The sequence below is a fragment of the Cryptomeria japonica genome, chromosome 3 (genome assembly GCF_030272615.1).
Source record: "Cryptomeria japonica chromosome 3, Sugi_1.0, whole genome shotgun sequence".
Lineage (NCBI taxonomy): Eukaryota > Viridiplantae > Streptophyta > Pinopsida > Cupressales > Cupressaceae > Cryptomeria > Cryptomeria japonica.
This window is the reverse complement of record NC_081407.1, coordinates 222,410,480-222,482,568: the sequence shown is the minus strand read 5'-3', so window position 1 is coordinate 222,482,568 and position 72,089 is coordinate 222,410,480. Positions and strand designations below refer to the sequence as shown.

General features: G+C 36.0%; 1 protein-coding gene across 1 annotated transcript; it reads right to left on the bottom strand.

Annotated features, from left to right (window-relative positions):
- Nucleotides 1–28,954: 28,954 nt before the first annotated feature.
- On the bottom strand, nucleotides 28,955–56,691 carry LOC131076031 (uncharacterized). The gene is made up of 9 exons (XM_058013057.2): nucleotides 55,993–56,691; nucleotides 35,071–35,259; nucleotides 33,564–33,656; nucleotides 33,286–33,468; nucleotides 33,046–33,148; nucleotides 32,744–32,929; nucleotides 30,236–32,364; nucleotides 29,545–30,152; nucleotides 28,955–29,370 (listed from the first exon to the last, which is right to left on the bottom strand). The coding sequence occupies exons 1-9, from the start codon at nucleotides 56,224–56,226 to the stop codon at nucleotides 29,220–29,222; spliced, it is 3,876 nt and encodes a 1,291-aa protein (XP_057869040.2). The 5' UTR covers nucleotides 56,227–56,691; the 3' UTR covers nucleotides 28,955–29,219.
- Nucleotides 56,692–72,089: the final 15,398 nt, after the last annotated feature.

The following is a 72,089-nucleotide window of genomic DNA, read 5'->3' as shown; positions in this document are numbered from 1 at the left end:
GGATGATGAGGAGATTCTGATGGCATTTGAAGCTCTCCTTGATAGGACATATTGCTATAAACTGTCCTACTGGCGATAACAAGGACAAATCAGAAAGGTTCGAGAAATTCAAAGGAGGAAACCAGAGAAACTATTTTGTGGCAGTTGATGAAGGTGTCACAAATGAGGAATCAGAAGATGAAGAGAATGAAGACATTGTGTTTGTTGCTATAAAGGAAGATGTGGCAGAAAAGAAGGCTCTTGTCTCTTAGTTTGATAATTCCAATGAGTGGATCATTGACAGTGGTTGTTCTCACCATATGACAGGTGACCGGAGCAAGTTTCTATCCTTGGAGGAGTATGATGGTGGTTTGGTTTGCTTTGGCAATGATGCACCATGCATGGTCAAAGACAGAGGGTCCATCTCTCTGAATGGAAAGAGCAGTGTTGACAATGTGTACTGGATTGATGGTCTCAAACACAACCTTCTGAGTGTTGCCCAGCAAAATGACAATGGCCTCACTCTGGAATTCAAGAATGGATTTTGCAGAATCAAAGGAAAAGATGGTGAATTGGTGGCCACCGGCATGCAAACCAAAGGTAACCTATTTCATTTGAATGCAAATATAAGTACATGTCTTATGGCTAAGCTTGATGATAGCTGGATATGGCATAGGAGACTCTGCCATGTAAACTTTGATAACATTGTGAAGGCTAGTAAGATCAAGGCAGTTAGAGGGTTACCGGTGCTAAGCAAACCAGATAATACCTTGTGCAAAGAGTGTCAATTGGGGAAAATGTCTTCCTCAACCTTTAAAGGTAAATACTTCACTACTGACAACTTGCTTGATCTTGTGCATACTGATTTGTGTGGTCTTATGAAAACTAGAAGTGTGTAGGGTGATAGGTACTTCATGATTCTCACTGATGAATACTCAAGAATGATGTGGGTCACATTCTTGAAAGACAAATCTAAAGCCTTTGTGAAATTCAAAGCTTTTAGAGCATTAGTGGAGAAGGAAAGCGGTAAAAAGATCAAGTGTCTCAGAACTGATCAAGGAGGGGAATTCACTTCTGGTGAATTCAACAAGTATTGTGAAGAATCTGGCATCAAGAAGCAACTGTCTGCCCCCTGGACTCCACATCAGAATGGCCTAGCAGAGAGGAATAACCGGACTGTGGTTGAAGTAGTTAGAACCATGTTGATTCAAGGAAAGGTAGCTCACACCTTTTCGAGAGAAGCGGTGAGCACTACAGTCTACACTATGAACTGGGTACTCATCAAGAAAGGTAAGGACAAAACTCCTTATGAGTATTGGACCGGTAAGATACCTGTGGTTAGCTACTTTAGGGTATTTGGCAGCAAATGTTACATCAAGAGGAGTGAACATCAGGGCAAATTTGAAGCTAAATGCAATGAGGGAATATTCCTAGGATATTCCACCAAGAGTAAAGCTCTCAAGTGTTACAACAATAGGACTCAGAGAATTATGGAAAGTGTCAATGTAAGAGTTGATGAATCCTTTGAGAAAACTGAGGAAACCGACAGTGAGCAAGCTATAAATGAACCAGTTGCAACCTTCTGGGAACCGATTGTTAGTCAACCAAGTACCAGTAACAGTGTTCCTGAACCAATGAATATTGATACTAATGAAGATGAGGATGAAGAGGAAAAGCAAGAAGAACCTGTCAAGACCATTCCTTGGTATGTCAAGCTGAATCATGATCCTAAGTAGATCATAGGAGATAAGGATGCAGGAATCCTTACAAGAAGAAAGATCAGAGAAAACTCATGTATGATCTCTGAATTTGAGCCTAAATCATTCAAAGAGACTCATAAAGATGAAGACTGGATCAAGGCAATGGAAGAGGAACTTGACCAGATAGAGAAAAATGGTACATGGTTCTTGGTACCCAAACCAAAGCATAAAAATGTCATTGGCACTAAATTGGTGTTCAGAAACAAGTTGAATGAGGATGGCACAGTGATTAGGAATAAAGCCAGATTGGTGTGGAAAGGATATGCTCAAGAAGAAGGAGAAGACTATGGAGAAACCTTTGCTCCTGTAGCCAGATTGGAAGGAGTTCATATGCAACCTTTAAAGGCTTCAAAGTATATCAAATGGATGTAAAATCTGCATTCCTAAATGGTGTACTTGAAGAGGAGGTGTATATTGAGCAACTAGATGGGTTTGCCCTATCTGAAGAGAGTGACATGGTATGTAGGCTACATAAAGCCTTATATGGCCTAAGCAAGCACCTAGGGCATGGTATGAGCACCTACATTCCCATCTTGTGAAGATTGGATTTGAAAGAACAAGTGAAGATAGCAATATCTACTTGAAGTCTAAAGGAGATCAGATCCTAATCTATGAGGTTTTTGTTGATGACATTATCTTTGGTGGAGATGACAAGATAAGTCATGAGTTTGCTGATGAGATGAAGAAAGAGTTTGAGATGTCACTCATAGGGGAGATTAAGTTCTTCATTGGACTATAGATCCAGTAGATGAAAGATGGAATCTTTATCACTCAGTCCAAATATGTCAAAGAGGTGTTGAAGACCTTTGGCATGGAAGATAGAAAACCAGTTGGTACACCGATGGTGACTGGTTGCAAATTGACAAAAGAGGATGATTCTGCACTAGTTGATGAGAAGGAATACCGATCAATGATTGGTAAGTTGCAATATGTAGTGCATAGCAGACCGGATATTGCACATGCAATTGGCATTACTGCAAGGTTCCAGAAAAGTCCAAGAGAGTCCCACTTGGTTGCAGTCAAGCGGATTCTTAGGTATCTGAAGGGAACAATTGACTATGGATTGTGGTACCCATACAGCAATGATTTCATTCTGAAAGTATTCACAGACGCTGGTTGGGCAGGTAATGTGGATGACCGGAAAATCACAACCTATGGTGCATTCTTTCTCAGTGGTAGACTGGTCTCATGGATGAGTAAAAAGCAGAGTTGTATCTCTCAGTCTACAGTGGAAGCGGAGTATGTTGCAGCTCTCATGAATTGCACTCAGACAATCTGGATGAAGCATGTTTTAAATGGCTTCAAAATTCCTGTATCTAAACTGGTAAGTATATTTTGTGATAACACAAGTGCTATTAATATTTCAAAGAATCCGGTTTTACATTCTAGAACCAAGCATTTTGAGCTTAAGTATCATTTCTTGAGGGAAAAGGTTCAGAATAAAGAGATTGCATTGGAACATGTTTCCAGTAAGGAGCAGTTAGCAGACATATTCACCAAGCTTCTCCCAAAGACTACATTTGTGCATTTAAGAGGTGAATTGGGGGTACTGCCCCTTTAGGAGGTGAACTAAAAGTATTTGTTCCACATCAGTCAGGTATTGCATAGTCAATTTTTTATTGATTGATGTGTTGAAGGATGCTACTCCTCAGGGGGAGCAGCATAATGGAACAGGGATGCTTGTGCCTCCGCTTTGGCATTGTTATCAAAGGGGGAGAAGGAATGAAGCGGAAAAGATATCTGCATAAAATGGGGGAGAAGATGTGAAGCGGAGAGATATCTTTGTATATTGCCATCAATGCCAAAGGGGGAGATTGTTGGCATTATGTGAACTGGTATAAGGACATAATGATATTGTATGTTGTCATTGATGTCAATATGTGATATGAAGTGAACCAGCATATGTGATATGTGAGAAGAGAGAACCGACATATGTGTGAACCGGTATATATGCCAAAGTGAAGCGGTATATTTGCTCAAGGTGAACCGGCATGTAGTTATGGGAACCGGCACATGGAAGCATTGTATGACTACCGGTTGGTAGGTAGTTTCCACTTCAGGATTTCCAGTTGGCGTACCTCAAGCCTGTGTGACTCAATCTGTGATCTTTGTGTGATGAGTTAGCAGTATAATGGAGAACAGATCATGTTGCCACGTAAGCCCTGTGCGCGTGAAGGATCTTGCATGAAGAAGACTATCCCTATCCACCTTGGGAATGTGCGAAGTTTGTCAAATGATGATAACGCGTGATGGGTTATCAGCCGCCATGAAATCGGTGGATAATGGATGATGGAGAATGTCTTCAAATTGATTCAAGATTGTTGCATTTAATGCAGTATGATTCAACGATCAGGATTGAACCAATTGAATTCCTTAACCTAACAGGTTTAGGGTTTAGGGTTTTTGCTACCGACTTGTCTGTTTCCTATAAGGTTGATGTTGTGTTTCTTTCTAAGTTTGTTGACAAAATTTGTATGTGTGTATCCAAGGGAAGTGATACGTGATTCTTGCCAGACCAAAGGAGAGAAGAGATACCTGCAAAGTGAATGTGCAAAAGGTGAAGAGGAGCCAAAATGGATCTGAATTAGCATTGAGTGTTGTTACCAGATCATTGTAATTCATGTTGATCTTTAACTACTTCAACAGTTGTGAAATCCCTTAACAGGGCAGCCTTAACCGGCTTGATACAAATCCCTTAACAGGGTAGCCTTAACCGGCTTGATACAAATCCCTTAACAAGGTAAATCGAAGTTATTGAGTTCTGAGAAGCTATAGAGCTCTGGAGATCCTTTAGCTATTGAGTTCTTTAAATCCTCTAACAAGGTAACCCTAACCAGGGTTAACCCTTAACCATGTATTATAGCCATCCCTTAACCGAGTGATCCCTAACAGGATCGGTTCCTAACAGAACCTATTGTAATGTCTTTAACCAGACAAGGCTCCTAACAGAGCGGACTTCTAAAGGGTTCAAAAAGCATCTTGTGGGTATTCATCCCCATCGTGGTTTCTCCTAGTTGGGTTTCCACGTGAAAAATATGTGTTTCATGTGAGATTCTTTTATCTTATGATGCTTTGTTATTACGTGTTGAGCATATGATGGTTGTGTTTTATGCCTGTCTATAAAACATATTGAACTAACTATTGTGAAGATCTGATGATAGTTTACCTATTCATTCATGAGGGTGTAATGGTGCTATAGTATTGAGCTAAGAGGAAAGCTTAGTGAGTAACCGGTTTATGATTGTTTTAGTTGTTCTAGGTCTTACCGGTTGCACTCTGTTTCAAACAGTATCACTGTTTGCCAGTCATTTGGTGTACTTGTTGTCAAACTGATTTTGGACTATATTTTTGTCTGTACTGATTCACCCCCCCCCTCTCAGTACTAGCTTGGTACTATTCATTCATCATTGAGTTATCAAAGGCTACTTTTACCTATTTGAGAGGTGAATTAGGGGTGCTGCCCCTTCAAGAGGTGAACTAAAGGTGTGTGCTCCACATTAGTCAGGACTTACATTGATATATTTTTCTCAGGATTGGTGTGTTGAAGGATGCTACTCCTTAGGGGGAGCAGCATAGTAGATCATAGATGTTTATGCCTTCACTTTAGCATTGTTGTCAAAGGGGGAGAAGATGTGAAGCGGAGAAGATATCTGCAGTATTGGGGGAGAAGATGTAAAGCTCAAAGATATCTTTGTATATTGCCATCAATGCCAAAGGGGGAGATTGTTGGCATATGTGCAGAGTATGTTGACATGATGATATTGTATGTTGTCATTGATGTCAATATGATGAAGAGTGAATCAGTATATTGAAGTAAGCACTTGCAAGAGAATCGGTATATGTGAAAAAGTGAAGCGGTATATTTGTCCAAGAGAACAGGTATGTTGGAATGTGAACCGGTATATAGAATATTTTGTATCAAGGTTTCATATGGTATGACTACCAGTTGGTAGTCTTAGCTTCAAGGTTTTCGGTTGAAGCATTCTATACCTATGTGATTCAATCGATGACATTGTGTGTTGTGCTAGCATTGTAATGAAGAATAGATTATATTGCCATGTCAGCTCTGTGCGTGTGAAGGATCTTGCATGAAGGAGATTGATCCTATCTATCTCGGGAATGTGTGAAGTCTCTGCAAACGGTGGAGAATGCGTGATGGGTTATTGCCTCCAAGATGCGGTGAAGAACAAACGATGGAGAATGTCTTGAGATTTGTTCAAGACCGTTGTATTCAAAGAAAAGTGTTCAATGGTCAAGATTGAACCAACTAAATTGTTTAACCTAAATGTTTAGGGTTTAGGGTTTATGCTACCGACCTATTTGTTTCATATAAGGTCAATGTTGTTTTTCCTGTTGAGGTTGTTGGAAAATGTTGTGTGTGTATCTAAGTGCAAAGATATGTGATTCTTGTTAGACCAGATACGAGAATAGATACCTGCAAATTGTGAGTGCAAAAGGAAGGAACTGAAATGGATCTACATAGGCATTAAGTGTTGTTACCAAATCATTGTAATACATGTTGACCTCTAATCACTTCAACAGTTGGAAAATCCCTTAACAGGGTAGCTTTAACCGGCTTGCTGTAAATCCTTTAACAGGGTGACTCAAAATCATTGAGTTCTAAAAATCCTCTAACAAGGTAACCTTTAACTGGGTTTAACCCTTAACCGGGTATGTTAGCCATCCCTTAACTAGGTGATCCCTATCAGGATCGGTTCCTAACAGAACCTATTGTAAAGTCTTTAATCAGACTAGGCTCCTAACAAAGCGGACTTCAAAAGGTTCAAAGAACAACTTGTGGGTATTCATCCCCACCGTGGTTTTTCCCAGTTGGGTTTCCACATGAAAAATATGTGTGTTATGTGTGATGTTTTTCATATGATGCTTTGTTATTCTTTGTTAAGTAGTAAAGCATGTTGAACCTATAAGCCTTTACATTCTTGTTAAAGTATTACTAGTGTATGCATATGGGTGAAGTGGAAATAAGATGCTAGATTGTGTGGAAAGATGAGTTACCGGTTTATGTCTTTCTCTATGCTTAACCGGTAGTAATCTGGTTTAGACCGGTGTTATTGCTTGCCAGTCAAATGGTAGGGTTCTCAGTCTAACCAGATCAAGAGAAACTATTTTTCTCAGTATTGATTCACCCCCCCCCTCTCAGTATCGGTTTGGTACTAATTGGTCATCATTGATTTATCACAAAACATATCTTCTAAAGATTAATTCACCAATCTGTAATCACCGGAACCTAACCAATGGCATATCCACACGCTATGCAACCATATAAGCAATTACCGATCGAAACATACTCTTCAAAGAAAATAACCCAAATTTAAATCTCCACACACTATGATTAGACCCATAAAACATCAAACATGCTTTCATAAATCATATTCGAACCTAAGGATAGCTCAAACAAAGAATCTCACAACAAACAATTAACAATACCACAACACCCGAAGAACACAAAGATGTTTTCAAACCTTAGAACCAACATAACCATGATATCGAAACTATATCCAATGAAAATAACAATAATATTCAACACCAACAACAGATTCTGAACCCAAGCACTTTTGGAACAACCAACACAACAATTGCATCAACAACATAGCAAGATAATTCTACATCATAAACATTTTGAACTAAACTGGAATAAGTTTGACATCAATGACAACCACAACAACACATCAACTCATATTTCCAACAAGAAGAGCATATTATCAACAATTAGATTTAGAATAAATAAGAAAATAATAAAAGTATAATATATAAAATTACATGAAAAAATATAACAAAAATAGCATCATTCCATTAAAAACAATTACATAAATATCTATTTTAATAAATAAACAGGACCTAGGGATCCACTTCTCCCCACTTTTACCTGGGCCACAATTTTCTCTTAATGTTCCAAATCATCTCATGACATCTTCATCCAAAACATTTTCTCTTTGTTATACGAAGAGTGGATGACAAGATATCCAAAAGGGTAGTTGTCATACCTTTTCAAAAAGCTACCTATGTTAACAAATAATTTAATTAATATTTTATAGTTGATTAAATTATTAATTATTACAAGGTAGTTAGAAGAATTCTTTATAAAGAAAAATAAATTTGTTATCCTTGTATTTAAAATATTACTAATTTTGTAGGAACTTGGCCCCTAATAGCAATATATTTCAACAATTCTTCTAACTAATAATCATAGTTTGTGCTTTTGCTTACTTTTCTTGGTTTTATGTGTATGTTTCTAAATTCCTATTTAGTATGTGAACGACACAAAGATATTTTCAATAGTGCATATTAATAAGGGACTTGGACATGTGTGGCATCATCCATATCATGTTTACCTTATGTTTTGCATCAGTTATACTTTATCTTTTGCACCATTTATATTTAGCCCTTTGTTTATGCTTATATGTTGTCATTCTCCTTGTTTCATCATCCATTTACCTTAGGTTCCCTTACACTCTAGGCCTTTGTATATACCATGTTTATATTATTTTAACTATTTGTATTTCACCTACTATATCCAAATCTATGCTTTTGTTTTGCCCACTTGAGGTGCATATTCATTATCTTATGTTTAGCACCTATACTTCCTGTAAAGCGGAAAAATCGAACCCTAGTTGTTCTCCCCTCCCCAACTCCAAGTAGAGAGAAGGGAGAGTCACTAGGGTTGATGGTTTTCACTTAGGGGAGACTTTACATTCAAAAGAGGGGTTGAAACCCACAAGATCCAATCCCACGCAATGCAAGATTGGATTCTAAATGAGTTTATAGGGTTAAGACATCAAGGATACCCTCTTTTGTAAAGAATGTAGATAGAAAGATTGAACTAGGAATGCATGTAAAGTAGGAAAGATTCGTTTATAAACAGAGATAGGGATATGGGATGAAGCTGCGGACTTGGAATTAGCAGTAAAATGTTGAGACGGTGTTGTTCTGCAAATTTGAGCGAAAGTTGATAGGACGATGGCGCCCGGTGTGCACACGGTCCTTCGAAAAATCTGTGAAATGAAGGTGGATCTGTTCGTCTCTGCACAAGGATTCCAGATCTTCAATTACAGCCATGTACCTGCAACCTACACACAAAAAAGAGAGGATGATTGGGGGGTTAGGGATGAGGGGTTTTCCTTTAGGTCAAACCCCGGTTTTGGAATTCACCAAGAAATGAGAATGCTGTAAATGTAAATGTTTGTAATGTAAACAAGTACTGATACCTTGTTGTAAGAATGTTTGTATTCTTACATGCGAAGGTGTAATGTATGTTGTATGTAATGTGTTGTAAGTGATCTCCTCTTCAATGTTTGAATCCTTGTCTTGAATGCAACACTTAGCCTTGAATGGAGACTTAGAATGCTCAATTGCTTGAAGGAATGCTTGAATGCTTGAATGTTTGAATATCGCTTTCGCGCCTTGCTCACATATGTCCTCCTTTTTCCTACCTCCTCAAATGGGAGGGGAAATGTAGTTTATATACTTGTCAATTAGGGCTGATAGACTGATTTTTCCGACCTTAGGCCGACCTAGAAACATTATTTTCCAATTTGCAAACTTAAAGAATCGATGCCCACAAGAGACCGGGCCCAAAATAGGGCTAGGGACCAGGGCGCTGGGTGCCATGGTCCTGGGGGACCAGGGCGTTGGGCACCCTCGTCCAGAAAGACCAGGGCGCTGGGCGCCATGGTCCCACCTCCCGGGACAGCAGGGTGCAAGGAGGGATCAGGCCAGGGTGCTGAAAAATGCAGTTTTTGATATCATGAACAAGTTTCGGGGTCTCCATCCAGGTTCCGTGTTGCATCGCCATTGTGAAGACCCAAATGCAGTCGAAATTGCAAGTGTCACAATTTTAGGATGCTACATTTAGCCCCCACTTTAGCAGGAGTATAAGCGTATGCTCATACTTCAGGTAAAGTACAAGGAAACAACATTGAAAAGCTTTCACCACGTCAAGGAGGCAAGATACACCAAGCCCCCAGTGGACTAAGGATCTTACGACTTCGATTGACAAAGTAAAAGGGAAGATCACGAGGGAGAACCATGACTGTCAGTAGTAAGGTTCCCTCACTATGAGTCATGCAAGAAAGATATCAAAAATTTTCAGGGCAAAGCTAAATTTGCCAAGAAATTTTCAAGTATCTTGAAAAGATATGAACGGGATGTATGCCCCCTACGTTAAAGCAATCGCACACGCCTCACCAAGGGTGATTGCTTTAAGGTAGTGATACATATAAGAAATGAGAAGGGAAAGGAGCATGTTACTACAAGGATTTAGCCCCCAAGTGTGAGATAAGCCCAAGGATAATAGACACAAAACACAAAGCACGAGGTGACTTCGCTTTCCTCGGGGTCAGTATGCTGTATGATAATTCATGTATATCATATGTATGTATGCACAATTGTTTTTCATTCCCTAATCAAGGAAGGTCACCTAGAAGAAGGGAACACATGTGTCTTTTGAGTCAACATGAGAGAGACCAAAAGAGATCTCAATGCTTTGCATCGTCCTCAAGTAGACAACACTAAGGACAACAAATAGAAGAATGAGAATAACACATAGAAGAAGTAACAAAAGAGATCAAGAGAGGAGGAGAGAGTCTGCTATGCTAATGAACTAGTCTAGCACATCATCTACCCCCCGATCTTGTTGATCAATATTTCGGGAAGGTAGGAAACACGCTAGAGGAGGAACATCCAACACAGCAGATGGAGCTATCACAAGATCCAAAAAAGGGCTATGTTCATGTTCCGAGCCACGTTGTTCTTGTCTAGGAGCTAGGATAAGTGCTTTAGAAAATTCGTTAGATAAATGGTTATCAACATCAACATATTCATATTCACTATCAGAATGAACAGGAGTAACATTTTCATCATGAATAACATTTTCATCAATATCATCATCAAGATTTATAAAAATAGGATCTTTAACTCGCACAGGATCAAGACCATCATGCATCTTATGTTTAGGAGATTTCGGCTCAATTGTCGGCTGAGGAGAAAATGGAATAATATTAGTTGAAGGTGTTTTTGGGGATTGCAAAGTTTGAGAAGCAACTGCCTGAGCTCTAAGACGACGCTTTCGTCGGCGTTCACGTGCAGAATGATTTCGTCTAGTCTTAGTAGGAAGTTGAGAAGAGTGAGGAGGAGGAATGTTCTCATCCTTATCACTTGGGTGTTTAGGTTGTGGTCTCTTAGGTTGAATAATAGGAGAAGAGGAAGGTCTCTTCTCTCCATAAGAGGAAGGAGGAGGAACTGCTCCATATAAGGGAGGGATATTTGGTTTAGGAAGGAGACCAAGTCCATCATGACGAGGAGGTATAGGTCTACTTTTAGGAAGTTTATTAGATATAGGCATAGTCACATTCATAGGAATGGGTTGGGAATCTTCTTGAGGAAAGACATTAGTTTTATCTTTCAAAGGAAGAACTTCCTTCTCAAGAATGATAGGAATGTCAAGTTTGGGTGTTCTAGGTTCACTTAGAGATAGGATCATATCTTTTTTCCACTTTTGATAATATTTGAAAAGATGATCACTTCGCGGAGGAAGAGATTGGAATTGTTTAGGCCAAAAGTAATCAATAGGAACGCTAGAAGTTCTTTCAGCTAGTTTAAAGAGACTATGATTGACAGTAACAACTTCACCATTATGGGGAAATTTCAAACACTTGTGAATAGGAGAAGCAATAACTTTCATGGAAGATAGCCAAGGATAGCCTAGCTTCACACGAAATTGTTCGGACGATGGAATAATAGCAAAGTCCACATCAAGGGATTTGTTATGGACCTCAATAGGTAATGTAATAGAACCAATTACAGGAGAAGAAAATGCATCAAATAGTTTCACAACCACATTTGTTTCATCATAGATCACTTGATTCAATTGCAAAGTAAAAAGAAATTCTTCAGTAATGATATTAACCATACAAGAAGGATCAATAAGCACTCCACGACAAGGTGTATTCTTGACTTTTGCAACTACATATAAAGGACCATCAGGTGCCCTGATAGTTTCACTGGAATCAAATGTGATAGAAGGTTCTTTAGGGATTTTCTGCTACTCTACAAAGTTAATCACATTCGGATTCATAGACACAAGATCATCAGGTGAGACAGAGGAATCATAAGTATCAATCGCATTAGAGGTATGAGAAGGCAATGGATCAGTAAAAATCTGAAGATTTTGGTTAGGAGGAGCTACAGATGTGTTGCCTTTATCATTCACACTAGAAACAGAGATAGTATTATTATCAATCAAATCTTGAATTTTACCCTTTAAAGCAAAACATTTTTCAGTATCATGCCCAGGATGACGATGAAATTGACAAAAAGATTTGTTATCAAAATAGGGTGAATTAATTTTTGCAGGATCTATTTGCTTTATAGGAGGAAGAGTAAGCACATTTTGTTCCAATAACTTATTCATAATACTATGCAATGATTCATTCAAAGGAGTAAGCTTTCTTTCTTTCTTGAAAAACTTAGAAATAGGAGGCACACCTAATGCTGCATTCACATTGTTGTTGATGATGTTTTCATTGAACTTAATGGACTCTCTGTTCAGTTTAAACTTCCCAAATGGTTGTTGACTACTATCACCCTTATCACTCGGAGCCATAGGATTTGCTTGTTCCATTTGACTCACAGTCAGTTGATAATTGTGAAGAGTTGCGCACAACTGTTGGAAAGAAGTAAACTCAGAAAACAGAAGTTTTTCTCTAATATCTTTTTGTAAATTAGAAATAAAGATTCTTTGAATATCATTGTCAGGCACTAGAAAAGAAATTTGAGCATACAAATGCTTATATCTACCAATGAAATCAGTCACTTTTTCTCTAACACCTTGTTTACAATGCATTAAATCAATCAAAGTAACTTTAGGACTTATATTGTTTTGAAATTGTTGAATGAAAGCATTTGCAAGTTGTTCAAAAGAAGAAATAGAATAGGAAGGCAATGAGCAATACCATTGTAGGGCTTTATCTCTTAATGTTCTAGTAAACAGTTTTGCAAGCAACCTTTGGTCATAAGCAAAATCGGTACATATTGTTTGAAAGGTCTTAACATGTGTTAGAGGATCACCCTTACCATTATAAAGCTCCAAATGCGGAATTTCAACATGTTTAGGGGGGATAGCTCGAACAATGTCAAGAGAAAGTGGGCTCGCAACATCAAATGTAAAATTTGAATTTTGAAAAAGAGAGGGAAACTGAAATTTTGAATTTTATGATTTTAGAGGGAATGTTGAAAGCAATGCAAGTTTTGAAATTTAAAAGTTGACTCAATTTAATGCAAAATTCAAATTTGAAAGCGGAAATCAAAGTTGTTGCAATTAAACACTTAATTTCAAAAGTCACAAATTGTAAAAATTTGAATAAAGCACTGAAATTTCGAATGAATGCTAACACACTTTTCAGATTTAGGACTGTAAGAAACACAATTTTGACACAAATTTCAATTTCAATGATTTTTGAATGATTAGAAGCCTCAATCCAAGCAATCGCTAGACCAACTTTGACTATAATTTTGAAAGTGTTAGAATTGATAAAATCAGCCAAAATTCTGGATTTTAGCAGAAAAATACAGTAAGATCTAGCTCCCGAAATTTCGAAAAAAATGTCGAGGACAATGGCGCTCGGGGTGCACACGGTCCTCGCAACTTTTTTCCAAATTTTCAGGGATGAAAGATATTGTGATTTTATTGCGGAATCCAAAGTTACAGCCGATTTGGAGGTGTTTTGATTAGTGAAATTATCAGTCAAAGGTTGAATCAAGAAGGTTTTAAAAATTAGGGTTCTGACATTTAACCACTTAATTTTCAGAATTAAAGCACAAATATGAATTGACAATTTGCAATAGAAGGGTAGATCTGAAACAAGCATTAACAATTAAACATTTCACAAGCTTAATTACTAAAAAGAAAATTTTAGGGTTTTTATGCAATTAGCCTCTAAAATTTTGCAAAAGATCAAACATGGAAATGTAATTAAGAAAGCAAATTTTCAGATCTAACCATGAATAATCAGAATGAGGATGTTCACGTCGGGTTCACCAAAATGTAAAGCGGAAAAATCGAACCCTAGTTGTTCTCCCCTCCCCAACTCCAAGGAGAGAGAAGGGAGAGTCACTAGGGTTGATGGTTTTCACTTAGGGGAGACTTTACATTCAAAAGAGGGGTTGAAACCCACAAGATCCAATCCCACGCAATGCAAGATTGGATTCTAAATGAGTTTCAAGGGTTAAGACATCAAGGATACCCTCTTTTGTAAGAATGTAGATAGAAAGATTGAACTAGGAATGCATGTAAAGTAGGAAAGATTCGTTTATAAACAGAGATAGGGATATGGGATGAAGCTGCGGACCTAGAATTAGCAATAAAATGTCGAGACGGTGCCGTTCTGCAAATTTGAGCGAAAGTTGACAGGATGATGGTGCCCGACGTGCACACGGTCCTCCGAAAAATCCGCGAAACGAAGGTGGATCTGTTCGTCTCTGCACAAGGATTCCAGATCTTCAATTACAGCCGCGTACCTGCAACCTACACACAGAAAAGAGAGGACGATTGGGGGGTTAGGGATGAGGGGTTTGCCTTTAGGTCAAACCCCGGTTTTGGAATTAATCAAGAAATGAGAATGCTGTAAATGTAAATGTTTGTAATGTAAACAAGTACCGATACCTTGTTGTAAGAATGTTTGTATTCTTACATGCGAAGGTGTAATGTATGTTGTATGTAATGTGTTGTAAGTGATCTCCTCTTCAATGGTTGAATCCTTGTCTTGAATGCAACACTTAGCCTTGAATGGAGACTTAAAATGCTCAATTGCTTGAAGGAATGCTTGAATGCTTGAATGTTTGAATATTGCTTTCGCGCCTTGCTCACATATGTCCTCCTTTTTCCTACCTCCTCAAATGGGAGGGGAAATGTAGTTTATATACTTGTCAATTAGGGCTGATAGACTGATTTTTCCGACCTTAGGCTGACCTAGAAACATTATTTTCCAATTTGCAAACTTAAAGATCCGATGCCCACAAGAGACTAGGCCCAAAATAGGGCCAGGGACCAGGGCGCTGGGCGCCATGGTCCCACCTCCCGGGACAGCAGGGTGTAAGGAGGGATCAGACCAGGGTGCTGAAAAATCCAGTTTTTGATGTCATGAACAAGTTTCGGGGTCTCCATCCAGGTTCCGTGTTGCATCGCCATCGTGAAGACCCAAATGCAGTCGAAATTGCAAGTGTCACAATTTTAGGACGCTACAACTTGTTTGTGTTTCATTGTTCACTTCTACAAACACTTAATTCCATTTTTATCGTTTCCCATGTTCAATGTTCCCACTTTGAGTGCTCACTTATTTCTTCTTTACACATGTTTTCATGATCAAGGTTACACGCTTGTGATATCTTCTATATACCTTGACCACTATCATTGGTATTTCTCTCTTTTTCAGGACCCGTGACTTCTTATGCTTCCATTCTCTTGCCATTATGCCTTGTGACCTCTGATCACCTTTTGATTACACATTTGAGACCCTTTCCATGCTCTTATCCCATTTATATTTTAGTAATCTCAATTTTGTCCTCAAGGCAAATCATCTATGCATGTATAGTATCATTTATATCCTACATATATATATTGGTTGTTTATTTCATCATTTGATTACATTTTTTATACACTTACTGTTGGCAACAATGCAGCAAACTAAAAGGGGGAGTGAATCAGTTTTCTCAAAAACTCACTGCAACTTAAACCACAAATCAGATATGATAATTAACATTTAAAGCATGAAACAACACCACGTCAATAACACACATAACACCAAGATTTTTGATGTGGAAAACCCGGTTAACAAAAAAAACACAGTGGGAACCTACCCACAATGAGATAATACCTTGTTAGGAGTAAATGTGAATTTTACAATGGAGAATGCACATGCATTCAGGCACACTGCCTAGAGCTCACTGCTCAAAATAAGAAACCCAAAAAAGCTACAACCTTTAGGGAAGGCTCATTGCCTTACAATAAATTTCAATGACTTACAAAAACATCTAGACAACAATCCGGTTTACATGAACTGTGAAAGTAACATCTTCATATGCCTGGGTACAATTCCAGTTAAGCTCACTGTCAAATCTTCTATGCAGTATATTCCTTTGCACACTTTGCACAACTTCCCTACTACTGAATCATTGATACAATATTCACACATAGCATGATCACTTTCAATGATTATTATATTTATTTATACAAGTCATCAACCCATGAAATATTGGTTGGTCAAACCCTCAATACAAATAACAAAATAATAACCTCACATGCTATAGCAATACATGTGAACCAAAACAATGTCAACTAAGACATATTCTGGACCCAAATCAATACTGCAAACACGCAACACCTCCAACAATTATGTCTTAATCATCCACAACACACTACAACCACCAAGAATGTTGCATAACACGAAGAACATCACTGGACAAAGAAAATCTTCAATAATGTGCACAATAATCAATGCAGACCACCAATATGCATAGAACATGATCTAAAGATATTCACAAGCAACATGAATTGCATCACAACAACTGCAACAACTCAGATTACCAAAATCATCATCATCTCTCTACTAGAGCTCAAGAACACGATCATAACTGACTATCAACCTGAAATATTCGCTTGTGAATTTCTAAATCATGAACCAATCGAACTAAGGACACACATCAACATCCAGAACACATCCCACACATCTGCAACTAAAGATATAGAAATTCTAGAGCAATACACAGCTCAATCAAAACTGAATAGCATCTGAATAACATGAACAACTGAATAGCATCCATAATACCGGATCTCACAACTCAATCAAAACTTCATGCGGATATCTGTAAATGGGAATGAACCAACTAAAAACAACATACCAGAAACCTTTGATCCACATCATCTCATCTGCAACACATAGGCTAAACCAACTCATCCAGCCAAACTGCAACACTAGAATACATAGAGGAATATGTTGGCATCAATGACAACACATCATTCCAGCAATCTTCTCAGCAACATCCAACAATCTCCCCCTTTGGTATTGATGGCAACATATGAATGTGAAAAACAATCAATGCAAAGAAAGAAATCAACTCACAACAATCTCCCTCAAAATCACAAGGATCAGCTCCCCCATAAACAAACAACTCAAATCTCAAAACTCAAAATGCTCTAATCTCCCAAAGATATTTTCACATACTCTTCTCCCCCTTTCACATCAATGACAAAGGCTTGGGAATCACAATTCTCTCCCCCTTTGAATTAGTTGTATCAACACTAAACACCAACACTGACTACTCCCCCTGAGTAGTAGCCTCACTCATCAATCCAAAGCACAAAATATCTTTGTGAAGTTCACCTGACTAATGCAAATCCATGCATCTTATTTCTCATCAGGATGGGCAATCACCCCTAACTTCTCTCTGAGATACTTAAAAGTATCTTTTGTAAAAGGTTTCATAAAAATATCTACAATTTGTTCCTTTGTAGATGCATACTCCAATCTGACTTCTTTCTCATTCACCTTCTCTCTCAAGAAATGAAACTTGATTGATATATGCTTTGTATTGGAATGCAACACCGGATTCTTTGAAATATTGATAGCACTTGAATTGTCACAATATATAGCAATAGGCTCATCATAAATAACTCAAATATCCTTCAACATCTACTTCATCCAAATTACCTGAGTACAATTTCTAATAGCAGCAATGTATTCAGCCTCTGTAGTAGATAAATAAATAGCATTATGCTTCTTACTTGCCCAAGAGACCAACTTCTTACCCAAAAAGAATGCACCACCTGTAGTACTCTTTTGGTCATCAACATCACCTTCCCAATCAACATCTGTAAAAGCACTCAAATTAAATTCATCATTCTTAGAATACCACAAACCAAAATCAATTGTGCCTTTCAAATATCTGAATATCCTTTTTATAGCAGTAACATGAGATTCCTTAGGATCAGCTTGAAATCTAGCAACATGACATCCAATATTCATTATATTAGGTCTAGTCTGAGTCAAATACAACAAACCACCAATCATAGATCTATATCTTGTCTTATTAGCTTTCGGTGAATCATCATCTTTTGTCAACTTGCATTCGGTCACCATAGGTGTACCAACAGGTTTAGAGTCCTCAAAACCAAATTTCTTCAACAATTCTTTCACATACTTAGATTGAGATATGAAAATACTTTTATCCAAATAAGTAATTTCCAATCCCAAAATGAATTTCATTTCACCAATCATAGACATTTCAAATTCATTATGCATCTCTTCAGCAAATTTATTACATAGGCAATTATTTCCTACAAAGATAATGTCATCAACAAAAACTTCGACAATCAAAATGTTACTCTGATCAATCTTGAAATAAAAATTACTATCAACAGTACCTTTATTGAATCCAAGCTTCATCAAATACTTATCCAATCTAGCATACCAAGCTCTTGGGGCTTGCTTCAATCTATACAATGCTTTCTTCAATTGGCAAACCATGTCCAATGTAGACTTCTTCCAATTCACCAATAAGAAAGGCTCATTTGACATCCATCTAATAAACCTTGAAATATTTGTGAGAAGCATATGCAAGAAATAATCTAACAGCTTCAATTCTAGCTATCCGAGAAAAAGTCTTCTCATAATCAATTCCTTCCATTTGTGAATAGCCTTTACAAACAAGTCTAGCTTTATTTCGGACAACTTCACCATGTTCATTAAACTTATTCTGGAATACCCATTTAGCTCCAATTACATTTTTATCCTTAGGTCTAGGAACAAGAATCCATGTATTATTTTTCTCAATCTGATTCAATTCTTCTTCCATAGCTTTAACCCGATTTTCATATTTGCATGCTTCATCAACTTTCTTAGGTTTAATCTTAGAAATCAAACAAATTTCTTCACCAAGTCTTGTCCTAGTCATCACACCTCTATTCTTATCACCAATAATCTGATTTTTGAATGATTCAATCTTACATACTTGTGAGTTTTAGGATTTTCTTGAATTACAGGTTCTTGAACTCTTTCTTCTACACTAGCATCTTCATTCTCAATCTTTTCCGAAGTAATCTGAACTTGACTTTGGGTTTGCACTTGCTTTCTTTTATTTGAACTGGCATCCTAATCATCAGAATCATATCCGCAAGATTTGATTTGTCTCACATTACCTTCATCTACCTTCACATTAGCACTTTCAACAATCTTCCTCAATCTTTTATTATAACATCAATAGGTTTTACTTTTAGTAGAGTAACTAAGAAAGATTCCTTCATCACATCTAACATCAAACTTTTCAAGATCTTCATCTCTTTTGATATAGCATCTACTTCCAAAAATTATGAAATACCTAATCGTAGGGGCATGACCAAACCGTAACTCATGAGGAGTCTTACCAATATCACCTTTGACATTTACTCAGTTAAGAGTGTATACTGTGTTGGCAATTTGGATGAATTGATTATGTGTTGCATTGATGTTTTGTCGTTGATGGCAACATCGGCTGTTTTGGTTGTTTATGGTTTCCGGTTGGTTCTGGTAGAGTTATTGGATTATGATATTGATTCGGTATGCTCTGGTATGCTTTGGTTTGTGGAATTGATTTGAATCTATCATTCATGCTATTTAGATGCGTATCACGATCAATTGGTTCAGGATTTGATGACTCAAATACTATCATTTGTTCTACTAAGTCTTTTAGTCACCGGTAAGGGTTTTACCGACAGAGCTTTGTTGAAGATCTTTTGATGCATGTGATAAGTGGTATTGGTGTAGCTTCTAGATGGTTCTCAGGATGCTGATGGTTATCATGTTTGTGTTTCAGTTTATTGGTGGTGTTGCATTTGGCTTATGGTGACCTATTTTGGCTTCGGTGTTATCAAGGTTATGGGTCGGTTTATGTAACGTGTTGGAGGATGTTCCTGATGCGTTACCGGTGGGATTTAATGATTGGTTTATATTGTTTTCAGCCTAAGACGACTTGGTTGATCATTGGATTGCGGGTTTATGTTATGAATTTATTGTATTATCTTTTAGGTGGCCGACCTAATTGTTTAGGTCCCAGATTGGTATAAATATGATGTAAGATCTCTTTGTAGATCCTGGGCATATGGGATTATGGTTATAGGATCCGTGTGTGAATAATGTTGTAATCATATGCTAGAGGTTTGGTTGATCATAGGTGATCGAATTGGGTTGGTAAGAGAGGTTTAAGACCTTCGGTACTGAGCTTAAACAAAATTGTACTCAGGCATACGAGATGGTATCTTTGCAGTTCACTCTTCTTTTCGGATTGTAGTCTGGATTTATTTTGTAATCAGTGAGGCTCCTTTTGTGATGAGCAGTGCGCTCTAGGTTGTTGGCCTTCCTACATGTGCAGACCCCTCATTTTGTAATCACATACTTACTGCAGAAGTATTATCTGACTGTGGGTAGGCTTCCCACCATGGTTTTTCTCTTTACCAGATTTTCCACATACAAATCTTGGTGTCATGTGTTCTGGATGGATGGTAACTGTTCAATGATTTATGTTTATGTTTAATTGCTATATCAATTATTTTGGTATTTGGTTTATGCATTTCGGAATTGATTTTATGTGTTCTGGTAATAAGGATTTGAATGCTTAAAGTTAAGTAATATGTTGACAACTGATTCACCCCCCCCCCCCCTCTCAGTTGTCCTCTAGTTATCTGAGTTGTCTAACATACTGCAATACTACCAGATTCTCTCCAAAACACATGCGGAACATTTCCTTCAATCATCATGGTTCTAGCAGCTTCTTGAACTCTTATATTCTTTCTCTCCACAACACCATTCTATTGTGGTGTCCTAGGAGCAAATAACTATCTCTTAACTCCATTATCTTCACAATATGCATTAAACTCACCGGAAGTGAATTCTCCACCTCTATCAGATCTCAGACACTTCATCTTCAATCCAGTCTCAGTTTCAACTCTAGCTTTGAAGATCTTGAACTTTTCAAACACTTCAAAATTCTCCCTTAAGAATGTAACCCACATCATTCTTGAGTAATCATCAATCAATGGCATGAAAAACTTGTCACCTTGCAAGCTTCTCACTCTAAAAGAACCACATTGATCAATTTGCACAAGACCCAACAATCCATTAGAATTATATTGTTTGCTCTTATAAGTAACTCTTGTATACTTCCCTAATTGACACTCCTTACATACCGGATTGGAGGGATTTATCAACTTTGGTAGATCTCTCACTACTTGAGTAGAACTTATTTTCACCATGCAATCAAAATTTACATGACACATCCTTCTATGCCATAACCAACTTTCATCAATCTAACCAATCAAACAACTTTTTCCACCGGCATGCAAGTGATAGATATTACCTTTAGTCTTTGTCCCTAATGCAATCTCGGCTCTGAAGCTACTCAAGATCTCACATTTGTCATTCTTGAATTGCAAGTTATATCCCTTATCAACCATCTGACCAAGACTCAAAAGATTATGCTTTAAGTCTTCAACATACAACACATCATCAGTATTGTTCTTACCATCAAGAGAAATAGAGCCTCTAACATAAATTACACAAGCTTTGTTATCACCAAATCTTACTATACCACCATCATACCTTTCCAAATTTACAAATTTACTCTTATCACCTATCATGTGATGAGAGAAACCACTATCAATTACCCATTCATCTTTCTCCTCAACTTTAGCAACTAAAGCTTTCTCCTTATTAATGTAGCTTGTAAAATCTGTAGTTACAGGATCATCTTCCTTGATAGCAATGAACACAAATTCATCTCCTAAATTTCCCTTATCTAACTCATCATCTGTCATGCCTTCATCAGCAGCAAAATAACACTTCTTCTGATATTTAAGTTTATATGGCTTAAATGGCTTCTTAGGAATTATCTCTCTTTCTAGACACCTTGATGCAAAGTGTCCTATCTTATTACATGAAAAGCATTTAAGAGATAACTTCCTTTCATACTTACAGGCACCTTTAGGTAATCTTCTAGCAATAAGTGCTTCAAGCTCCTCAAGATTTCTTTCTTCATCTTCCATCTCTTTCATCTCTTTCTCATATCTAGATGCTCTTGTAGAACTTTCTCCCAGATCATATATTTTCTTCTCTAAAATAGTAGCTTTGAATGAAAATTCAGTCTTAGAAAGAGAGTCTACAAACTCACTCAGCTCAAAATCAGCAAGTTTACCGATCAACATGTTTGTTGTCACATTTGTCACAATCTAGATCTCATCAATAGCAACAGCTTTATGTTTATAAGCAAGAGGCAAAGATCTCAACACTTTAGCAACAATCTCAGATTCTTCTAATACTTCATCGACACATATGATTCCACTCACAAGCTCCTTCACTTTCTGCATAAAAGAAGTAATGTTCTCATCTTCACTCATCTTCAAGTTCTTATATTTACCCTTCAAGCTCTACAACTTAGCAATCTTCACATGACTATCACCTTCATACAAGGTCTCCAATTTTATCCAGATCTCATGAGCAATCTCTAAGTCCATCACATTAGTGAACTCGGACACTAACAAGGCACTCAGCAAATGCTTCCTTATCTCTAATATTGTATTTTTCTTTCTTTAACTCATCCGGAGTAATAGGACCACTCTAAGAAACATTGTATACATTCTTAGTAATCTTTCAGTACTCTTCTCCAATGTATCTCAATTACATTGCATCCGGTTTTTCCAAAGAGTGTAGTATGTTCCATCAAATCTCAGACTATCCTTCTTGAAAGCAAAGGTTGTCATCACGGATCCCCTCAAGCAGTCAAGCTTCTTCCGGAGGATCTAGCTCTGATACCAATTGTTGGCAACAATGTAGCAAACTTAGAGGGGGGGTGAATCAGTTTGGTCAAAAACATATTGCAACTTAAACCACAAATCAGATCTAAAAATTAACAGTTAAAGCATGAAACAACACCACATCAATAACATACAACACCAATATTTTTTACGTGGAAAACCCGGTTAAGGGAAAAACCATGGTGGGAACCTACCCACAATGAGATAATACCCTGTTAGCAGTAAATGTGAATATTACAATGGGGAATGCACATGCATTCAGGCACACTACCTAGAGCTCACTACTCAAAATAAGAAACCCAGAAAGGCTACAACCTTTAGGGAAGGCTCACTGCCTTACAAGAAGTCTCAATGACTTACAAAAACATTCGGATAGCAATCTAGATTACATGAACTGTGAAAGTAGCATCTTCGTATGCTTGGGTATAGTTTTGGTTAAGCTCACTCTCAAATCTTCTCTGCAACACATTCATTCACACAACTTCCCTATTACTAAATGATTGATACAATATTTGCACATAGCATGATCAAATTCAATGATTATTACATTCATTTATACAAGTCATCAACCCATGAAATATAGGTCAGCCAAACCCTCAATACAAATAACAAAATAATAACCTCACACACTACAACAATACATGTGGACCAAAACAATGTCGACTAAGACATATTCTAGACCCAAATCAATACCGCAAACACGCAACACTAACAATTGCGCCTTGCTCATCTGCAACACGCTTAAGCCACCAAGAATGTCACATAACATGAAAAACATCACCAGACAAAGAAAATCTTCAATAATGCGCACAATAATCAGTGCGGACCACCAATACGCATAGAACATGATCTAGAGATATTCACAAGCAATGTGAATTGCATCACAACAACCGCAACAACTCAGATTACCAGAATCATCATCACCTCTCTATCGGAGCTCAAGAACACCTTCATAACTGACTGTCAACCCGAAAGATTCGCTTGTGGATTTCCAAATCATGAACCAATCGAACTAAGGACACACATCAACGTCTAGAACACATCCCACACATCCACAACTAAAGATATAGCAATTCCAGAGCAATACGAAGCACAAACCAAAACATTGAATAACACGAACAACTGAATAACATCCATAATACCGGATCTCATAACTCGATCAAAACATCATGTGAAACCCTGCAAATGGGAATGAACCATCTACAGACAACATACCATATATCCTTTAATCTACATTAGCTCATCTGCAACACACAAGCTAAACCAACTTATCCAACCAAACTGCAACATTGAAATACATAGAGGAATATGTTGACATCAATGACAACATATCATTCCAACAATCTTCTCAAAAAACATCCAACACTTACATGGTAAGGAGCTAACATTAGGACCAATTTTTTCCTTCATGATTTGTCTATACTAGAGCAACTAAATACCACTTGAACGCTTAACATTAATTTATTATCTTGTGCTACACAAAAAATATCATACACCAAATGGATTTTGGTCATATTACACATCCACATTGAATAGAAATCTATTGCATTTTCCACATTGATTGGAGTCACATTACATGGTCATATCGAATATGTCATCACTTGATCATATTAAAATGTCACCATATATTCCACATTGGATGGAGTCATATTACATGGACGTATCAAGCAAGTCATATTTCATTGCCACATAAAGTAAAGATTATTGTATCACTTCTCATTCAAGTGGAATCTTTAAAATTCTCTCTACTTCTCACTTTTTGTTAGCTGGATTAGTTTGCGATTTGTATCTACTTTAATTGTATGACAAACATGTTGCATGTATTTTTCTATTTTGCAAATTTCTATTGAACACTCACTCCAAGGAACATGCACAATAAATCAAAGAATGGTCAAATACCCTACACTAAAACTATACCCTTTGTAAAAGTAAAGAAATATTTTCTTCTTCATGTTGATTAATAACGTCCATATAGTTTGCAATACATATTCATTATAGAATTGAGTATGCATCAAAGTGGAGGCAAATTTGAATGGTGAAAGTTGTGTACATTTCCCATTTAGTTTTATCCATACTATAGTGGTAGTATGTAATGTAATTACATAATGACAATTTGGTACATTTTTGTTCTAGTTTTAGCTCATACCCAAGTCCATTTCCATTTTCATTTACTCTCATTTTTCACCTATTCCTACACATTCACCACTCACCCCTCATTTATTACACCCCTTTCACATTTACCTCAAACACATTTGTTCCATGTCTCAAGATTATCATTTCATTGACCATTTTTTTTCTACACCAATCAAGATTATCCTCACACCTCACATGCAAGATTGAACCTCAAGTTTCAAATTTCAAATGTGTTGTTAGTTTATCTTGACAGTTAAAGACATTCATTTTGCAATTAATTCATATGCTAGAGTTTTGAAATAAAGGAAAGGAAACATCTTCCATTTTCATTAGTTTTATGTACACCATATTGCCAGTATGTCATGTAATTACATTATTACGAATTGCTATATTTTTGTGCTAGTTTTAGCTCATGCCCAAATCCATTTCCATTTTAATTTACTCTCATTTTTCACCTATTCCTACATATTCACCACTCACCCCTTGTTCATTACACCCCTTTCATACTTACCTCGACACATTTGTTCCATGTCTCAAGATTATTGTTTCATTAACCATTTTTTTTCCACACCAATCAAGATCACCCTCATACAAGTATGAACCTCAATTTTTCAAATAGGTGGCATGTTAGTTTATCTTGGTATTTAAAGACACTCATTGTGCAATTAATTCATATGCTAGAGTTTTGAAATAAAGGGAACGGCTAGAGCATACTTCAATTTTGTAAAAGGGCAAAGAAACTTATCTACGTATAGGCCACTTGCACATTTATGTACATTGCTTCCTATATCTCTCTTCATCCTATCCTCGACCCAATAAAAGAGTTTATTCAAGAAAGCATGTTCCTTAATGAATTTACAAACTCCAAAAGGCATTTCTAAACCCACTTAGACCACATTCATCTAACAATAAGGTGAAGATGAATAGATTACTTAACACACATTTTGTCATTTAAAACCCACATATAGCAAATCAAATCCACATAGACGATCGATCAACAACAATCAAAATCGATGTTAAATTTTGAAAGCAAACAAATTCTACTTTCGGCATGCTACTTCCAATAACATAAGTTAAAAAATTATAATGTAAACAATGAGCAACCATATATCAACCACCAAAATCAACAAAGTATTTTCATTTTTATTTATTTTTTATGTTTTTATTTTGTATACCAAAGTTTTAAAAAAAAATATTGCTATATTTTGTATGCCGAAGTTTTAAAAAATAATATTGTTATCACCCGTAGCAACCATCATCTAATATAACTCTTGGTAATCATAGAGTATCTTATGCTCAAATGGCAACAATTAGGCTTGGTGGTCTTAGCCAAAGAATAATTTGTATTAAATATGCAATATAATAAGAATGTCCTTTCCACCGTAGTGACTATATCTTTGCCAAGGAAACCTCTTATAATCTTAAAACAGTTTTGTTTGTCATATATATTCTCATACCCGACATTCACATTTCTTATACATATATTAAATTTATATATCTGTTCACTTCAGGTATCTTCTCAAGTCGGAGGATTCGCTCCGCCAATATAATTAGTTAAAGCACTGGAATACCACAATGCATGTTCATGATATCTTCTTAGTTCCCAACCATACAAACACGCTCTACTGCTAAAATCAATCATAATCCTCTGAAGATGTTATTCAGAACAATTTTGTAAGGTTTCTCAAATAGCTTGTTTATTCCTAACATCCATCGAATGAATGGTGGCAGTGGTGGCATAACTAACAGTTTAAATTTTGAAGCACACAATATAATAAATGAAAATAATCAGCATATCATAGGTTCACCATGTACCAGTCCTTGTTCCCTTTCTTCCCTTACAAGGTCAGGGGCACCACTCCTCTCAGAGTTGAAGAGCAGCATTACTGATTATATTACAGACAGAATGGCACTTGCAATATTAGGAGTTGCAATGTTTGTGTCAATAGGAGCACAATTAATTTTTGAGGTTTTGGCATTTGAAATTGCAAATATCATTGGCATAAAAATATCATACAGATGAAAAAGTTAACATGTCATTCTCACCGTTTCTTTTCTTCAGCATGCAAGCTCACGGCGGCAAGCCTATTGGCTAATTACATAGACCTACATATGTGAAAATAGTGTCTCAAGGTTACTGACGATATTACATGGGACTTTGCAGTATATACACACAACATATACCTAAACAGTCGTATGTGTGTAGAACACTTTGCATACTCTTTTTGCACTCTAAATTTTGATTATAAATATTATTATAGATTTGCTTCACACAACATTTTTAATAAGTTGTTTTTGGATTATTCCTCGTATCACTCGTTCTTCTACAACCTAACTTGCCAAACGATATTAAGATCTTAATTGTCTTATGCAAAAACTTGGTCAAAGATTTTAGGATATTAATCGTTGTGAAACCTATGTAGACTTTATACCAAACCCTGATGGGCATCATACAAGAAAGCATTGCTACAAGAATTACAACAACAATGAAACAATCAATAGTAAAACACCACCACGTTATACGAAAATCTTTAATTATCAATCATAATTGCTTGTAGAACTTGCTCTCTTCATAATTGGTATAGACCAGGCAAAATTGAGCTTATTGTAGATATCAACATATAAGCCTTTCATAAGGCCCAAACCACTGGTTTGCATAGCCAAAAATCCTGCTATTACTCCAATATTTGTATAGTTAGCTCAAATATGTCGGAAGCATCTTTTTTTGTTCTTTATTTTCAAATGTCTTCAAAATAGAGATGTCAATTTTTGAAGCCCAATAAAAAGCCCATGCAAAAATATATTCCCACATATCCAAGAATAAACAGAGAAAGATTTGGGTGAGGAACTGCCAACTTTAGTGACCAAAAATAACAGGAAACGACCCGTTATGGAACAATTTCCCCAATGAATTAGAAGATTCATCCTCCTGATACCACTTTTTAATCAAAATTTCTAAATGTTATCGCAGGTTTGTCAGTCATAACTTCTGAATATATCTTGTATATTACTTCAATAATACAGATATGATGATTGTCTGCCAAGTCATCTCGGATGTTCTGCACCACACATCAGGTTGCAGATGGAATTGAATCCATATATTAAATACAACCATTGGAATGGCATATGGTTTCATTTCTCTTCTTCATAACTTATATAAGTGCTTTAATAAAATTGAAATCCACGGTTCTGGTAGATGAATATTTAGAATCCCAAATTACTATTAAATAGATGAATATCAATTAAAGGTTTTATGCTTTAGCAGACTGAATTTTTGGATATGTAGAAGTGTTGCTGGAGTTCATAAATAAGGACTGTTAGAAGGCGTCTAATTTTTGCAAGCATGCTGTTGGTGCCAGAACAGATAAAATATTCTCTGAGGTTTTGGATTTATAAAAAAAAGTGTGATGGCAAATGACAAGGCACCCTCTGCTGTTGTAGAAAGCATACTCAAAAATGCTTTGTGCTTGTCCTTTATATACATCAATAGAAAATCACATCCTAACACTGGTGGAAATTATGTCTTTCTAGAAGTAAAAATATTATATTACTTTTAAAAAGTCATCAGACAACATGTAACTAAAATAAATATCTTAAATTCATCTATCAAAAAAAATGCCAAGAGATATCAATTTGGAGCTATTTTGAAAATTTGATCTTTATTTTTAAGTATTATTATTTTGACATGTAAATGAGTGGAGCATTTTCTTATATTTGATTGGCAAGTGTACTGGTTCAAGACACTAATAACATTTATGACAGAAAATAAGAGCAATCAACGTAAATTAAAACTGAGAAAATTATTTTTTTTTGGACATACGGCCCCGAGACAGTTTGGAAAAGCAGTTATCTCCGAAAAAGGATTAATCAGCTAACAAGTTAATCCATTTTTTTAAAGGAGGGGAAAATCAAGTAGGAGAAAGAAGATAAATTAGAAGATGTGCCACTGGGAGCTATCCCCTTCTAGAAAATGGTATGGAGTCGAAGAACAATCAGACTAGTTCAGCTTACATGCCTTTAAGCAAATAATACTGAAACTCCTGGGAGTATTATGAAAAGAGTCTTTGATTCAATCATCGCATAGATATTGAATCATGAGTTTATACTAGTCTTGAGGTGAGTAAGCATTAATGTTAATTTGGAAAGAAGATATCTTAACTACGAGAAATCAAGATGGCATCCTATCTATAAGGGCAATTCCATCAATGATAATTGATGGCACAAAAAATTGAGCAAAAAGGCAGGGCTGAAACTTTGCCCATAAAATGTGGTTAAACTTCTCTACCTTTACCAAGAAAACATCAAAAAACGGATCTGGCTATATCCTCCCATGCCCCATTAAAACAGGCTTGCAATGTTACAATTCCCAACATCTTGGCTGCAAATGAAAATCTCACTGGTAAAATATCAATGCAATATACAGACACTTTCACTGCACCTGGCTAATTTACAAGACGAAAGACCTGTAGCTTTCAACAGTATCACATAATAAATCAGGAAGTTGTCATAGATGTTTGCCAATGTGAACCTTTATTATTTGAATTACCATTGCTTCCTGCATTGCCAGAACTTGTCCCGTGTTGCCTCTGAAAAGGAAGAGGGGGAAAATCATCTTCCTTCAAAAGAGAGCTCGATGATGCTTCCCTGAGAGTTCAAAACAATATATTCTTTGGTACAAAACTTAAGGGTATGAAAATATAATCATAAACAATAGCAACCAGGAATAGAACCCCAATGACTACCAAAGACAATATACAATCTTCAGAACTCCTTAAAAAGAACAAGCAGAAGTAAAACACTATTTTATTGGAATCATACCTTCCATTGTTTGAAAGTGCACCTGGTTTCAGTGTTATTCTCTCAATTGATGTGTTGGCAACTTCTGAACCTGAACCAAGCAACTGCCCATTCAGCTGGTCTGAATCCATATGCCTACTCTCATCTGATTTCACTACAGGAGAAACCGCACCCAACGGTACGGGTCCCAATGAACCAAACTCAACTTGTTCTGAAGAAAAACCTGAACCAGTAGAATGGGACCGCATCAGGTAAACTGAAGGATTGGAATGTCTAGCTTTTGGGGAGATAGAAACCTTTGCATGGCCAGTCATTTTTGATGATGGATACACATCATGAGAAACTGATTCTAACATTGGATTCAAAACTGTGTTACTAGCTGCCTGGTACGAACTCTTGCATAAGTTGGATACATCACCCTCCTTATCACCATATCTCACACCTACTGAATTGACATCAGAGCTCTTATTTCCAATCTGCCTGTGTAAAGGTTGGTCGAAGGTTGTTTTGTTTCGTCCATTACTACGGAATCTGTTCATTTGACTACTTACACGAGGAGGATAATCCTGAGCAGGTGCTCCTTGATACCTTCCTCTGTTTGAAGGCCTCTCTTTGTAAGGACTAATACTCTGTGAATATAAAGCATCAAAGTTAGCTTGCATCACCCAACCTAAAAAATTTAAATTGAACATGAAAAGAAATTTAAGTATACCGTGTTAGGAAAGTATGTTCCTGTCCCACTTCTTGGCTTTGGCAAATCCTCCACAGGGAAATTTCCTGGCAAAATTACTGCATTTGACCCTCTATAACCAGAAGCATTAAAAAAAGGAGAAACAGGGCCAACTCTGTAGCCACCATGGATATAGGGAAACATATTTGCATTTGGAGGGAAGGGCCTCACAAAACTATCTGGAATGTATTTCTCTTTCATATATGGAGGCATCATAGGTTGTTGTAGAACAGGGCTTTGCATTCCTGACTCTAGACACCACTTGCCAAAATTTAAGTTATTTAAGTGACTATCAAAATCAGCAGTGAGGTCAGGCTTTTGACACCTTAAAGCATCAACTGCTATCCTTTGCATTCGAGAGCTGGGTAGATGACCTTTGCCACCTTGCCAATCCTTCAAGCTTTCTTGAGGTTTGTTAAACAAATATCCTGACTCTAAACTAGGCTGAGTTCCATCCAATGAAAATGGAACACTGGGAGATTTGAAAGTGGTGTTATCGGATAATCTGGATATCTCAGAGAGGTTTGAGCTGAGAGAACATTGTGAAAGCTTTCCTGATATGGATGGAGACTCCTCTAAACTAGTCTTTTGGTAATCTGCTTGCATGGGATGACTGTAAACAGTGTAGGCTGGCCCATTGCATCCAAAAGAAGGTAAAGGTGAGGCACTAGCTTGTGTAGTCATATTGCTATTACAACTGTCACTATCCATAGAACGTTGAAGCAAATGCTCTGGACATTGACATACTTCATCTTTCTTCTCTGGGTATAAAACATGACAACCGGTATGACCGTCTCTATCAATCATAGTAAGAGGATTCCCAACATTAACACAATCAAGGTTATCTTGATCAACCTTGCTGTTACCAATAAAACTTTCTTCACTACACATTGCTTGTTTGGAACTCTCAGTAACCGTAGAACTAAGATCGGGTTTAAGCACGAGCAAAGGGATTTCTCCCTCTTGTATATTACCATTTTCCAAAGGCCCGTTGTCAAGAGAATTGCCACCAATCCCGGGTTCAAGAAGTGTATAGTCATGAACAACCTCACCCAGATGCAATGATGATTCCTGCAAAAAAGCATTGGGATTCTGCAACTGAACATTCATAGGTTCTGGATGACCTACAGGCACAGATGGATAAGAAACAGACACCGAAGCAACAGGAGCAGACAGAAATAATTCTGGCTGGGTGGACTGAACAAGAGATTTTGGATTTTGTACATGAGATGAGAAAAAGTCTCTTTGTGAAGTATTTGGCATCATGTATCTAGGGTTTGCCACCGTGCATCCTTGTTGAATAGATGCAGTGTCGATTGATAGTTTTTCTATGCAACTAGCAGATTGGTGATCATAGTGCTCACAAGGGCAGTCCATGCAAGAGTTTAAAGTGCCTCCATGGTTTGCCCCGTTCCTTGCATCTTTAGAGCTCAACTGTCCTTGACAATGAGATGCAAATAATTTTGAATCTTCTGAGAAAGAAACTGTTACAGCTTTGCTTTTCATATTCTCTGAAGCCTTGCAATAACAGCAATGTCTTGAAATTCCATTCTCCGGTAAAATACATGGTGATTTGCTTCTAAAACAATCTGAATGGTTATTGACAAGATCTTTCACATCCCCTGACATCCAGCTTCCACTGACCAGATTTTCTGTACTAGCTAATTCATTATTAATCCTAGGCGAACAATTGGAGAGTGTACTACAAAGACAAGACGATTGCACGCCTTGTCCAGTTTCATTTCCCACAAATTGCCTTGAAGCATAGACCACATCAGGAACAAAACCTGCAATTTCAGATGATTCAGTAGAATGCCCATCTCTTTCACCAGTCTTGATTCGCTGAGTAAGCACATTATTGTCAAGTTCCTTGTGCTCAACGTCTGACTTCAAGGATTGCAGAAAACTTGTGTTCTCACCAACCGGTCTGCTTTGTGGACTATATACAGTTGAATCTGGGACATCCGGACGCTGTCCTTTGCCATGCCTCAGCAAAGTATTTTGGAAAAACTTGTCCAGTTCTTCAGCAATCTTTTCCTCGGAAGCAAGTAGTACTTTACCAAGCATACGAGCACCATATCCAAATGCACTACGTATACGGAAGAAATTTCCTATGGAAACACATACACTTACATCAAATCCTAACTCAAACAATACCCGTGCAGATTAAAGAAACAATTGCAAGAAATAAACTATATTAACAACAGGTAAACAAAACAGTTGAAATGAAGAAAATGTCCACAAACAAACCAGTTCAAGGGACACCCTTTTTATTGTCAACAAAATCTTTCCAAAGATAACAATGTTTCTCAAAACAAGCCAGCTCAGAACATAGCTTGTTTGTATATAGACAAAGTAGTTAACAAGGGCAAATTCATGTAGTGTGCCCTTACTTTTTATTTTGTAAAAAATCATGTTTCCTAGCTAATATGGAAACCAAAAAGCTCATTAGAAATAAACAAAAAAGCTCCCAAAAAATACACTGTATACCTTTGCTCACACTTCGGCCTAGATTATTATTTTCCCGCAGCGGATCAATAATATTAAGGGACTTTGGGGTCAACGATCGATTTTGATTATCATGGCTCTTGGGAAGAACAGAGTACAAATCACTGCATGACTTAAGGAATTCCTCATTCAGCAACAGCTCAGCTCCATCCGTTTCAGGTGGCTCAGCTATAAAAATGATAAACAAAATTGACATTAAGCTGGTTGCTAAAAGAACATAAATAAAGCACTAAAAGAAAAAGGAATCTGAGTAACATAAATTTTTATTCAAGCAAATTTCCTACCAACAATAACAGGAAGAGCCGAGATGGATACAGGCCCCTGTAAGCTGACACAATAATTTTCCCAATCGAATTTGCTAAAATAATCCAAAAACCTGTACAAAACCTGCATGCTGATTGCTACTTCAGTACATAAAGTAGTACTCCTTTACACTAACAAATTTTAGAATGTTTGTCAACTATTAGGACTTTATTTTTCTGTTCCTTGGATTACATATATTTGTCAATTAAGCATGCACCAACCTCCAATGGACCATGTAGTGATGCATGGAAACGATTGAAAATATACAAGACCAAAGTCTCTAAAGCATATGTAGATATAAGAGCATGGTGTGCCCCTAAGAGACGGCTTTCATAATAACACCATGCTTTCACTAGTATAATACTGCGTTTGAATAAATGGTCTTTTCCAATAAGTCGATCAACCTGAAAAAGCAGCTCAGTTTTGTCAACTTCTATTACATTGCAAGTAATTTAAGAGGTAGGTAGATGCATAAAAAATGATTAGATGTATAATTTACCTTCTCAAGGAAGCAAAGGGTAGACAACCCACCAAGCTGATTGAAGGAGATATCTACAACAATGTTCTCAACAAGGCACTTGACAAGTTTAACCTGTTACCATAAAGTAAATCCATAGTTTATACCCATTGCTAGCATTATGATGGAAGCAGTAAAATATGAATGAAACTAGGCAGATGGATATCACTTGATTAAACAATAGAGAATAAAGAGAGCTGCAATTGCAATTTACACCTGAAAATTTTGGTGGAGCTGAATCAATGTCTGAAGCTCCTAATGGAAGAACAAAATTAAGCGAAAGCACTGACTTCCTTAAGCAGGCAACCCATAAGTTAAGGTTAAGGTTATGGTCATCATGGGGCCTTTACTCTCAGATCATGAATGCAAGCATCCTTGCTGGTTCAGTTCCCACTTCTGGCACTTTCTAAAGTGCCATCAATATCAACGTGTTGGGTTAGTCAACAACATAAGGTGCAGACTGGAAATATGGAGGATGCAGACAAGATGATTGCAAGGGACAATGGAAATCCAACAACCAAGAGTTACCTCTGCCTTTCTACGGGCATGGAATGAACTCAAGTCCTATGGGGAGCATCTGTCATCTATCTCAGATTTTATACAGCTGGATTTTCTACTGTTTACTTTCATAATTATCAGAAAATTTCTTTGAAATGACATTCATTGTGTGTTATCTTGTATAGCAGCACTACACTAGATGGCAACTACAATCTCCATTTGATTTTCTCACCTATGATCAGCCTATCGCTATTTATGTACTCAACTTTTTATATTTACATATAGAAATAAAGAACAGAATGAGAAGGTTTTTACAAGAGATACACAGTTACCAAGCACCAGTGACAGAATCAGAAGGATGGTCTTCAGTCCAACAGAGAAATAAATAATGTTGCTGTAATTTAAATTCTCTCAAATATTTAGGCATTCATATTAATAAATTTTGTAGCACTTAAAAATTTTAATTTTCAATTCTGAAATTGCTACAAGCAAATTTTATAATGTTATACAAAGGAGTTGGCTTGAATCATTCAGGATATTAGGAATAAGTTCGATGGACATTTTTAAGTATTAAGATGCATGTACTCCATACTTGGTCAAATAATATTTTGCTAACTCTGTTCTCACAGAATTGTTTATACATACAAATTATTGGTGAGTAATTATACAGAACATGGGCCACAGACAGCTCTGGGAAAAGTGTAAAAAGAAATGTCTTTTTGCCATGCATTTCTCTGCAAAAATGAGTAATTTGGAACAATAAAATATGCCGGGCTGTTGATGAAACCTCAACCCACTTAAACTGAAATTTATAAAGGAAGAAAGTTTGACGTAACAGAGGCCAAAGTGTATTCACGTGAATCTGATTTCTCCAATAATTGCCAAAAGAATTACTATTTTATATAAATATATCGTTTGTAAATTTATTGAGAATAAACAACTGTCACAACATAGTGGAAAAGAATAAAGTTTTCAAGCTTTAGAAACTGACCTCAGCCTTGATATAATGAACTTCTCTCACCCTAAATTCAGCAGCCTTACTAGTCTCTTCCCCTTCAAGGACAGCACGCACATCATTTGCCCATTTATCTTCAATATTTAAAATACTGCTGAATGTGGTCAAGTCAACATCTCCATCAGGAAGATAGGTTTTCAGTGGCACCGAACCAAATGGGAAGACCTGCAGTAGCTCCCAAAATAAAATGATATAAAAACTCTACAATGTCTACACCTAGAATGACCTAGAGTTCTATAAACATAGAAAATCCTTAATCTAAAACTTCCCCTCATGCAATACTACAATAAAGAATAAAAAGAAACACGGCAAAATACAAGTCATATAAGCATGAACTTTAGCACATTATCCATTTATAATCTAAAAGACTGCCACAATCAAAATACTTATTAAAATATGCAACCACAATTTTGGAGGGGGATTTCCATTTTTTTTTAAAACACTCCAAGGAATAGATTTTACAGGAAAAATCACCATCTACTGAAAATACCAAAAAGAAAAACAATAACTAAAAAAGAGATGCTACTTCTTCAAATATTAGATTTTTAAATGGTGATCATCATGGTTTACATCACCCATTCCTACCAGGTAACAATTTTAAGTTGTATTATTTCACCAACATAAGAAATTAAAACAAAGAAAAGTGGCACAAATGAAGGCATGTAGTTCCCTTGCTATTTACTGCCTACATTGCTTTGTGATGGTTGTTATCTAAGAAAGAAAACACGGAGCATAAGCTACAAAGCCGATTCAACTGCACACATCCAAAGGGATTTACTGCAGCTATCATGCCCCCGCTAAAACAAATCAATTTACTGGCCGACTCCTTGAGGAAATGCCCCACATAGGAAATCAAAATAAAATAAAATAAATAAATTTGCATTTAATAGGTTGACCCTAGTGTCTCTTGGAAGAAGAGACAACACCCTTGGTGCTGGCCAACCTGCCTAGTGTTAGACACAATGTGCCACTGAGAAGGGGGGGATGAATCAATGGTTTACAAACTTTTCCCTTTAACTATCTGTTGTGACGTTTTCACACATCGCCCCATTGCAAATGGGGACCCTTGCTTTTTTGCTTTTAGGGTTTGTTTTCTAGGTCTTTTAGGGTTTTGTTAGTTAGCCTTTGCATTTTGAGTGTTGTCGGGGAGATCAATAGGATAGCAAGTCCGGCTTGAGTGATGTCCTGATCCTGAAATTTGGCTAAGTCTGGAATGTCCTGATCCTGAATTTTGGCTAAGTCTAGAATGTCCTGATCCTGAAATTTGGCTAAGTCTGGAATGTCCTGATCCTGAATTTTGGCTAAGTCTGGAATGTCCTGATCCTGAAATTTGACTAAGTCTGGAAACTGAAAAACCTCCAAAAACTAGATTTTGCTATATAACTCCTGGAGGTCTGAAACCACTCTCAAACATCCTAAAAGTATATATGGAATATAACTTAAAGTATAAGTATTCCATAAAAATTATCCTGATAGAGAGTTTGAAAAGTCAAATTTCGCTCCTGTCCTTCACTGAGGATCCAGAGCGAATTTTGCTCCTGTCCCTCTCCAAGGGTCCAAGGCGAATCGCTCATGTCCCTCACCAAGGGTCCAGAGCGAAAAAGCTTAGTGGAGTCATTCCTGACCTTGTTTGGACAAATTGAGACATCAAAGGCATGAAGGAGGACGTAATCAAACCATTGAAGATAGTTTTGAAAGTTAACAAGGCATAAATGAGCTCATAAAGGCCAGGGCGCTCCTGTCCCTCTCCAAGGGACCAAAGCGATTTTCCCTCAAGACAAGTTTTTGGCAAAAGGAAGGCAAGTTTCGCGTTTGAGGTGGGTGAAGGAAGACGCAATCGATCCGTTGAAGATAATTTTCGAAGCTAGCAAAACACAAGTGAGCTTATAAATGCAAAATCGCTCCTGTCCCTCTCCCAGGGACCAGGGCGAAAAGCACATTAGCTAACCTTCCTCTCCAAAATCGGGCGAAGCCAAGTCAAGACGCAAGGTCAAAATGATGTTTAAAAGGTTTCACAAAGGAATGAAGTAACAAAGGCCATCAAGTTGATGAAAAATGGCTAGGGTGCTCCTGTCCCTCACCAAGGGACCAAAGCGAAATCTTCAAATATGCCTAATAGTCTAACATTTTGGAATGCTACTTTCATTGCCAAGACTCGAGATGGAACAAGGAATGATGTTTTACGCCTTGAAGGAGATTAGATGTCGATGTGGTTAGAGGATTGTGCAATAAACTAAAAATCGCTCCTGTCCTTCACTGGAGGACCAGGGCGATTTCTATAAAATCAATCATTTCCTTCTGAAACCATGTCTAGGCAAGGGTTGTGCAAAGTGAGAAATGCCTTTCGAAGATGATGAACAAGGAATTGCCCCCAAAGATCAACAATTTTAGGATTAAAACCAAAAATTGATCCTGTCCCTCACCAAGGGACCAGGGCGAAAATGGTTCTAAGGAGCATTCATTCCAAAGATTGAATTGATCAAACTCAAAGTTACAAATGAAAATCCCATTTTGGGCGTCCAGGATGAAGTGTTGAACGTGAAAAACAAGAAATTGTAAGGCTAAGATGAAAAGGCACTCCTGTCCCTCTCCAAGGCACCAGAGCGATCTTGTTGATGTCCATTATCTTGCCATGCCTAGGCGCCAATATCATCTATGACAAATTAAATGCCAATTTCGATGAAACCTTGAGATATTTTAAAAAATTAAATTGACATTTAATAAGTGCGCCTAACATTTAATAATTAAGTTTGAGCCTAAAAATCGAATTTTTTAATTATAAAGGCATTTAAAATTAATTATTATTATTTTAAAATAAAATGGGAGCGCTTGGGGTATTATTTAATGTTATTTTTCAAATCGGCCTCTCCTTTTATTTAATTCTTATTTATCTTTTGGCCTATTTTTCAAGTCGGCCTATGGGAAATGAAAGGATGAGCGCCCATATAAGAGAGGTGTGTTGAGCGATTTTAATCCATCATTCATTCATTCACACAAGTGCGATTTGGAGAAGAACAACAAGGTGCGAAATCTAGCTTGTGTGGAGCGAATTTCTACCAAGTGTGGAGACTAAGGAAGGCGAAATTCATCTTGAAGGCTATTGGAGAGGCGTATTTCTTGTTAGATTGGAGGATAAATTCCAGATGTTTTGAAGGTATTTGAAGGCAAATTTCCAGATTTTTGAAGAGGAAGGTGGAGTTCTTTTCCAAGCTAAAGGAGGTGCATTTTATCCAAGGGAGAGCTTTGATCTACACTTTGCCTAGCCAAAATTCATCTATTTTTACATCATTTCTTAGAGTTAATTCTCAAGAGGAGGTATGGCAAAATCATCTTGACACCCTTATTCAAGGTTTGATTTTTTAGACATTTTTTGGAAAAATCTAAGTATTACATGGTTAATTAGGAAATGATTACTCAAGATTTATCATGAAGTTTCCTAAATTAAAATCTTGAATCTTCCTTTTAAAGTTTAATTTATAGATTTCAAGATATATTATTAATTGTGAAATGTTGTGTAGGTATCAAGATGGCGACTCCCAAGCTCGAAAGATCTACAAGTCGGAAGACTCTCCTAAAGGAAAATCAAGCCAAATCAAGGACGGTCTCCTCCAAGAAGATCAAGCAAGGACAAGGGCGACCTCCTCCAGTATAGCATCGACAAGGACGGCCTTCTTCGGACTAACGTCATCAAGGGCGGCTTCTTCTAATCCAGCATTCCAAGGCGAGGTACATCATCATCCTACAAATCAAGGACAAAAGGAGTTAGAACAAGAGTTAATTAAAGATAGCTTCTCAACGACATCAAATTGAATATCTACCAAGCTACAAGTGTCAGACGAGGTGGCATCCTAGTCATCACTCCTCCAGTCGGATTGGTCCACCTCAACAATGTCCAGGTTCAATGTACCTAATTCATAGAAGGTGGCACAAACTCCGATGTACCTACCCCGGCTATCCATTGATCGATTTTTCCAGAGAGGACATGTGTCCAAGCAATACAATTTTATCATTGGTCAAGCATTAAATGTTATGTAACGGTTGTAACAAACCCTAATTAGGGTTTTCATTGTAAAATCTTGGCCATTGATCTCGAATGGATCTAAGCCATCGAATTGTATTGAGGGCACTATATAAGCCCTGGCATTTCATTTGTAAAGGCTAATTAGAAATAGTTAGAATAGTTGGAAGCAATTAGAAGACAGATAGAGAATAGTTAGAAGGTGATTAGAATAGCAATTAGAGTAGAGTAGAGAGAGAAGGCAAAGATTGTTGCCAAGATGTTGTTGTAAGAGACTTGTAACTTCATTAAAGAAATGGTGAAATTTATGGGTCGATTCGACAATTTGCATGGTCTCTATACTTCTCATATTTGATTTCATGTTATTAGATGAGTGGAAGAAATATGCTTGATTGATGGTGGAATTTGTATATCCATACTACTAGCAGTTTGTTGATTGCAGACTTGCCTTGTGTAGTCAACTGGAATCATTCAGCTTAAGCTTAACTTCAATTGTCGCTTCTTCATTGATATGCATCAACCTGATGGTGTCTATGCCTGCAGTGATGATTTGAACATCATAAAGCTTTCCTTCGAAGATCGCACTAACCTTGTGGAGATGGTCCTGGGATGTCAAAACAAGACTTAGTTAGAATTTCATCAAAGATCAATCATTGCTCCTACATTCCTTAGTATTAGGATTAGATTCTTTCCTCGTCCTCATCTTTTTTCCTTTTTTCAAGTCAAAGCTAGTAAGATCCTGTGTTCCAGCAATATTCAAAGCAGATCAGAAGTTCAGTCATCAAATGTAAGTCCCCTTGTGATTCCAGCAAATCACATCATACCACAGAGAGCTTATCCACGCGTAGAGACCCTACATACAAGAACCTTGAAGTCATCCTGATTGATCCTTTTCCGCGATATCTTCAGCAATCAGAGGCTTTATTCAAGAGAGGATAAGGTACCCTTGGCTATTTTATTCGGTGTTTGATTGTGTACAAAATACACGTCAACACTATCCTATGTGTGTATACGGGTTATCAGATCTAACAGAAAACAGACTTACCGGTTAGATGGGAGACTGTCACAAATGCAATCACACATGAAAGGGACATCACATAACACCAGCATATACGAGGAAAACCCAAGATGGGAAAAACCTCAATGATAAATGTTGTTGGAGTCTACTACTCCAATCTAGCCTCACAATGAAACTTTGATTACAATGTTTAGGGCACCAACCCAAGGAGCACCATCCCCTGCACCGAGCTTCAACTCAATGATCTTCAATGAGTATATTCAATTACAAAAGTAATAGTCTTGTTACAAATGAATTTTGCAAATCCCTTCACCGGATCCTCTATCAAATACACTACTGGTTCTCTGTTCACCTTCTTACTACAACAACCTTATCTCCTGCTGCAACTTACTCTCTGCTGCACCCTTCACCTATTCAATCTCTTCTTCTTCTTTGTCGGTTCAACTCTCTGTCGGTTCTCTCTCCTCTCTGTCACACTGCTGCTATTCACCACCAGTATTGATAACTTAGTCAGATGTCTATCATCTGATCCTTGCTGATTCTCAGCTTGCCCTCTTTGCCATCATCTATGATTCTTCTCTGCCGGTTTGGTCACTACCAATTTACTCCTCTATCAGACTCAATGGCTGACTATCGATTGCCTCACTATTGCCCGTTGAACTCTTCAACCCTGTTCTTTCTCACACTCAGTCTCTTCTTCTTCTTCAGCAGCAACACCCTCTCATTCAGCAGCAACCTTCATCGATTTTGGCTTGCATATTTATAAACTGGTTTTCCCACCAAAAACCAATTCAAACTTCAGTCAGTTAGGGTTTCTTCATCGACCTTGAGGCAAACCAAATCCAATCAGATCTCCTTCCAGAGATCGACCTCCTGCAATGGATCAATCAACTCCACCAATTGTGCAACTTCCAATACACGTTTGCTAAGTTTAGCAAACACGACTTCTTCTTCGATTTGCACTTGTCAAATACCTATGAAGCGATCATGCAAATAGCTTCACCTACCCTGATCAGCACTTGGACACTCGGCCTCGATCATGAAGTCATCCAATCAGATCTTTGTCCTTTGATCAGTCTCAACTCGCACTCTTCTGCTCCTCGACCCGTGAAACACGCTATTGACATAAATGTCGACCTGTCACCATCTACCTTGCCGACAACACATTCACCGACATGTGCATGCATGTCACTTCAACTCCACGTGGCCACTATGTCAGCATCCACCTTTGCTAGGATATATGTGTCGATCTGGGTAGGATCACCGACCAACTCCATTACCAGGTTCATCTACCGGCTTACAAACCCTGCCAGTTATACCCTAACTGGTTTGTCATCATCCTTGCACCTTTCTTCTCTTCCAGTGGAACACCTTCACCGGTTATCATTCTTTTCAAAACACTTCATGCACTTTGACAGCTTTAACAATGGACATACTTATCGGTTACCACCTGATGACACCATGTCATCAACCTTCAACAAACTCCATCTTCAATCCGGCAATGTCCTTTGTTTGTAGTTGTTCCAACTTTGCCTTCTTCATCATCAGCCAGGACATCATCTCAACCGGTTTGTCAAGGTGACAAACCCATCACTTCTTTACTCTTCCTTTTCTGTCTCGATAGCACAACATGCCAACCCTTTCTAATCCGGTGCACATTTTTTATTTCATGCCCCTGAAGCATCCTTTTGTTTCACCAGTAGATGCGGTGTAAGCCTTCAATCACCTGCCTTCTACTCTTCTCTCTTATCTTGAAGGACTATGATGCATTCCATGCATAATAGGAGATAAGCTCCACTTACCAGTGGGAGTGGATCCTTGTCATCTGCATCCGACATTGCATCAATATGGCTTCTCTGTTTGAGCAGCATATCTTCAAACAAGCACATGTGATCCGGTTGGGGCACAATCACTGTCAGTCATCTCTTCAAATGGTGACTGCATCTTTATCCGGTGGGAGTCATGTTGTTTGACATCCACACAGCATACCGGTGACCTGTACATCCTTCTCTTTTGGTGTTGATGTGATTCTTGATAACATTCCCCCTCTTCATCACAATCAACCGACCAGCATCTTGCTCTCTTATAGATGTCATCATTACCGGTTGTTATATCATACCAATCTCCTGTCCATGTCTTCAACACAAGTCAACCACTAATTTGCGTACCAGTGACTCCAATGGCCATTGTACTGAATGACATTCTCTCCCTTGTCGATGACCTGCAATACAAGGTGACATCAAAGACATCACATCCGGTATGCATCAAAGACAGTGCTGCACATACATCTCTTTAACCGGTAGCCATCCTATAACGGTTGACATCAATGACAACACAATGCCAACAGCTAGGTGGAGCGCCACATTTGGAAAGGATAAAATTAAATTAAGTCTGTTGCAAGGCCGACCCTCTTAAGAGAAGTCACCTCCTTTGGGCGAAAGGGTGTTTTAGGCTATATAAACAAGTTGAGTGTAATCAAGTGATATATATCCCCATGGATGGCAGAAGCAGAGCAGATCAGAAAAATAGCAGAAACTCTCATATGCAGCAGACCTGATCTGGGCAGTAACATATTAATTTCTTCTAATATGCAGAGATAGTTACTTAATGTAAATATATTTCTATATCAGTTGTATGCAGATGTGAATGTATATATCTATATCAGTTGTATGCAGATATTAATGTATGAATCATTATGTGCTGATATAACATATATATCTATGCACTTAATAAATATTATGAGCATGATTCTCTATTTGCAATAATCAATCATGATAGGGTGAGAAAGGGAATGCAAGAAGGGGAAACAGCTATGGGTCCCTCACTAGGCACACCACCTCATCTGGATGGCAAAAACGCCACATGAGGACAAGGGGTCCTTGGGGTATCCACTCTTGGCCTAGTGGTAGAGGGTCATTTTGGGCACCCTATTGCAATTTGCCCTACGACCCCTATATTGATCAATTTCCCTTAGTGAGTAATTTGTCATTACCAACATGAGACCTCAGCCTATGCACCCTTACAAAAGTTACAGTGAAGTGACTACTAATTTTTTGTCTGTGCTCTGCCAAAATGCAACACACGATACTAACTCATGCTGAGTTGTACAAGCACTCCAAGAACAATGTGGCAAGTATGTAATGACTACTGATGCCCAACCCCAACCTACACAACAAAACACACAACTCTACCAAAGTCAAGAATTAGTTCAATATAGGCACAAAGGTGGTGGTCAAACTCACAAACTCTCATGCTATAACTACAAGTGTAAAATTTTAATATTCTATGAATATTGCAAGGAAGAACACAAAACTAATGAGTGCATCACACTACAGGTGCAGGTGGAGATTATAGGAAGACTACACAAACAATCTGTAGGGGTCACATTATCACACCTCCAAAGAGACATTTTCAAGTGTTAATAACATGAATTGGCAAGATATGCACAACCTCTAACCCAATACAACCACCACCCCACCAAAAGACAAGGTTCAAGCCGACGAAACCTAATGAGCACCACCAATTCTATCAAGATGCTCAGCAAATGATTCACGCAACCTAACACAAGGTCAGTAAAGAACAAGTAAATGAGCACAAGAAGTTGGATGTGAGCTATACTATTCTAAAGTTGTTTTGTAATAGAGTTTGTTTTAATGTTTAACAATTTGTTTAATAACTAGTATTTTGAACTTGGAGGATCGTGACCTCAATGCACACAAATGTTGTCAAAGTGCAGAAAGTTGTGCACCATTGAACCTAGTTATGACATGAAACTTCTTTTGCCTCTTGAATCAGATGGGTTCATGTTGCACAATGTATTAGTAAACACAAGTATGGAGGTTAATGTCATTGCAAAAAATGCATAGGAAGCCATGGGTCAATTCATGTTGTGCCCATCACCACATGTTTTATACATAGCAAATAACACTAAAGAAAGACCTTTAAGCTTGCTCAAAAATGTTGAGATCGACATTAAGGATGTCCAATTTTAAATAAACTTTGAATTCATTGAGATGGCAAACAAAAAGAGGAATCTTAAACTACAAGGAAAACCTTTCATTTTCAATTGAAGGTCAATATGTGATTCCAACTATGCACACTAAGTTTCCAAAACAAAGATTGTGTGAATTACTCCCTTATCAAGGATAGGGTGCCCCATATATTGAGATAGTGCACATTGAGGAGAAAGACCTCGACAACATTTACTAGATAAAAACAACCATAATTGACTCCATCCAACCAAATTTTGAAGGCATCCCCTAATAGGATAGCTCATCCAAGGACATGGATGTTCAGTTGGAATGATAGCTTTCGATTGATTATGATCTTAAAAGGAAATCATTCGCCGGTGTTCAGCATCCCACACAATGCACACCTACTCCTATGGTAGATCCCAAGCCGCTGGCCCACGCTATCAAGTCTATGTGGATCCCCATGAAGAAACTTGCTATTGTCAACCCCAATAAGCCTCTAACATATGTGCACCAACTCTATTGGATCACCACAATTGTGTTACATTGGTAAGCCCTCTACCAAGTTCCACACTAGGACATGTGAGGCAATTTGGAGCCCTCTTGCCACTATCTCATGCAACTTGGAGTTCACAAACTTGCAAATAATTTGAGTCGCTTTGAGTTTCTTTTGGTATGAACAAATAGAATTGTGCCCAAAGGTACATTCATAGGAGCAAGAAGGCCAATTCTTTGCACACTTGATGTTGAATGGGCACTAGAAAATATCAAAGGTGCTATTTCGCAATCAACCAATATGTGTCTACAATTCACACGTAAATTGATGACCAAGCCCACCTCTTTTAGGCAGCGCACCCTTGGGCACCTCAATGTCTTTTGCAACGACACAAAAAGAGCAAATGACAAAAAAAGATGCACTATGGAATTTCTAAGTAGCTATTATGGAGGGAGACCATGGTGATTAATAAGGGAGATGCTAAAAAAGAAATTTTTACTACCTTTAGCTCTCAAAGCGCTTCAACTAAACATTGAAATTGAATAAGTTTTGAATATTACCACACTTGGCAACTATGGAGGAGAAGAAGCTCTAGCTTAGGTGATCAATATGTTGCACAAATATGTAGACCTCTTCCCGAGGGATATCATGAAGTGGACCTACATTCATCCCTAAGAAAGATGCGAATCAAACACAAACCAAGGGCAAAGCCTACAAATAAGCAACGATATTGGCTAAACCCCAATCTACACACCAAAGTCAAGGAACAAATGGTTAAATCCAATGCAATGTTTGCAGTTGATGAAACCAAGTGGGTATGTCCCATGGTCATTTACTTGAAGGATGGGTGCATCCATAGATGTATCAATTTTTACATCTTGGATGAGGCTTGCATCACTTATCCCTTCTCGACATCCTTCACAAAAGATATATTGGACAGAATTGCTAATAGGGAGATCTATACTATAGGTTTTCTATATACAATCGAGTGCAAATAGAAGAAGAAGAAAACAAGGCAAAGAAACAAAATGGGGCAGATTTGCCTACAATCTATTGTCGTTCAATCTAAAGAATGTGCTTGCCATTTTCTCAAGAATTCTAATACGTGAATTCAAAGATTTCATTCATGAATTTTTCTCAAGAATTCTAATACATGAATTCAAAGATTTCATTCATGAATTTTTCTTAAGAATTCTAATACGTGAATTCAAAGATTTCATTCATGAATTATTGTGCAATGTAACCATCAAGTAAACATAGTGTAAAACCTAAAAGAATGCATATTTTTGCAATCTACTAGGGGCATATATTTTGCAAAGGGGGTATGCTTATTGACCCAACAAAGGTTGCAATTATTCTTTCGCTTGTAGTTCCAAATTATGTGCATGCAATGTGCACCATCCTTAGACACGAGATATTATCACAAATTTATTAAGAACTATTTGACATTTCAATACCCTTAAAAGCTTTGCCCAAGAAGTATGAATCGTTTGCTTCAACAAATGTGCATCAAGTTTTTGAAACCTTGAAGGAAAGCCAGCCACGACACCAATTTTGCAATTCTTGATTATAACTCCCCATTCCACATTCATGCTAATGCATCAAGAACTACAATTGGAATTGCTCATACAAAACCTAATGAGGGGAACCTAGAGCATCCCACATATTTTGCAAGTTGGAAGATAATTTTTGCAAAGCAAAATTATAAGACAACAAAGCACGAGATTTAGGCAATGGTGTACACCATCCAAAAGTTCAAATAGTACATCTTGACTGCACCATTTGTGTTTTTCACAGCCTACCAAGCATTATCAATGGCAAAGTTTGCAAATGGTTGATCCTATTCCAAGAGTTTCACTTCACTATTGTTGTGCACCCTTGCAAGCACAATTTACGCCATGTCATCTATATAGTTGGCAAATCTAGCACTATACCACTTGAAGATGGGATTTTGATACACAATTTTCCAAATCAAGGTCTTTCCTGATGGCATGAAGGCGATTGCCATATTTAACTGCCCCTCTCAACTTATTAGCAAGTAGTTGCATAAAATGGGCTTAGCTACGAAGCTGCGCCAATGTGTTGGCACACAAACACACACCTATTCTAAGAGAATATAATGAAGTACAAAATACAGTTGTTTCCAGAAGCCATCTGACTCATACTTATGAACTGTGAAAATATCATGTTTACCAAGCCTATGATAGTTATGCTTTAATGAAAAGGCAGTCAGAGTTAAGTCATGAAACCCTTGTGACTTAGAACCTATACTCAGAAAAAATGTCAGCATCTGAGCCTGTTTAGTGTTATTATCCACCTTGTCATATTTCCTTGTTTGATCATTAGAGACATTATTTACCATATACCCATTTACTATTTAGCCCTTTGCCCCATCCCTGACAGGCAGGATTGTGTGGAAATTAAGCTCATTGACTAGCTATCTTCAGCATTCAATCGGCATTCAAGGTAGAGATAAATTTTCACAGAAGGGTACTTTACAATGTTTACATTCTTTCAAAATCATTATTTTTGGTAGCAAAGGCTGGACCATAAGATTAAAATTTCCCCTTGAACAAGCCTGATGCCCCATTAAAGATCAACAATGTGAAGTTTCAATCAACCTTTAATGAGAGCTGCATGAGGCATGACTTAAATCCCCCTATTTTTTTGTTTTACTGTTGAATGTATAGACTCTTAGATTTAATATAAAAAAAGAAGAATTTTACTATTGATTTATATGTGTTGTTGCATGTCATCAAATTTATATGTATTGTTGCATGTCATCAAATTTTGTGTAACTTCTTGATCTTCACAAGTATAAAATCCACATGAGACAAAATCTCAGAATACAACTTTCAATTTGAATAATAGTAAAGATGACGTGTGTGTATTTAAAGGAATATTATTACAAAACTCAAAATGCACATCACATGTATCAGATTGGGATGTGTTAAAAATGTTAAAACCTTTGAGAAGTCAAAGATGATCAAACAACCAATTCTGCAATACTATATTATCAAACTAATATTAACCAAAGATGCTAAAAGTCATAAACTTAAATGCAAGCAACATGATTAAGAGGAATCATAACTTAAAAGATAGCAAGTTATCCATTTTCAAAGATTTGTCCCATTGACTGAGGAGTTCTGTTTGACTTTGCTATGATAAGAACCAACCATTGGCCTTCCTTACCCATGCCAAGTCCATATCATTGTCGGTCATTCACCTTGTCCAAAGATGCTAAAAGTCATAAACTTAAATGCAAGTGACATGATTACAGTGCATTAGAGGAAACATAGCTTAAAAGACAGCAAATTATCCATATTTTCAAAGATGTGTCCTGTTGACCATGCAGTTCTGTTTGCCACGATAGGAACCAACCATTTTCCTTACCCATGCCAAATCCATACCATTGTTAATCCTTCCCCTTGTCCACCTTGTAAAGCATTCCAGTGCTCAGTAGGGGTTCAATGACACTTAAATTGAAGTTCTTGCTGCTTGATTAACTTTTTGTAGGTAGCATGTTCCTGGAATTGTTGAGCATCCACTGAGTAGTTTCACCTCATCTTTTCATTGTTCAGAATCCTCTTATTGCTTCAGACCAGTTGAGGACACTTTGACAGTGGTGCCTGAGAATAGGAATTCCTTTCTCTTGTTTGTTGAGGCAGCTGATTGTTGCCTTTTGATTATCCTCTATTCCTTAAATATTGTTGATCAACAAGCTGAAAATTTCCTGATGGTTATTTTTCTCCATGTTTTTAACATCCATGACTTTGATAAGGCCTTGAAAAGAATCACTAATCTTGGCTAGAGCAAAATGGATTACAGTTTCATTGATTTGGGGTTGTTTCTAGAACTATCCTCCTTATTAGGATTTTTAGAGCCACTATTGTGTGTTAAGGTGAGAATTTCTTGTGGAGGTATCTGATCATGCAGCATAAGGTAGTGGTTGCCAGCTCTTAAAGGTGTATGATGGCAAATAGTTGCTTCAACAGATGGAAAGGTGAAAAGAAAAGAGCAGACCCTTAGGGGGCAAGGAGATCAGTGTTGCATAGTTTCCCAGTAATGAAATCCAGAAGCAGAGTTCACTTTCAAAGGATGGACACATACTAATTCAACATTGAAGTCAATGAGTATAATCATATGATTATAAGTGGTCGTATAACTTTTAGGCTTTGAGCTTGCTGTTCATTGAAGCCAGAGATAGTACCTGAGAAATCTCATCTACCTTGAAGATGGGCACCTTGTCATTCTCTTCTTCAAGGATTGCAGTAACATGTCAATGATCCTTGTAATTTTGCTTTCTGCTCTCCTCTACATGCATTTCCTGTGTCTTTAGCAGTAGCACTATTCCTCATTCTGTTATAAGCTTGCAGTGATATGTTGCAAACTTCTAGGCATTTGCAGTAACTATATGGAATGGAGCCATTCATAGTTTTTGCAAGAAGTGTTGAACTTCGTCTGATCTTCATCATGGCAGGAATTTTGGTTCCCCAAGGGAAGCCATCAATTCTAAAATACCTCTTACGGAGGTATGATTACCTAGGACCTATTGACGGATCACATTGATGTCCGTTACAATCCTTTTATAAATGCCAATCAATGATGGTATCACTTGCTGAAAATCTGATGTACTGATTACTGGATGAGGCGTTTTACATCCTATTTGAACTGTATACATAAGCAGAGTGCCCTCTTTTCGCTCTGCTGGGATCCAAGTCACCATTATGGGTTGAGTGAGATGGTCACTGTGGGGTTGAATCGTGGTTGGGGGCAGTGCCATTCCAGAATGAGGAGTTGCCCCTGACAGGAGTTGTGTTGCCATATCCAAGAAATGCAATCTATGCTGATTGCAGCCTACTTAACATCCAAAACCTTCACTTCAAGCTGCGCCTTTTAATCCCTTAAAAATTGACAGAAAATTCATGAGGAATTGTATAAAGTGAATAAAAGCCATGTGTTTGGTGCAGCCCAGACATCAACTTTCTTTTTTAGTGTACGAGGCCAGCTTAGGGTTAATTAACTGTGAGGCCCTTAAGGGCCTTAACCATTGTGGAGGGTGTTTTTGCTGTTAGAAATTCTGTGTCGAGAATTGCTTGGGTTGACTTTGCATATATTCTCACTTCTCCTGTCTTTGTCTTTTGCAATTTACTTTGCCAAATCATTGATGTCACCAGTGGTCAAAATATGAATTCAACATGGAAGGAAGCTGGAATGCTGCTCACTGATTTGGACAAGATGACAATGTTTTTGTGACAAGGAGAAATGCTTGTTGATTTGGATAAAAAAGACAATGGTTTTTGTTGTTATTACTAATAGCAATTTTGAGATGTCTAACATCCCTGAATCAAGATCCAATGCCCCAATATGCATTCCTACTCCTTTAGCAACATCCACAATGAATGCAATTTTTTGGATCGAACATAGCATACATCTTTGGAACATTGTTGCCTGTAAATTGCACTCAGTTCTCGTTGAGGGGAGCTGAGAGGTGTCAGATTTTCCAAATAAAGCTAAACTAAAACATACATGTTGGAGAATGAGGAAATTCCTTCAAGATCTGGAATTTTAAGATAAGCGATAAAATGAAACCAAAACCAACTCAGACATAGAATATATCTCTTACTATTTAGGGCTGTTCTGTTGTTCAAATTCAACACAGTCAGTAATTACATTTAAAGGGCCAATTCTCTTCAGGTATAGCCCATTTCGGTTGACATGAGTTCTTGTGATCCTGTAAGAATCCAAGTATTACTTAAGATTTGATCCCTAGTCATGTATCTTAGGAATGTAATAGTTTGGCAAAACATTATTTCCACTGTCAATCAATAACACAATAGAAATCAAACATACACTAGTGTATTTGACCTTTCTTGACACCATTGCTTACAAGTTCAATGGTCAAAGCAATGGAAAAATGTTCCCAACAAACTGACAACAACTTTCAAATTATCAAAAATGCAGCCAAGGCTATTCATCCATTTATTTTATTGTGTATTTGCTTGCAGAGTTGTTAACTCTGCTTACTATTGGCAGTACAGGCACTATATTTCGAAGCAACTAATATAATTTATTAGGTTTTGGTCAAAGTCCATGTTTCTTTAGTTCATAGATTAACATCTTATGTTCCAATTCATTAGCAGAAGTAAGATAGATGTTTAATATTATAGCCACAAATAGAATGCAAATGGAAGAAAATGCAGAAATGCAAAATTCTGCATTCCCTACATGGATTAATACATCTTGAGCTATCACAAACACCTTACTTACTGGATATTGCATTTTCTATAAACAATGTGTAATCTAATACAAAATTCATTTGGATCCAAAAAATAGTAAAATACTAAAAAGATGAAAGTGAAATTTTCAAAACAGAAGAAAAGAATACTGTATGTATGTCATAAAAGGTGCCAAAAATACAGAAAAGTGAGCATGCAGCCAAAGTCAGTGTGAACAATAATTGCTTATAAATTTATAATTAACTTAGGAGCTCTTCCAGATGTACGAAGCCTGCTTGAATAACCTTATTAATCTGCAGGACTTCTAGATTAGGAAAGAGAAGAATTCCACATTTCCTGGATTGACAGCTGAAATGATACCAACTTTAATTTAGGATCACCTGAAAAAACTATAACTGGGGTTGCAGAGTTCTGACAGAGAACATCTTCAAATATAGCCTAGGAACAGTTGCCAACAAGAAACTAGTTTTATAGGAGCTTATTTTAAGGATTTAATGCACGACTTTTAGGAATGTCTTTAATTGATGTGGATCTAGGAAAGGAATGTATATCTACAGTGGATTTTACTTTTTGGAAGCATTTGGTTAAAAAGCCAGTTTGCATATTTATGAAGCTGAGATGTGTGTAAGAGGGTGGGACAGGAGAAAGGAAGATCCGTATATTAAATGCAATGTGTGCCACCATTGTATCACTAAATCAAGAGAAAATTTGTAATATTCTATTTTATGGTAGTAACTTTCTTTGGTGTCTCTTGAGACTGCCACATATTGGTGTTCTCTGTTTGGCTTGTAGGTTTTTATTATTTGTGCAATTAAGAACCTGTGTCATTTAACTCACAAATACATACACAAATCTGGCATGATTCCATATTCCAGAAATTTTGCATCACCGGATTTTCACAGCTGAAATTTCTTCTCAAATCCAAACATAGAATTTGGTATCTCTAAGATTGAAAAGAATTTAAGAAAGTAGATGTGTGGTGGAAAAGTTACACCAAAATATGTATAGGGAGGGGAATACATAGACTTATTAGGGCAGCGAAGAATAAGTACTGACCCCAGAAATATGACCATGACATGATGAGTTGGTGATGGATTATTTTGAAATGTATGACAGCTTGAGCACTATAATGAAATCCTCAAAGGGAATTCAACAATGGTTAACTCAACTTAACAGATTCCAAAATGAATTAAAATTTCCTTATCTGAAACGGAAAGAAAGCTATAATCCGATGAAACTTGGAAGAAGCAATCCAAAGGGCATTAAATGTAGAAACAGAATTGCAAGACATTTAAGGTGGTGAAAATGGATAAGACAAAAGGAAAAACAAAGCCAACATAGCAGTCTTGAAGAAGAGATAATTCTCAGAACCAAAACATGAACATAGTAGAAGGTAAGTATATAGCTGATTATATGGAGGGAACATAGCAATAAATTGTTGCCAACATAGGGATGATGATCACAAATCATGGAAATCTCCAGTGGAAACTAAGGGCTAATAATAGGCAATACGAAGAGCAAACCAACACTCTGCAAGTTGATTAAAAAGACTACAGAAATGAAAAAATGAATAGGCCTGAAAATGAGGAAGTGAGAAAGAGGTGTAGAAGAAACTTGGGCATGACTTGTTGGAAGAATTTCCTGAAAAGATTATGCCATTTGGTTAAGATTGAAACAAACAATTTGACATTGTTAAAATCAGAGGGTTTAATGTAGGACCATGTTGGAAACTGAAATTAATAGCTGTTTCCAAAAATAAATTAGGCAAACAGTTGATTTGGGAACTCATAGTTAAGACTTGCAAATAGCTTGTTTGACACATGAAGAATTCATGTTGATCTAAGAATAGGATTTCCATTCACAAAGCGTATTTTTCTTTTTAAATATATGTTATGAAGCTAAGATCGTATATGTACAGAAGACAGGAGAATGATCTCAGTCAACATATGTTTCTTAATGAACTATTTTTATTGAAAACTATTGTCTCCGTGCAATTGATTCAGATAATGTGTTTTAAATTCCATGATTGATTGTGCTCCTCGTATTCGTGTTTGTTGTATGATTGATTGTGCACCCTGAATTCATGTTTGTTGTATGTTTGGGAACCCATAGTTAAGACTTGCAAATAGCTTGTTTGAAACATGAAGAATTCATGTTGATCTAAGAATAGGAGTTCCATTCACACAGCGTATTTTTCTTTTTAAATATAGGTTATGAAGCTAAGATTGTATACATACAGAAGACAGGAAAATGATCTCAGACAACATATGTTTCTTAATAAACTATTTTTATTAAGAATTAATGTCTCTGTGCAATTGATTCAGATAATGTGTTTTAAATTCCATGATTGACTGTGCTCCTTGAATTCGTGTTTGTTGTATGATTGATTGTGCTCCCTGAATTCATGTGTGTTGCATGTTTAGGAACCCATAATTAAGACTTGCAAATAGCTTGTTTGAAACATGAAGAAATCATGTTGATCTAAGAATAAGAGTTCCATTCACAAAGGGTATTTTTCTTTTTCAATAAAAATTTTAAATATATGTTATGAAGCTAAGATTGTATACGTACAGAAGACAGGAAAATGATCTCAGACAACATATGTTTCTTAGTGAACTATTTTTATTGAGAATTATTATCTCTCTGCAATTGATTCAGATAATGTGTTTTAAATTCCATGATTGATTGTGCTCCTTGAATTCGTGTTTGTTGTATGATTGATTGTGCTCCCTGAATTCATGTTTGTTGTATGTTTGGGAACCCATAGTTAAGACGTGCAAATAGCTTGTTTGAAACATGAAGAATTAATGATGATCTAAGAATAGGAGTTCCATTCACAAAGCGTATTTTTCTTTTTAAATATTTTTTTTTGATAAATGTCATGAAGCTAAGATTGCATACATACAGAAGATAGGAGAATGATCTCAGACAACATATGTTTCTTAATGAACTACTTTTATTGAGAATTATTGTCTCTGTGCAATTGATTCAGATAATGTGTTTTAAATTCCATGATTGATTGTGCTTCTTGAACTCATGTTTGTTGTATGTTTGTGCAATAAACACTGTTGTCATAGACAAAACCCATGGTCACATAACATCCAATTTTTAGTACTTCATATTCCATAATTTTCAGGTAAGTCATATGAACCCTAAGACACTGTTAAGAAGTTGGTTGAGTTTTAACTTCTTTTGATAAAGCAGGGCTCCTCACTAGACTCTAACTTTCAAACAGACTCGGAAATAACTTGCGTCTATTATTCAACACAACAAACATGTTTAACACTGAAGTTCGGAGCCTCAACAATGGCATTTGCTATTTCTTTAACAGAACAAATATACCACAAACACCAGAGCTCTGAAGTTCAACACTGATCTTGAGTCTTGTCATTATTTTAAACTTTGATTGTGTTTATATTATTTATATCTAAACATAAAATAAAAATGGACTCAAACTCATAGCTTCACTCATATGCCTGAATAGGCTTAAGAAACAACATAAATGCTAAACACCATAGCAACATCTAAGACATATTTTCATGATCCAATGGTCTTTGTTCTAGTGATAGGAGGGACTTTGTTGAAACAAGGTTCAAACCTGAGTGCTCATATAGTTTTGAATCCTAATTAAATTCATTTCTTCCATATCGGCATTTTGTACCCACGTACCCATACCCAATTCAGCAACTTAGGTTAAAGAGTATGTTATCAGTTTTCCCCGTCCAGCTAATGGTGAAGCACTGAGATAAAGCACATATTAAATTCGGATAGGCTTGCAAAAATAACTAGCATCTATAATTCAACACAACAAACATGTATAACACCAAAGTTCTCAACCTCAACGTTGGCATTTGCTATTTAACAGAACAAACATACCACAAACACCAAGCCTCTGAGGTCCAACACTGATCTTAATTCTTGTCATTATCTTGAACTCAGATTCAGTTTGTTTTGTTTATATCTACAATAAACATCAAAAAGCTTGAAAATTTTCTTAAATTTATTTTTAACTCCAACACCATATCTTCACTAATATATATGCTATGGTCAATATTGTGCCCCACATTAGTATATAAGCTTGAATAACAACACAAATGCTAAACATCATAACTAGAATAAGTCTTAAGACATATGCTTTAATGATCCCCTAGGTTTTGTTCTGGTGGTAAGAACAGAAAGATTCTTTACTACGGAAAAGGCCGAGGAAGTTAAGTGCCTTCCATGTCGATATGACTTGTGGATGTGCCTCGGGTTGGTTTTCAATCAATACTTAATACAAAGGTTGTATGTCATTTCCATGTCAATACAAGTTGTGGATGTGCCTCAGGGGTTGGTTTTCAATCAATACTCAATACAAAGGTTGTATTTCATAGTATTGGGCTTCTCAACTTTGAAAAATTAAATGCTTCATTAAAACAAAGAATGTAAATAAATTAATGGATGTCTATTTCTATAAATTTAATCTTCAACTCCAATGCTTTGATGATAATTCAGACAAAAGAAATTAACTGATCAATTTTTAGCTTACACCCACAGTTGAATGGTCTTAACATTAAATGCAATGCTTCGGTGGTAGTAAATGATAACAATTCATCTAAATCTATTTCTACAAACAGGTTAATCTTAAAAGCCAATGCTTTGGTGTCGGTTAAAAGAAAACAAAATAAATGAAAGAATTTACTCTCAGCAGTTAATCTCAATGACAGCTCAGACAAAAATTAATTATTAATAAAATTTGATCCTACACCCAGTCCTACATAAATTTTAAGCCTAAACCCAATGCTCTGATGACATTTCAGACGGAATGAAATAAACAACAAAATTCAATCCTAAACTCATCTCTATAATTCAGGCAGAAGACGATAAATTAAAAAAATTAAACCTAACCCCATGTCCATAGACAGTTCAAGCTTAAAACTTCACAATTTAGAACCCTATGCTTGTTTCCATAAGCCTAAAACCCAAATACATATCAAATTCAATCCTAAACACATTTCTACATACAGGTTAGGCCTAAAACCCAATAAAATGAATAACAAATTTAACCATACACATTTTTACGAAAAGCTATAACTTTACATCAATGACTATAACCAAATTTGGCACCAAAAACTTTAATTTTTATATGTTAAAAACTAAAAACAAAAATCACTAACCTTGCAACCAATACGCCCCTGAATAAGGCGTTGAACATAGTCAATAACTTCGTTCCTCCTTTGCTCAGATTTTAGAGTCGGATGTACGCACAAAATGATCTCAGAAGCCCTTTCTTCCAGTAAGGCCCACAATTTTCCGTCAATTGACGAAGGATTAGGGTTAGCTGAAGATGAACTTTCCTTTTCTTCTGTCAAGTTGCCATTTGGCTGAGGCCAAGCTTGGAGATCGCCCATGCAAACAACTGCTATTTTATCGCCTGATAAAATAGAATCCCTATCTATGCAATCAAACACTCCAATCGCCCCTACATAATAATCTAATGTCCCTCAAATTTAGCGGCATCAAGGGTTCACCGCACAGTGGGGCCGATCTCCGCCAAATTCAGAGAGAAAACCAGAAACAAATAAAATACTGTAGAACAGGTTCCTAAAGCCACCAAAATTTCACAGTAAAAACTGCTACCGATCAAAATGACGGGAAAATTGTACGGGGAATAACGGAGAAAAGCTCGAGTAATATTTACGCCAAAATGCCTTCTTTTTCACGGATTTTAACAGTATTTATTTGACTGATTTACTCTGCGCGGACGTTGTTTCCCCATACAACGGAAAGGTAAGTTACGCTGTGAAAATCTTGAACTGTTTCATCTTTCCGTTTCGACACTATTAATGCTTTCAACTCTTTTAGTTTGAGCTGGCCCCACCTTTTGCCTGTAATTTTAATGCTTTCCTCCTCTCCTCTTACGTTTGGGTATATTCTAGCTGGATATATATATTCCAATTTATGTCATTTAACTTAAAAGAAGGCGCGTTTGAATCAAATACAAATTCTCTAGATTGACTTTTTATAGCGTAATGGGTCTCTTCATCTTAGGAGACTCTAAACTAAGCACTTGGTGGTTGATTGACAATTTTATTTTAATTGACATATTTGAATTTCTAGGTCAATTTTATTTAATTAAATAAATTTATTTGTTGTTTTTTTTTGTTGTTTTCTAATTAGAAATTCAATAAAAAAATTATTAGTTTTCTTTAAATGGTATAAAATGAGTCGTCTATTTTTCATACAAAATAGCATTTGATTAAAAAAATACAAAATCTTAAATCATAATGGATTTTTATTCAATTTCTATTGGTTCAATCTTCTTAATATGCCTTTTCAATGCTTTTTACAGCAAAAAATCTATTGAAAAATAGTTGTGTCAGTCATGTGAATTTGTGTTTTTACAATTGTATTGTTTTGCATGGAGAATAGCCATTGCTGGTATAAAGAATAAGATTGAGTTTAGCGATTTGATAAAGTGAAGTTATTATTTTATGATATAAAAAATAATAATAATTATAAAAGATAAATTCTAATGTTACTAACGTTTACTTAGTCAAACATGTGTAATCTAAAAATATATATATAACATGTGGTACTTTAAATAATAATAATAATATAATTTGATAAGTGATTGAGATGAAAGTAATAAGAAGCATGGGTGTGATAATTTAAAGTCATATATTAGTGGTTCTAAAGATTTCATAGTTTAAGAATACATGATAGCTCATTTTGAGGGTGATGTTCTTTCAAGTCATGTTGAAGAATCCTAGGCTATATTAACAAGGGTTGCAAGGCAACTAAGTTCTTGCCAAAGCCTGGAAGAACGGTATTGATTTGAAAGAACGGTTTTGATTTTGTCTATTAAATTATCTGATTTGTTCTTGGATAGAGGAGTAAATTTTGGTAAAGAGGGCAATTGGATTGAGAAGTTACATCATTCCATTTCAACACTGGCCTTGTCACTATTTGATAATGATTTTCAGTGCAATTTTGTCATCAACTAAGATTGCAAATGCATATATCAGCAAAACGTTCAACACGTAATAAAGTGAAAGGATTCAACTTGTATCTAAATCCTAATTCAATAATTTCCATCTAATGTTTATTGTGGAATTGTGAGACTATATATGCTAGTTTTCTGAAAAAAAATTGAGTGGGAGGTCCATATGGATATGTTGTTGCATTGACATTGGTATTGGATTCACCAAACAAATAAGGATATCATGCAAGCACATGCGAGATTAGAAACATGGAGGGCAAATAAAAGTGTTTGAAATGGTGAAGTGATTATTGGGGTAGAAAATTGCACCATGATAGTTGATTCCCATGTGTTGCATTTAGTTTGCTTCTCCCTCCGTCCGGTGGCCATATGCAGTTCCATTTCATGTCTAGCTTTACATATGGTGGGATTCTCATGTATGGAACTGTTTGCGGATATAGTCAGCACAACTGTTTCAATTTAGGCCTATAGATAATCATGTTCAATCCAATGCTAATTTATTTTGAAATTATCATTTTGTTTGGTGATTTACAGAAATTTGGAAGACCCATCTCCTTCTGGAAACTGTGTAAATCTGGGAATCGATGCATTTTCGAATGACACTCATCTCTTCAATCAAAGGGCTGATAGGCATGCCCCAAAATCTCCAGATAAAGTGGGAAAAAAGTTTTTCCTGGATCTCTACAAATGAATCGTGGACTTGTTGTTGGCATGGCTAGTGAGTATACACCCTCAGAATCAGAGACCTTTGCTCATACAGAGAAGGTGAACCTGGAGATGTTTGAATGGTCTAGGATTTATATCTCGCTCTCAAGGAAAGAGAAAGAAGATGACTTTTTTTTGCTATGAAGGGAAGCAAACTTGCACACATATCTAAAAAGAGGGCAACGAATGCTAACACGATATTACACATCAAGACTTACCAAGCTGCTAATGCAAAACCACTTATGTCCATAAAAAAGAATCCAATATATTTTTAACTTCCTACAAATCGTTTAATTATTAAACCTCATTCTACAGCCTTCAAATTCTTTGCTTAATTTTAAGTTCTTTGAGCTTCTTTTTAGGGTCGTAGGCTATAGGTTCATCATATTTCAATCTGTCTTTAATATTCACATAGGATTCCATACACCTATTAATAATTTAAGCTAAAAGAATAAAAAAAATAGGTATCTACATTACAATTATTCATTATATTCTTAACTCAGTCCTCCAAACCGTTTTTTGGTTCATTTTTATTTTTACAAATTACCATGTATAGAGAACCTATTTGTGATTGTTCCAATTTTGAGTAGATGGCAACAAAAATAGAACATGAATTATTTCATCATAAGAATTGTGTACTATAATTCTTATAAACATGTATATAAATATATTTGTTATATATATAAACAATGAAAATTATGAACCAGAGAAACTAATGTTAGCATAAAGTTCAAATTGAATGACAAAAAAGGGAAAATAATATTTAGACTAAAAAGGGAACAACAACAAAATAAAGAAGGGTGCAACAATGAAACTCAGATTTCACTTAAAATAGTTGTGCCTAAAGTTGTATATAGGAGATAATGAAGCTCATGCTTATACATCAAAAAAATAGATCTGCACAACCATGTTCTTCTTTGCCACCTACTGCAAACTCAAATGGTATTTATTGTTGTCACCATCGCCTGCACTACAAATGACAATAACGTGCAAATGTTAATTTATCATGACTGTTCAAATGTGAAATACAATCAGGGAAGCTCTGTCTGAAATTTGGAAGAACCTACAGTAGACCCAGCTCCATATTTGAACCTAAAACCTAAATTGCATAAAAACTCTAATGCCCTTTTTTGTATGAATTTTAGGGCAAATCTAAACATTTTGTTGTATGATTTTCTTTATATTCACTTGAAATTTGATATTCATATATTAATTTCGGTGAATCTTGTAATATAGCTTATGACTATGAACTGCTAGTGTTGTAGCTAGTGCTTCTGTAATTATAGTTTCTTAGAAAATAAAATGAAGAAACTCAGTGTAAAAAATGTAAAGGCATGGAAATATTATTAAAATTATTTTTTTTAATTATTTTTTTTCATAAAATTGCCTCTCCCTCTTCAAAAATTGAATTGATATGTTGTGAAGTAAAACTGTAGCTAGTTTAGTGGGTACCACGCAAGTCTAAATTTGCACAAGTTTGACATCCACAAGATTTTAGTTAGGGAATCTATCAAAAAAATACTTCAACCAATTGAGACTGGATCTAGCACAAAGAAAAAACCAAATATTAATACAAATAGATGAACTGCTATCTACACTCAATTCTATTGCACATAATTTATTCAAAAATGAAACTTTACCAATTCTCTTCAATCAAAATTGTCTGAATCGAATCTGAACATTCTTGCAATGCAAAGGCTCTTTGTTTCAATAAAAATGACATAATTCTTCCGCAGAAACCCTAAAGAAAATTTTTTGCTTCTTACTCTTTCATTGCCAATGCAATTATAATCTCTTGTAATAAAAATGGCATAATTCTTGCCCGCAAGAACCCTAAATAAAAAATTTCGCTCCTTTCTCTTTAATTGTAGGTGCAAGTGGGATTCGACCTTGGCTTGATAGCAGGCTTCTATATTCTAAACATGGCCCAAGATTGGAGATTTATGTCTTCTCTGTAAATTTTGTACAATGTATGATAACTCTTGCCAAAAACAGAGATTTGTCTTGATATTTTTTAGAAGACAGTGCCTTTACAAACATAATGGACACATCTACTTTGCATGAAGAGTAGCTTTACAAACTTAATGGCCATGTATCCTCTATATCAATATACTCTACACCAGCTCTTGCAATGTCACACATTTTAAAAATTGTAAGACTAGGTTTCCATGCCTTCTCTTGTTTGTCAGCCAACTTTTTTGTCGACCTGCTCTCCTCTGTAATCCTGCAGTGACCGAAAAAGTAGCTAATAAGAAGCTTCAAGCATTTAACATGATTCTCATTTCATGTGAAGGCAACCATGTCGCTCAAATAATTTTAGCCAATCAGAAGACATAGAATTCTTTTATTAATGCATTTCGATTAAAAATTGATTAGTTTCAATAATTTAAACATTGCAAAATGCAGAGAGTGCATTTCATAAAATTTCTTGTATGAAACGTGATTTGCTACAGCAAGAGAAGATATTTGAAAGTTAGGAAACAACCCTCGCCAATGGCAATAGTTCCTTCAAAGGTAGGAACTAATAAGTCCAGATAGAATTTATATTGGCTATAAATTATATAGAGGTGTTTACAAGCAATGGAGTTGTGATAATTTAAGGTTGTCTAAGAATGGGTCTATAGACATGAGGAATTATAGATCACAATAGTTAGAAGTTCTTTAAATACATTATGAAGCATGGATTTTTCTATAAACGGATAGAATGGACAATAGCCATTTCTATAGTGTTGTTTGCATTCAACATTGTTAGTTATTTAGAGATGCTTGCATGTGATTTTTATTGGTTCTATACTTATGTTAACACCTAGTGTTAATCATCGTGCTGGAGGTATGAAAATTAAAGGTCATGTAATACTAGGTCCATAGATTTGACAAAATATATACCAATGTAGATAGAGGCTCTTTAAAGATATTATGAAGCATAATTTTTTTGGTAAATGGATAGAAGAGATAATGATTGTCTCTTTTTCTACAAATACATTTGCATGTAGTGTTTTTAGTTCTCTGGAGATGTTCACATGTAATGTTGTTAGTTCTCTATATCTATTCACATATAATGTTATTCATTATTCAAAAGAAACAAACATCTTATCTATCATTTTAAAGTTAACTAGCATACCTATATTTTAAAAATATGCTAAGAGATATCAAATTTGAGAATGTTTAACATTCATAAATATGAATAAGTCATTTTACAATACTAATTTGATATCTCTTGACGTGTTTTACAAATTCTTTCTTATATACTTTGCACTAGAAAGTGATGATCTATATCCAACCATTTTTTTCTCTACATAAAACTTATATCTCAAGCCTCTAATCACAATTGATCTATTTCATAGTTTCATAAAATACTTGGTACTAAAATTGGATTCACAACTTGTAAAGAAAGGTTGCTTATTTTTTCAACTTGTAAATGCTTTTGTGTAATATATTTTATCTCCCTTTAACCACATATGTAAATAAGCACTTATTTTTTAATTTTTTGTATCATGTCAATGTTGTGTGGTTATTGTTCCCATGTTTTGTGACATCTTACATTCAATTTACTAACATTTACTTGAGTCTTTGTTTATGTGATCTAGGAATAACCTAGCTCCATATTGTTAATGCATCGATCTACTCAAAGCACCAAAAGATTTGGAACATTTCCTAGTTCTCGGATTATGTAAATTGGAAATTATTCATTGGATGGATTTTCTGATATGTGAACAGATTTTGTCCTAATTATGGGGTTTGAATAAATATTTCTTCCACAATTATAATTTAATATGTGAATAATAGCCTTTCAAATTTTTCAATACACAAAAAACAAAATTAGATTTCATTTATTTTCTTTGATATCAATAATGAACTTTAAATCAAATTTTACTTTTGATGTATGTTCAACACTAAATGTTAAGTTTTGTGGGACAATAAAACACCCACAAAATTGAGGCAAATATTTGTCTACCTTTTGCTAATGTATAATCTTCACACAACTACTGAAAGAATACATATAATTTGTAATATGGTGTTGGCAATATAGCATTATAACAGACAATGAAAGATTGTTGGCATTTCATAAGGATATTGAGAAGGTTGTTGATGATTATGGATATAACTGATTAAGGATGTTTATTGTCTTGATATTATTATTTTGTCATTGATGTCAAGAAATTGATTTTCTAATTCAGTATGATGTTGCCATATCTTGAGAAGTATGATTTGAAGAATAGAAAGATGTCGGTAAAAGACACAGAAAGAATATGATGAATAAGGGGATGAATAAGGTATTCAATGGGCAACTATTACCGAGTCAGACAATGATGAGATCATGATGTTTAGATTGTTTTAACATCATACATATGTTGTAAATTGTAAAGGTTAATACTATACTATGTTATCAAGCAAAGAACCTTAAGGAACCTAGTTGGTAAACCCTAAGGTTATCGCTATCGGTTAATGAAGGTTGAATGTCTATCGAGTAAAGTTTAGTATTTACCGAGTTGTAACCGAGCTATAACAGAATGCATTAAATGTTTACATGCGTTATTTTATGAAGGAAGTTGATGAGCTGGAACTAATTGAATGATTGGTATGCCATTAATATAGTTTGTTAATGAATCTATGGCAAAGGAAAGTCGGCATGAAGATCTACAGCGCAGATTGAACTGCAATACCCTGGCACAAGTTCCAAGAAATATATGCAAGTTCCTAGGCGGGGTAAAACATTTTCAGATCGAAAGATGCATTGAACCTGGACAAGATCGAAGATCTGATGGCTATGATTGATCATGGGAAATGTGATCAAGGAGATTAAGCGGTTACCTAATTGTTTATAAATAGGAAACCATTGATAAACAATGTATGCGGGCAAGTGTATGCACAGGGATGCTACATAGTGATTATCGAGCACATAAGCTTGAAGACCTGTTTGAATAACAGAGTATAGAAGCCCAACATATGGACAAGATTAGTTCTATGTCTAGATTGTATTGAACAAATATGAATCTGCTTTAGCATTTTAGATGTGAAGTTGCAGATAGATTTTTATTAATGTTATTTTGTGAAAGTGATAGAAAATCTCTTAACCGAGTGGACTTAACAGTCTTATTTGTAAAACCCTCTAGCAAGGTGACATTCTGATTGAGTGTTTGAAATCCTTTAACAAGGTCACTTCTAACAAGGTGAAGATCCTAACAGATTTGAGGGAAATCCCTTAACCGGGTCACATCTAGCAATGTGTTTGTAATCTTTAACAGGATTTTCTTTTAACCGAGCATACTCTAGAAGAGTATATTTCTTAGTGGGTCCGAAATCCCACAGTGGTTTTTCCCTATTTGGGTTTCCACATTAAATCTAGTGTTATGAGGTTTATGATGTTTATATGCTTTTGAGTTTGCATGTTTAACAGTTATTGTTATATTACTAAAGTATATGTTACCGAGGTTGAATCTGATGTTTTTATGGAAGATTAAGTTTGTATGATTCACCCCACCCCCCCCCCCCCCCCCCCTCTCATCTTGTTGGCTATTGGATATGTACTTACATTAAAGTATCAAAACTATCATATGGGGTGTTATGTATGAAGGAATAATTCCCAAAAAATCTTCTTGGAAACATTATGTTAGTCTAGTGGATCAAATGATTTTCTTTGAAAAAAGTTTGATCTCATGTTTGTTATCATGTTGTATTTATCACACACACAGAAGAAGGGGAACAAAGTAAGAATAAGATGGGTGGTTTTCTACACCTTGATCAACAATATTTAAGAAAAATTGTTTACTATAAGAAAAACATGTTTGTGTAGAGTACTCATCAGAAGGAAGATCTCATGCCTCATTTAGCGATGTCCTAAAACATATCATCTAGTTGAGGAATTAGATTTGGGTAAGACAACTATGTATACCCTACAAAGAGATAAAAACTCATCCTCAATGTCATAGGATCTAATCTCAACCTCTGCATTGAATTTACATCTTTGGACATAAATCAAACAAATTGAAAATGTAGAAGAAAATTCAAAATGCATCCATTATTGTTAATATGTGGTGACTAATCATGCAAGTACTATACACCGTAATCTATCCTTGATGGGGTTCAAGGTCGGGCCAGGCCTCAAGTGGGGGTTTGAGGGCGCAGCCCCTGAGAAAAAAAAAATTATCGCTTTTTTGAGAAAAAAAAATTGACATTGAAAAAACCTTAAAAAGGCCGACTTTGTACATGTTGCCCTAAAAATTGCATGTTATAAGTGATTGGAATGAAAAAGGCATTGCAATGGTGTTGTATTGATTTACTGGATAATAAGAAAAGATTGGACGACTGTGTTCTGTGGATGTAGCCCATCTTGGGTGAACCACGCTAAATCTCGGTGTTATCTGTGTTATGCATTTTTCTTCATCTTTTGTGCTTGTATCTACATATAATTATTAATTTGCATTTGCTCTAGATCTGCCTAAACCCTAACAATTACCATTTCAAATACTTGGTGAAAGTGAAATACCTCTGCTCAAATTGGAATGCATTTGTTGCTCTAAAATAGGAAAATATGAATTACTCTTGCACTTCCATGCATTAATTCTCCACTTCTCATTTATAACTATCATGCATTTGTAAAGTTGCCCAACCATCTTTTTTATGTACACGGACTCAAATTTGTGTTACGGTTCTAGAAGACACCTCTTGATGTAACCAACTTTCTTTTTTATGTACATGGATTCCGTCAATCTGTGTTGTAGCTATAAATGATGCCTCTCAACATAATAAATACAAAAAACAAATTAATGAGGAAAGTGATAAAAATAATAATTTGAAGACAACCATTGTGTATGACTTGAATACAATCGAGAAACATTTGAGATATAAGGTTCAATAGTTTCACTTCTGTATTAATTAAGAAGGCCTAATACTCTAAGATAGAAGTATAGTGATACTCCATCATTTATAAAGGTTCAACTTGAACCGCTAAAATTTTTATACATAAATAAAAGAGACATTTGCATAATTAATTTGTCGGGAAGTTATTAGCCTAAATTCCAAATTGGGATAATATTAAATATCACTTCTAATGAATTTTATTTTTTATTTTATTTAATAACTTTAAAGAAGAATAAAAACTAAGATTTAATACATATGAACTATCATTAGATATTATTTTATAATGAATACTTATATGTAAAAGTGTTATAACATTGAATATGATCTATAATGATATATTGAGATGAAAAAATAAATAAATATTAAGACTTAATATGATCTATTACAAGATATTATTTTCTAGCGAATACTTAGATAACAAAGTGTTAGAGCAACAAGAAAAATATTCTATGCTATTCATTAAAATTAATATGAAGAAAAATGGAGTCTTGTATGCACCTTCCAGTACCATATTATTTTTCAATCAACATGCTTGATACAAGTGCACACAATTATACTCATAAAATGGAATCAAGGCATTGATAATTTCCTACATTAACATTTGAGGAAAATAATGAAGATTTAGATCTAAATAAAATTTTGTAACATAATGACATGTAAATTAACACATTTCAAGACAAGAATGAAGAAGAATAGACAAATGAGAAGAAACATCAATATATGTGAGAAGAACCTTTTCAAGTAAAAAACCCCACTCTAAAGCACCAAACCAATGGATTAATCTACAACAAAGACATGTTACAATAAGTTTGCAAGATTATAGCCTTAAAATGGAGTTCTACATCTTGCTCTTTTAAAAGAAATTTGATAGCATAAACCCTACAGAAATAACTCCTTATGCATCTCAGTTCCTAAACACCTATTTAAATAGGTTAATAAAATACTAGAGATCATGAATGATTTAGGAAAATCATTAACAATAACATAAAAAGGTATGGTTCCCTGACCAAGACACCAAGTTCTAATATCTTGTTTGGTAAAAGATCCTCTTAGCTATTTTTTAGCATATTTTTTACATGCCATATTTGACCACTCAAACTAGGGCACCCCAATCTATCTTTATTCAAACATACAAAGATGCTCCATACAAAGTATCAACACCTATCATAATGTTAGTTGAAATTCGTGTAACCTCTATCTTACATGCATCATAGAATTTGCCATATTTAATGCTCATCATGATGAACTTACACACACACAAGATGTCAACTCATGGCCAAACCATGCTACCTTAAATTCATATGCCTACCTCATCATGCAAGGCAAAAATCTCATTAAAGATAAAATTTAGTCATTTTGCAAATGAGATTCCACTCTCCCAAATATAGACGAAATAGTAAGTGCATACCAAAATATATTAAAATGAACATTAAGAATGGAAGGGTGAGACACATTTTTCACAACATACTACATGCAACATAAATATATATTATTCTATAATCTACTTATATTTCTTAAACAAAGGTTAGTGTGGATAAGGCTTGATTCAAACTCAAATAATAAGAAATCTTCACATGAAAACTGTGTAGATGTAATGGATCTAATTTTAATGGTAATATTTTGTCTTAGCTCTTGATGTTGAATCCATGCACAAATGGTTAGCTATTAGTTGCATAGAAAGAATAGGTAATACCACTAAATGAGGGAAGAATGAGGTTTAATGTGGTCAAATTATCTTCATGCACTTTGTGTACAAATTCATGAATATTAAAGAAATTAGTAATAAAAAATGACACTATATATATATACAAATAGAGAGAGAGAGAGAGAGAGAGAGAGAGAGAGAGAGAGAGAGAGAGAGAGAGAGAGAGAATATCCGACTAATCCTATCAAAAGACTAGACTGTACATTGAGCCACTGTACATAGCAGTACTAACTATTAGATGTATAGACAACATGTATTCAACTTCTAAAGAGACTCATGTACATGACAAAATACAAGACACATATATGATAATCCAATTACTATCCAACACTCATAGTATATTGCATGCCCATGATTCATTGATCCACCTAGGCTATCCACCCAAGGGGACCTTCCATCCAGCTTACTATCTTGTTGTTGTTGACTAGGACTGCTCCAATGGCTACGAGTTGGGCTTGAAACTCTCTTTCCATCTTCCTACCTTCATTTATTTCATGCATGAAAGTTGCCAAGGCATTCACAAATGGTGTTCTCTCCATATTGAATATGCTCCAAGTGTAAGCATGGGAAATTTCTAAGGTAAAGACTCTAGTTCTCTCATCCTCTAGAAACCTTTGAAACTTTTTCTTGGCCATCCTCATGACTGTAGTGACCTGCACATCAATATGGTGAAGAACGAGTCTCCTTAGAGACTCAGTAAGCATCCTAACTTTACTCTGATACTTATCCTCATTCCTAATCTTCCAGATATACCAAAGAATGTCACGAGATAATATAAACCAAAAAAATTTACATTCTTTTTTTAAACCATGAACAAAACTAGTAACAATATCCATAAGCTTAACATTATCATTAATTTTAATACCAAATAGGAACCAAATTTCCTTAGCAACAATGCAATCAAAGAAAATATGACTGGTAGCTTCAGCTACTTTTCATATACTACATGTGTCAACCACATGCAAGTCATTCTTGAAAGGGAGTCTATTCAAAATAAACAACCATTCGAAACATTTCTTCCTAGGAGAAATATCATTGCTCCATAATCTAGCAAAAAAATTCTACCAATCATTTTTGGAAAAATTAGTAAACCATACAGAAATAATATGAGAAACAAGATCAATATTATAACATGAAGTATTAAAAACCATCTTAGCTTTGGTCCTCATAAGTGGAGTGTCATTCGTCCTGGTGTAATAGATAAAACTATCAATATCTTCAATATAAGGTTTAGGAAGTTGGAGTACATTAGAAGCCTCCCTTAACATAGAATAAGTCCTCCCATTGGATGCAGGAAGCTGCAATTTCAAAGACAAATCAACCCATGAGATTAAATGATCATTAGTAATAATATCTTTAAAGCAGCATATACCTTTACTAGCCCAACTCTTAGCAAACCTTGAATGAGAGCAAGGGGTCTGCCTTTGTGGAATTAATTCCACCAGATAGACCTCTCCCCACATATAATGCCATTATTAATGCTGACCCTACTATTGGAAACCCAAGACCTAACATGCTCCAATGTCTTCCAAATTGCCTTAAACACATTAGAACCAGCTATAGAGACATGGAAGTTCTCAACAACTAGGTCACTAAAAGGGAGTGATTTCCAAGCCTTGGCTTACTTAGGGACAACCAACAAAATATTGTTTCTGATAAGAACCTTCTGTTGGCCATTTGGAAGAATTGATTATGTGTTCCATTGATGTTTTGTCATTGATGTCAACACTAGTCGATTGGATACTTTACCGGCACCCTTTTGGTCCCAGTTGGTTGAGTGTTTTTTGGTTAACTTGGATTCGTCATGATCTGGTTGACTTTGATATAATTTAGTGATGGAATTGGCTTGTTCATGATGCTTATACTCATATTTCGTCTGTTGGTTTTGGTCTAGTGATTGGATGCCATCCTGCTTACTTAGAAGATTGGTTTTTGGTTTTGGCGAGGGTTTCACCGACAAAGCTTTTGGTGGATATCTTTGATGCATTGCATAATTGGTGTTGGTGCAACTTCTGATAGAGTTTCAGGATGTTGTTGGTGATCATGTTCGAGACTTGTCATTTGGAGATCATTGTTGAAGCATGTGGACCTATACTTGGTCCCGGTTGATCTAGGTTATGGACCGACATTGATGTAACGTGTGGATATGACCTATTGTTGTATTTCTGGGATGTCTTATGTGTTGGATATTATTTGTTTTGGTCTAAGGCCGACATGGTTTGTAATTATGTAATTGGTTTATTATTTGGTGGTCGACCTGATTGTTTATGGTCGAGGGTTTGTATAAATAAGATGTAAGATCTCATTGTAGATCATCATGGTTATTGTAAGAGGTCATGGTCAAGGAATGTAATGTGCGAATAATGTAATATCAATCAGGCAGAGGAGTTGGTCGATCATTGGAGATTGAATTGGGTTTGTAAGAGGATTTAGTCCTCTGATATTGAGCTTAACTGAAATCGTATTGAGGCTAAGGAGATGCTATCTTTTGCAGTTCAACACTTCTTTGGATTGTAGTCTGGATTTGTATGTAGTCAATGAGACTTCTTTTGTGATGAGCAGTGTGCTCTAGGTTGTTGGCCTTCCTACAAGTGCAAGCCCCTTCATTATAAATTCACATACTTACTACAGAAGTATTATTTGACTGTGGGTAGGCTTCCCACCATGGTTTTTCCCTTTATCAGGTTTTCCACATACAAATCTTGGTGTTGTGTGGATGGTATTTATTATGTGTTTATTTTTTATACTTAATTGGATTAACCACTATTCCGATATTATTGTTTTGGGTTCTGGTGTTGTCATTTTAAATTGCTAAAGCTTCCAATAATCTATGACAACTGATTCACCCCCCCTCTCAGTTATCTTTCGATTATCTGAACTGTCTAACAATTAGTATTAAAGCTTTGGTCCTCTCTACAAAAAGCTTAACCGCTTGAGGAAGATCCTATGGTGACTAATAGTTCAAGTTCATCTAGTTCTTCTGGAGCTATCTTTCGAAGGGATATACTGAGGCTTGAAGGAACAAATTATACAATATGGAAGATTCAGATGGAGACTCATTTGAGATGTCTTGGCAAGGAGATTTGGGAGATCACACAGAAGGGTGTTACACCCTATAATCTGGGATCTGGTAATCCTCCTCCAGCAAACCTAGACAAGGAGCTTGAGAATGAATGTAGAGCAAGAGAAGCCCTCTTGTGTGCACTTTCTGATCAGAAAATAATGGGATTAATAGACAAATCATCTGGAAAGGCTATATGGGATAAGTTGCAGACTCTTAATAAAGGTGACCCTACAGTGAAGATTGCTAAACTTGATGGTTACCGGGTGAGATATAAAAACCTGAGGATGGAAGAAGATGAAAGGATTACTACATTCATGGAAAGAGTAAATGAGATTGTTATGGGAATTCAATGTTGTGGTGAACTCTGAGCGAAGATGAAATTGTTTCTAAAGTCCTGAGAGCCCTACCACCGGCTTACAACATGAAGGATACTACTATTAATGAGTTGAGAACAATGGCTAATACATCTGTCAACAGAGATACTTTGGCTGGGAAACTATCTTCTTTTGAGCTTGAGGAATTTGGATCCTCTGGAGCTATGAAGACCAAACCTGCTTTTCATGCATCTACATCTACAACCAGTAAGCAAGATTGGAGAGCTTTATATGAAAAATAATTAGAAGATATGAAGAGAGAAGATGATGAGTTTGAGCAACTTGAAGCACTATTTGCTAGAAGAGTACCGAAAGGACCAGTATGAAGTAAGTATGAAGGAAAAGCACCTTTTAAATGTTTTGCATGTAATAAGATTGGTCATTTTGCATGTAGATATTCTGAAAGGAATTCAAGATTTGAAGAAAGAATTAAAAGATCATTTAAACCTAACCCTGGATATCATAACAAGTATAGATTCAAGAAAAATAGAGACAAATCATGCTAATAGCGGACGAGGAAGGCATTACAGATTCAAATGATGAACTGGTAGAAGACTCTACTAGTGGATCCGACAATGGGAAGGAATGGGTATTCCTAGCTATCAAGGAAGATGATCCGGTACTGGAAGAGAATGTACCTAAGGAGAAGGCACTTGCTACTAAAATTAAGGATAAGGATGGATGGGTAATTGACAGTGGTTGTTCACATCATATGACTAGAGATAAAGAAAGAAATTGATGGTGGACTAGTTAGATTTGGAGATGACAAGGCATGTATGATTAAAAGAAAAGGAACTATATCATTAGATGGTAAGAACAATGTTGTCAATGTTTATTATGTTGAAGGTTTGAAGCATAATCTTTTGAGTGTAGGATAATCGGTAGATAAGGGATTCCAATTATAGTTCAAGGATGGAAAATGCAAAATCATAAAGAGGTCTAGCTTGGAGATTGCAACTAGTACACAAATAAAAGGCAACATATTTCATTTGAACTCCAGTGAGAAGACATGTTTGATTACACAGATTGATGAGAGTTGGTTATGGCATAAAAGGCTATGTCATGTGAATTTTGATTGCATTGTGAAGATCAGTTCAACTAAGGCTCTTAGAGATATACCTAAGATTATGAAGCCCTATAATCCGATATGTAAAGAATGTCAAATGGGTAAACAGGTCAGAACCTCTTTTAGGAGTATACAAGATAAATCAAATGATGTTCTTGATCTTATTCATATTGATTTGTGTGGCCCTACTAGAGTTAAAAGTTTTCATGGTGAAAGATATTTCATGCTAATCATTAATGATTATTCTAAGATGATGGTTATTACTTTTTTGAGAGAAAAATTTGAAGCATTTGAAAAGTTTAAAATCTTTAAGGCTAAAGTGGAAATTGAGACAGGATTGAAGATTAAATGTTTGAGATCAGATCATGGTGGAGAATTCACATCCGATGAGTTTAATAACTTTTGTGACAAGCATGGTATTAGAAGATAATTTTCTGCTCCCCAAACACCTCAGCAGAATGGAGTTGTGGAAAGGAAAAACAAAACTATCTTGGAT

Excerpts from the sequence above, each read along its gene's own strand:
- LOC131076031 (XM_058013057.2), bottom strand. The coding sequence starts at position 56,226 with ATGGGCGATCTCCAAGCTTGGCCTCAGCCAAATGGCAACTTGACAGAA. Across the intron at positions 35,260-55,992 it reads AGGGGCGTATTGGTTGCAAG|GTCTTCCCATTTGGTTCGGT; the intron begins GTTAGTGATTTT and ends GAGCTACTGCAG. Across the intron at positions 33,149-33,285 it reads CACTACATGGTCCATTGGAG|GTTTTGTACAGGTTTTTGGA; the intron begins GTTGGTGCATGC and ends ATCAGCATGCAG.